The sequence below is a fragment of the Sebastes umbrosus genome, chromosome 9 (genome assembly GCF_015220745.1).
Source record: "Sebastes umbrosus isolate fSebUmb1 chromosome 9, fSebUmb1.pri, whole genome shotgun sequence".
In the NCBI taxonomy this organism is placed as follows: domain Eukaryota; kingdom Metazoa; phylum Chordata; class Actinopteri; order Perciformes; family Sebastidae; genus Sebastes; species Sebastes umbrosus.
The window spans coordinates 30,824,934-30,896,810 of NC_051277.1; the positions used below are offsets into that span (position 1 = coordinate 30,824,934).

A 71,877-nucleotide genomic window follows, 5' to 3' on the forward strand; every position below is an offset into this window, starting at 1 on the left:
GCTAATTTGTTCTAGTTATTGTGAATTGACTTGAAGATACACAACACTCACGTTGATGTTTCAACAGAGACAAAAGAAAATAAATATATAACAGAAAGAATTGGAGTTTCTGATAATATGTGAGATTTCGTTGCAAAAAGAATTCTGATTGTATATAAATCAATGAGAAAATGAGCCTACTTCTCTCTTGATTTATTACCTCAGTAAACATTGTAAACATGAGTTTATGGTCTCAATCGTTAGTTTCAAGTCTTCTTCAACACAGCATGATGTTCATTTAGTAAATTATGGTCCCATTTAGAGTCAAATAGACCATAAAGCAGGGGATGCTTTAGGGCGTGGCTACCTTGTGATTGACAGGTCGCTACCACGGTGTTGTCCGGTGCGGTTGTTGTCTGTGATTTTGTCTTACGACTTTAACCCTTTCACATTGTGTTTTAAGTTCATGAGAGTTAATTACAACCTTTTTGTTTGCCTGAAAACGTCTTATTCAGAGTTCGGTTGTGCTTAACTCCACCCTCTCATGTCATTTGTTGTTGTAAAAAACCCACAAGGCGACAGCCAAAAACCAAGATGGCGACGGCCAAAATGCCAAACTTGAGGCTTCAAAACTGCAGTCCATAAACCAATGGGTGCCGTCAGGGTGACTACGTCCACTTCTTATATACAGTCTCATAGTCTCATAGTGGTCATTTTATGAGATTCTTACCACACACATACAGTATGTAATAGCTGATAATTGCATTATTTTATAAGGTCAGGAAACATACAGAAAAAATATTGTTTAGATGTGGTTCATTAATGACCTAAAAATATATGATGCAGATAGGAGTCTGAGGCACGGATGAGAGTTTTACCCTGCAGGCATGGTTTACCCACTTAGTCCTATCTCTGCATGTTTATCTGTAGGGTTACAGCGCTTCAACTATGGTAATAGGCGGTAAGATGTGTTTCTTGGAAATGTAGTTTGATGCATTAATTACAGGAAAAAAAGGGAGAGGGACATTCAAACATTGAGAGAGCAAAAGACAGACTCGCTGAGGATGAGTAACGAAGAGAAATGGATATAGTGAGGCAGGAGAATAAAGAAAGAGACACAAAAACACACAGTGACAGATGCTACGTATTATATGTGTGTGGCTGAGCGAGATGGACACATTCACCGGCACACACAAAAGCAGAGCACAAAGCGCCTGAGACGAGACATTCATCTATCTGTCCCCTTTCTGATTGTAGCTGAGTGAGATATCGGCATCTCTCCATTTAGCTTTAGCCATGGTGGAGACCAAGATAGCATCTGCCCTTTCTAGAGGCCGGCACAAATCCATAGAGCGCCGTGACAATTATCGACAATCAATGTCCATTTACCTGCCATTCACAGTGACTGAATACTGCTGTTTGAATAAAACCAATGTCTATCTCAGTTTTTTTGAATAAAAGGGCAGGTACGTGAATGTGGGAGAGTTTTTTTTTCCAAAACAAGGGCAAATGGCTGAATTGGGAATGGATGACACCTGTGAAATAAGGTCATTTGGTCATTATGATCGCATTCAGTCGCATTTTGTAACGGTGAAAGGTTTAATGTTCTTTGTGGTAGATGTCATCTCTGCATGCCGTTCAATGTATTCAATTTATATTGTCACCTTTTCTCAACCTGCTATGTAATCTTCTGCTCTCATTCGTGATTTCCCAGAATACGAGGGGGGGGGCGGGGGGGGGGGGGGGGGGGGGGGGGGGGGGGTGAGGGGAGCCAGTCCCCCCAAGTGTTCCCCATTTTCTGTGGTCCCCGCTGTTTTGGTCAACATTGCGAGGTGGACCAAAAGCCTTTAACCTTCAAATATCTCTGTTGTTGACATAGCTGCATGTTTTTAGTTCATGTTCGCGCATGTGAGTGTGCCCCACTGGCTAGCTCACGGCCGCTGCTCTGCTCTCATACTGCGGTTATAGCTAATAACGCCACCCCGACCGGTGCCGTCGTCGCGGAAGCGTAGGACCCACCCACCCCAGGTTCCCCCTCAGGTAAACACTGTTGTCTCTGTCATCAATTTCACCGTTGTTTGCACCACTTAGCGCTGTTAGCACCATTAGCTGCGAGCTGTGGCTCACTGTCGCCATGTGGAGAGCCATTGAGAGGCAATAGAAATGCTCCCAAATCCCATATTTAGCACCTTTAAGGATTATCTTTATGATGTGACATAAAGATTAAGGAAACAACCCTAAATCCTTAAGATTCTTGGTTAAGTAAGGGACCTATCCATTGGTGAGACCCTTGTGGAATTCAAACATGCTGTTGTCTTAGGACACACACCCAAGATCAGTCTCCTCTTGTTTCATTGTTCCAGCATGGATTTGTCCCTATGAAGAGTTTCCATGGTTCAAAGAAAAAAATAGATAAATCCCTCACCTCCAATAAATGTCCAGCCTCTTCCACCAAACTATTGTCTGGTCTTGCTTGTTGACCGCCTTATTCTCTGGACTTTGGGTTTCAGGTTGGGGTCATAATGTCTCTGACCAGCACAGCTTACTAGTTATTGGAGAAAGAGCTGAATAAAAGTTCTGTATTCGGGGATTTGAGTTTACCTAATACATACCTACAAAGGAAGTGTAGCTCTCTTCACAAATACACAGACACAGTTCAAGTTCTTTGAAATGGGCGTTTATTGCTTTGGCACGTGTTTTCTCGGATGCTTACACGCCTTAGTCACACCGTGAGAACTATGAATGAAAATAGCACAAGATATATCATCAAAATACACAGTACATTGCATGAAAACAAAAGAAAATACAAAATTGGCGCGAACATGAAATAAAGTGCATTTTACAGGCAAAACAAAATACCTCGTTCTCCGCCTGTCATGAAAAGAGGTTCTTGAGTCCATGAAAGTCCCTTAAAAGTCTCTTTGACTGTCTGCTTTTAGCTTCAGACGTCGTTAATTATGACTTTGAACACATTACAGAGCCCCGCGAGAGACATCCACTCCTTCTCCACGTTGGGTTGTTTACAGTGCCTCAACAAATTCCGTCCTAGGGGTACTACACAGAGAACATTGGACACAATGGACTAATGTACTGTTGGCTACAACCCTTCTACCTGTTACACATTTTTGTACTGTATGAGTCAAATCATTTTAATCACATCATATTTAAATGTTTATTTTACATCAAATAATTTATTTATTTATTGCATTATATGGAGTCAATTACCAATTATGTATCATGAACATATTTATGCCACAGCACTTACAGGAAGAAAAGATTCATCTTCGACCGGCAGTAAAATACCGCTGAGAATGTGTACTTCTGGACGGTTGAGTGCCATCAGCAGGAGGCAAACACATCAATTCCTCTGCAGACTCGTGTAAAAGACTTGAGGGACAAGCACATTACTGATCGTGATATATATAGGCTGCAAATCAATCAATCACAAGATGGTCTGCACTCAAAGTCTAGTATTGTCTCCATCATTTCTTTGTTTTCTTTTGCAGGTGTTGATCGTGAGAGCATTCTAAGAGTAGTGACATTGTGTTTTCTCATCAGTGATGCGACTCGCTCTTGGCTAAATTCCAAGTTATTGCGCAGCGTCTGAAATTCTTTGTTTGAGCACTTTGACAAGGAGTATTCTGGCATCAAGCCAGTGGAGATGAAGAGTTCTTTGCTGGTAGGTGTTGAGTTGGTTTTGGCTTTCAAATTGTTCAACCTTGTCCCTGGTGCAGAGCTGATGGAAGCACTTCTTAATGTGTCCTTCAAAGGTGGTCCACATCAACACGTTGAATAGTCCAACTGCGAATGACAAGAAGACATTTTTCTTTCTTTGTACTAAGTAAGTGGAATAGCTGGGGACATGTTCTTGTATCTCCCACTTGGAACAGGGCAGGATTCATCTGCTCAGGGGGTCCTGGAGCAAAATTAAACTCCAATATATTCACATACAGGTGGTTCCTTCAAGTGTTGTATGTGGTTTAAGATAAGATACCGATTTATTTATCCTGAGGGAAATTGTTGTCTCTCAGTTTGTGAATGTGCTGCCTGTGAAAGCTCATTGTTTGACCTAAATTAAATGCCCTGATAACTGATAAGATATACAACTTTATTGATCTCCAGGGGAGAAATGTGTTTGTTGCAGCAGCACAAAGACACAGATAAGTATAGAACGTAACACAAATACATAATAGAAGGTACATCAGCTAAAATAAGAATATGATAAAAATAGAAACTATACAAGATAATTTGGAGACAAATGACCTGGTAAAGTGTCAGTGGTGTGATTCAGTCAACAAGTCTACGTAGACAGTGTACACCAGGCTGTTTTATGATATGATTAAGTGTCTGTAGTAATATAATAGAAAATAGTTTGAGTATAATGCAATATACTGTAATAAGAGTCGATGTTTGAATGCCTGAGTAGTCCAGGAGGCAAATGAGGAGAAGCCCAAGACAGGATAGCGTTCCAGCATGAAAACCTTTTATTTTGCCCACGAGACTGAGATTTACCTGCCTTATACAGCCTGTTCACTTGGCACATACCATTCACTATGTTAAATACAACACAAAAATATTTACATAAAACCATTACCCAAAACATAAATAATCTTAATAAATATATACACACCTAAATATATTTAATCAATACCAATAAATATTGTACATGAATAAATACATTTAAAACAGTCCAGCCAAACTTCCCTCTATCCTATTTTTTTAACCCCTGTTTATAAATTAGAATAGAATATCACTTTATTAATCCCCGTAGAGGAATTAATGTTGTGCATTTAACCCATCCAAACACCCATTCACAATACATGGCCGTAAGCTGGAGAGGCCTAAGGGCACAATGGCAGAAGCTTGCATCAGATCTTGACCCTGTCAACCCTCTCTGGTTGCCAGCTGTTATTTTGCCATCTGGCCAGGGATTTGAAACGGTAACCTTTGGCTACATGTCCGCTTCTCTAACCTCTAGACAACCGTCTAAGTTGCCCACCTATTACTTCTACCAGCCCACCGTAATTTAGCAGGTTAGAACCGGCCCTGCATGTAATGTCTCATTATTGCTCATAATGTACCATCATTTCCCGTAAATCAGACAGTTGTAATGCAAAGAAATAGCACTGGCTTAGTTTTGGTTAACTACTTTTTTACTTGTAGAGAGCAATATATATATAGATATATATATATCTATATATATATATAGATATATATCTATATATATAAATATATATATATAAATATACAGTATATATATATAGATATATATATATCTATATATATCTATATATATATATAACTTATTTTTGGCCACTTCGGGGCAGCGGAAACAAGCTGTGTACACAACACTGAAATGTCACCTTTTAAACTCATACAGTTGCCATATTCAATCTCCTGTTAGCTCTGTTTTGGTCCCCACCAACTACAAATGGAAATATCTGTCTCTTTAGCTGCTAAATGCTCCATAGTTTCACCAGCTAATTGCTAACTTTGTCGTTAGGTGCTGGGCAGGTAGTGTAAAGAGGGTTTATCAAGCTTTTTTTCCCTGAAAACAGCTGCCTGCTGTGGCTGGAAATAAGATTGAGGAGAACGGTGATAGTGAACCTAAACAGTTATGTTGCATGCCATAAAAACAAAAAAAGAGACTAAAACTCTCTGTGGAGCAGACGGAAACTGCAGAGTTAGGTGATGATTATCTGTGGATCGATTACAATTACTTTATATATATATATATACAGTATATGTGTGTTTTGGTAAAGGCTGAATGTGTGTGAAACCTGATGCAATTACACAAGCGAATGCCTCAAGGCTGGCCCACACTAAAAGATTTTTCAAAACGTAACAGATTTTGAAAATGTGAGAGACCCCACACATAACATGTTATTTTAAATTTAACAGTTTTGTTCCTATAGTGTGTGGTGAGCAACGATTTAGCCAAGACAGAACACCACACCTAACACATTACATTCATGAACAAAAAGATTACAAAAAACGGAAATCTTGCAAATTCTCTCTTGATCAAACGTGACTTTAGTGTAAACAAACATAGCGGACGACGTGCAGGAAGACTTAGCGATGTTAGTTTTTGCACTACTTTGTATTGAAAATTCATGATGGATGAAATCATGGAGACACGTTAAACAAACACTTGCGTTGTTGCCACAAATCAACAAGTAGGTCCTCCATCTCTGAGCTCTGTCTTACTACTACTTTATGCTTCGCGTTTTGCATTAGCTCATGCATCAGCCACGGCCGCCATGACGGCGATGGTTGTCCTTCCTTCTTCAGTCAGCTTGGTTCTATTGGCTATCGTTTTTTCCCACGTGACTGCATCATCGGCTGTCCTCGGGGATCCCCACACACAACAGGATATCCCATTGTAAATATTGAACATGTTTAATATTTACGATTTGAGATCGGTGGTTGAGAAGGATGGACTTCCGAGCCATTAGGGGGATGTAAAAAAACACTCTTAACATACCTCACACAGGAACAGGAACATCTGGAGGGATAATCTTTAGAACCATTAAAAAATCGGGGCTTTGTTGACGATTTGTGGGAGAGGGGGGGAATCGAGCCCAAAATCGTCTCGATTCTCATGAAGTGTACATGACATTATGGAGACGTGCAAAAAGCGGCACAAACATGGAGGAACACCCTCAAAGCAACGGATGCAGGTACACTGACTCTCACACACTCTTTACAAAAAGACACAATCACAGAAGAACTTATTCACACGCAAACACAGCGAGACAAACATGAATATATAAAGGACCACATGCACCAACACACACACACACACACACACACACACTCCTCAGTGAAAAGTGCTGCTGGCATAAACAAAACCAGAACACAAAGTACGGGGAGGAGTAATGCACAGGCATGAAAACAGGACACTGACTATGTTTGACAGAGCAGAGAATGTGTGTGTGCGTATGAACCTGCTGTGAGTGCAATTGAAATTCTAAGGTCACAAGCCTTGTAGAAATATTTCACTTCAAACTAAAGACACCCCTCTGAGAACACACACACACACACACACACATAACCGTAGACGCCTCAGAAGTTTCAGTTTTAGTTTACTAAGCCAGCAGACCCTCCGCAAATAGGACACAGAGGAGAGGAAGATGTATTGAGAGGAAATAGCAGAGGAGCAGAAAAGTGGAATGGAAAATGAGTGAGAAGAGTGGGAAAGGGGAAGGAGGATGTGAAAGAAGAGGAAGCAACTGAAGAGGACGGCGAAAGAAACAGACAGCAAGTGACTCCGTGAATAAAAGTTGCATCTTCCTCCCCATGAGATACAGTGAGCATTTCACAAATGGCAATGTGCACCATATGACCAAAGTCAATGCTGACCCACACAGATTGTTCCAACATTGTATAGTGTGGTATGAACAAAAATCAAAAGGAAGTGCTCTGTTGAAACTGATGCTAGCATAACATTTAGAAACATATTTAGTTTAATGGCACAAAATGAGGCAGGTAGCTGCTATGGATCACAACACACGTCTCTGCTTTAATTTTGGCTTTTGTCTCATCATCCATCAAATATTTTCTGGGAAAATACCATCTACACAATGAACAAGTCAAATCCTTAAAGAAAAAAAAAAGGAAATTAATACTCAGTATATTTTTGGCATCATTGGGCAAAAAAATCCATAATAACTTTTCAGCATATTGTAATTCAAGTGTTTTGAGAGAAAACTACACTTCTGCACCTCCTCATGGCTCTGTTTTCAGGCTTTAGAAGACTTTGGCCAATGACCGGTCATTTCAGAGAGATCAACAGATCTCAACATGGCTGCTGGGCCACAAACTTTCTCTTTTTCCAGCTACTGTAAACACTACACTACAAGATGTTTCTGAAAACATTTAATTCGAGAAATAGGTATTACAGTAACAGAATATTGATTCATATTTGATCAGCGATGCCTAGTTTGACTGTTTGGTCGGAGTTCGTGAGTGATTGACAGCTGCTCCGAGACGGCAAGGCTCCAGCTTGGCTCTGATTGGTCGTTGTCCTCTGGTCTGTGCAATCTTGCAGATGTCAAAGTCAACTCTGTGGCAAGGAAATTAATGAAAAATGGGGAACACATAGACTGTATATAAAAAGTTGACATAATCACCGTGACGTCACCCATTGACTTGTGGACTCCCGTTTTGAGCCTCAAGTTTGGCACTTTGGCCATCGCCATCTTGGTACAACCAAACGCTGAATGAGACCTTTATAGGTCTTTTAACCAAAAAGGTTATTATTATCTTTCATGTACTGAAAACACACTGTGAAAGGGTTAAAGTTGAAAGACGAAAACACGGACAACTCCCAGACCGGACAACGCTGTGGTAGTGACCTGTCAATCACACCGCAGCCACGCCCTAAAGCATGGGTCAGCAACCATTACTATCAAAAAACCCTTTTAGGCAAAAAAAAACGGTCTGGAGCCGCAAAACATTTGAGCATTGTGATGAAGGTAACACAGTTTATAATCTAAGTATATAGTATATAAGTCTAATGCAGTGAGGGCCAAAGTGCAAATGTACTACGGAGTATTAGAGCCACATTGAGGGAAAAAAATCTGAGAATAAAGTCATAACTTTACGAGAAAAAAGTCGTAATTTTACGAGAATAAAGTCATAACTTTACAAGAGAAAAAGTCGTAATATTACGAGAATAAAGTCATAACTTTACAAGAGCAAAAAGTCGTAATATTAAGAGAATAAAGTCATAACTTTACAAGAGAAAAAGTCGTAATATTAAGAGAATAAAGTCATAACTTTACAAGAGAAAAAATCGTAATATTACGAGAATAAAGTCATAACTTTACAAGAGAAAAAGTCATAATATTAAGAGAATAAAGACATAACTTTACGAGAAAAAAAGAAAATAACATAAAATTACTTATTTATAATATTATGACTTTATTCCCATACTATTTCAACGTTTTTTGTCGTAAACCTATGACTTTATTCTTGTAATATTATGACTGTATTCTTCAAATCTCAGATTTATTTTTTTCCCTCAATGTGGCCCTATTACTCCATCGTACCGTAAACATACAACAATGATATATCAAAATGAAAATGTAATCAAAAAATAGTTATTCATTTCCATTTTTAAGAGGAGAGGAGCTAAAAAGTTGCTGAGCCCTGCCCTAAAGCATCCCCTGCTTTATGATCTATTTGACTCTAAATGGAACCATAATTTACTGAATGAACATCATGGTGTATTGAAGAAGACATGAAACTAGCGATTGAGACCATAAACTCATGTTTACAATGTTTACAGAGGTAATAAATCAAGTGAGATGTAGGCTCATTTTCTCACTGACTTCTAGACAATCCAACTTCTTGTTTTTGCAACCAGAGGAGTCGCCCCCTGCAGGCTATTAGAAAGAATGCAAGTCTAAGACACTTCAATATCCACTTCACTTTCCAGAGACCAGAGTCACCCACTGGGGAAACATAAATAAAGAGAGAAGGGGAGATGTGTGACACAGTAGGGAGTCGTGGTAAAAACACAAAAGAGACAACACTTTATTTAGCTGTCCTGCCAGGAACAACTGCCAGTATCCAAGGACTTTTCTCCTATTCTTCATCTACAACTCCCTGTCATCACTAAAAGAGGAATTAAATCAAGGAGATTGTAGCATTTACCTCGATTCACCCACTCAGTGTTTCTCATGAGATGAGTGGGTGTGACTGTGATAGATTAGAGCAACTCGAAGCTCTTGGTAGTACTGCATTCTCAATAGATTAGCAAACAAAAAGTTGGCTTTATTTTCCTCTTTACACCACCATGGGGTAGATTGGAGATGACAGCAGCGTGTTGCAGAACTGATTAGACTGACTTCTCTGTGCTTTCTCGAGGCTGATTGACACATGATGCTGCAAAAATGCAAATTAGTCGACAAATCTGGTGATTTGTTTGTACTTGAACTAAAAGGTAGAGCATACTTTCAGATGCCTCAAGCACGAGAAAAAATGTTCAAATCTCTACATAAGGTATCTGAATTAAGTGCTGAAATTTGGAAAAGTTTTAAATGTTTTTATTCTGCAGTATTGTGGTACAACCGTCGTTCGTTGATTTAGGACAATCTGGGAGGCGGGCCGGGGTTAGTCCATCTTTGAAGTGTCAGTTACCGGCATAATTTCAGTGGCCATTTAACTGGTAAGTGACACTTCAAAAAGCCACAAGAGGGAGAGAAAATGAAATCTGCCATTCCACACGGCTCACGGGGATCCACAGCATGTAGCATCACGCATCATTTCGACATTTCATTTGACATTGATTCAGTTGGTGGAAATCCTACGTGTGGCTTGGGACCTTGAATGGGTCACTCACAGGCTTGAACATAACTGACGGTACTCGCATGGCATCATTTTTTTTCTCCTGCATTTGCTGTAGGTCTTGGCATAAGAAAAGACCTCAGAGCAGTACCCTTTTGACCCTCAAGATCAAAATTTAATATTCTCTCCCTACACACTCCCTGGCACTCTCTCTCTCTCTCTCTCGAAATGATCTATTGGTCCTAGCCCAAGATAGTAGACATTCAGGCAGTCACCATGGCCCATTGACCTTGCCTCAAAGCCACCAATATCAGCATTCAAGGCTGATATATACACACACAGGTGGAGAAGACCCACTCACAATCATAAATACAGGCATATACCCCAATAAATAGGGTTGGGGTGTGATACCGCTTTATCAAATCTGAATCTTCTTCAAGTCACTTATGAATATCTAAAACAAAGATGTAATACAGCTCTGGAATCAGCTTTTGTTGGTTGTAAAACTACTTGTTTAATGTGTTTTGCATGTACATACAGATAATTTATAAAAAGTGAATAAGGTATATATGCCCTTTATACAAGGTCATTATAAAAGTGACAATTGACATATTGCTTAACATAAAACAACTTACACGACTAAGAAAACTAAATTTACACAACCATAAAGACAAGAAACAAAAAAAACAACAACAACAACCACCCCACATAAAACCCCAAAACAAAAAAAAAGGACAACTGCAAAAATAGTCAGTCAGCTAATTGTAAACCGTGTCCATAATAGACATTAATGATCAGTACAGCCACATATCACCCACGCCACAGTAAACACAATATTGATACCCCTCCAAACCATAAAAGTTGCCTCAATCAGGAATGAGTGGGAAGTTTAATCCTCTTAACGAATTGGAAGAACGGACCCCATATCTCCCCAAATTTAATGGAGGAGTCTCTTTCATATTAACTCTAGCTCCAACCTCAACATGCAATGAGCAGCATCATAAATTAAATGTTACATACAGTACATACATAATACATTGAATAAACATGTAGCCTTTTTTACAAGCTACTTAAGATCCCTGTTTCAGAAACATTAAGTTGAAGCTTAAATTATTGATATGCTATATGTATCAAAGTTTAACTGGGAGATTACAACAACTAAAACTTAAAAATCAGTTGGGGAATGGTTACACAGCTAGAATTGGCAGAAATGACACATTCTCACTCCCAACTTGTCAAATACCGCCGCTTGGTCAGTACCCCTCGGCATCGGAGACCGAAGCACGGGGTACCCCTCATGCTTTACTTTTAGACGGACCAGAGACAGCGTGTCAATAGACACTCAATGCATGCATAGTGTCCTTTCAAAATTTATTTTTTTACCGGAAGTTAGGTTTAGGCAACACAACCGCTTGGGTAGGGTTAGGAAATGGTCGTGGTTGATGTTAACTTCACTGACTAGTGACTCACAGGACTGACAATACTAATGAGTCTCATGACTAACGACTGACGTGACAAAATAAGTCAATGTTACTTTTAGTTTGACATGAACAGCGGACTCCTGGCTGAAAGTGTTTGTTTGACCCACTGAATCCAAATGACTTTGGCGATACTCGCTATCAGGAGATTTGACAATTTCAACTTTTAGTGAAATATCTTTACAACAAATGGATGGATTGGCTCAATATTTTGTTCAAGACCCACCTGACTTTTACCTCTGGCGGCACTATCAAGTTGACATTTTTGGCTCAAAGTGAAATGTCTTGACAAGTATTGGATGGTATGCCAGGAAATTTGTATCCATATAAATGTGCCCCTTCAGGATGAATTTTAATCACTTTGATAATTGTCTGACTTTTCGTCCAGCACCAATTTTAATTTAATATTTTTTTTATTTTGAACCTCTAAACAATCATCAATGTATTGGTCATGCCACACACTGAAAACAAGGTTATGGTCATGGTCATGCACACTGGTCAAATTCCTCTACATATCCCATAATTCCCTCCTCAACTCCCTCCTTCTCTCTTTCTTTCTGTCACTCACTCAGCCTCCAGCTACTGGATTGTTCTGCCATCATGCCATCATCTCTTCTTTTATTCTATCTCATTCTCCTTCTCTGACTTGTGCTCTCTCTCCACAGTGGTGGGTAATTAAAGTGGTCAGGGCCATTCCATTACCCGAGGGGTGGGAGACATATTCAAAGGCTGGCGAGATCAAAATGAAAACCAATTAGCGCTGGGGTTCTGTCCTTTTATAATGCAGGGAGAGCCAGCCAGCTTATTGGCTGGCCTCTGTCTTTTTCTCAATTCAGAGAGCGCTCGCTATAGCAGGATCAGGTTGGATCGAGGTGAAAGTAGAAAAGGTGGAAATGCACATGGGAACGAAGGAGCCGCCTGTATCGGGTTTAGTGGAAGAGGTGCTTATTGGGGCGTAAGCATACGGAAAGGACACACATGAAGTGCTAATCTGAGAGCAGGATAATTGTTAACTCAGACTGACGTCAGAGGGTCGTGTGACCTTGGCCACGAGAATGAGAAGAAGAAGAATGGAGAGGAGGATGTAAACAGAGGAGGAGTTACTGTATGTGGATGGTAAAGGGTGAAGACTTTAAGATAATTTATTAATGTCTTCAACTGGCCAAAGGCTGATATGTCTTACAGGCCTGAGCATGGAGAAGTCCAAGTAACCAATGTGTAATACTCATAGTTTTTGGTCATTTAATAACATATAATCTGTAGTTATTGGGATTTTCTTTTAAAAGAAAAAAAAGTGAAAATTGGTTTAAAAAAATAACAAACAATATTACAAAAATCTGGATTCTAACACTAAAAGTGTACAGCCATGCTAGTTGCTCTGTGAGGCTGTATGTAGACACAGTGGTGCTTTGAGAGAAATGCAGCAAGCCAACATGCTCACAATGATAATACTAGCATGTTGTTGTTTAGCAGGTATAAGGTTCCCCATCTTAGTTGAGCATGTTATGCTAATATATGTTAACACTAAACATATAGTACAGCTGAGGCTAATGGGAATGCCATTACGTTATTAAAAAAATATTCTCCGGGGACCATGAATGTCTGTACCAAATGTGCGCCAAATTTTAATGGAAAATCCATTTGTTTTCCAGGCATTTCACTCTGAGCAAAAAACATTTATGGGATCACCAGAATTATTAGCATGCGTCCATTGTGTAGAAGTGGACATATTTTAATGATGTGAAAACTTAGCCCCACTGGTGGCACTACAAGGAAATGAGGATCACCAAAGTAATTCGATTGTATGTTAGAGGGAACCTGAATATCTGAAACAAATTTCATGGTAATTTTTCTCATACTTTTGGCACGGCATTAGAGTTGACTATTTTAATCCTTTCTCCTTTCCTATTGGTCTTAACACTTTTATTATTTTAATGTCCTTTTGGTTTTAAGTTGGCCTTAGTTGTTTTATTGTGTTGTTTTTATGTTCTTATGTATAATTGTACAGCACTTTGGTCAACTTTTGTTGTTTTTAAATGTGCTTTATAAATAAATTTGGATTGGATTGGATTGGATTGTCACAATATTTTAATTTGAACCACAAATATCAATCTCCTGATGGTGCTAGAGGTGAAGTCAGAGGATTACCAACATGAGTATGATGCATCCTCTGGGGACCATGAATATCTGTACTTAAAGTTGCTAAATGCAAGATTGGAGCATTTTGTATTGCCCCCGCATTGCTCTCACCATGGCAACGGCTGAGCCGGCGGCTCGTAGCTAACGGTGCTAACAGTGAAAACAACGGCAACAGTGCTGACAGAGATAACGGTATTAGGTTGGGGGGGGGACCGGAGTATTGGTGCTATGTTTCCATTATGACGCTGTCGGTCGGGATGGTGTTGGCAACTGTAACTGCTGTTTGAGAGCAGTGCAGAGCAGCGGCCGAGAGCTAGCCAGTGGGGCACGCTCATATGCATTAACATGCCCTAAAAGCATGGGCAGCCGGCCTGGCTATGTCAACAAAGCACAGAGAATGTTGGAATACACACAGAAGGAATGTGACTTCCTTCTCTGCTCAGGTAGACATTGCTCCACTATATCTTTACATTGCAAATAGTTGTTTGACGCTACATTTATGCTCTGGATATCCTGTCGAACACCTTTAATTTCATAGCAATCTTGTAGTTGTCGAGATATTTCAGTCTGGACCAAACTGACCAATAGACTGATATTGCCATCCCTAGAGCCATGCCGATAGCATTGGTGTTCAGACTGGACATCCAAAAAGCGAGGTGCACCATTATGCTTTTTTCCCCTAAACTATTTTGGGAGGAACATTATGACCTGCAAGGTAAGGGTCACTTGACCGACAAAGCCAACAGCACCAGTTAACTTGTATTTGATATTTCTCCATCAGAGAATTGCAGAGAACAACATGACAAAACTAACACTTTAGATGGTTGGTCTCACTTTTACGAATATAGCACTGTTGTCATCCAAAGACACAATGATTGCTCCTCATTCATCATTTTAGCTGCCCTGGGTGTCAGCCAGTGGTCTTCCTGGTCAATATCAACTCATACTGTCTTCTTTACTAAATTAGACTGAGATTAAGATTTTTCCAAACACTTTAGAAGTGTTCCCTCACATCGAGAGCTTTCTCAGTCTTTCCATGCTCTTTTCCTTTGCCTGAATAAACATTAGCTCCACTGTCAGAGATCACTGAAATTATGCCAACTGCCTGTCCATTAGAGACGTTGGATGTGAGCCATCTTGCTTAATGTCTACTTGATTAAAGGAATACCCTGACTTTTTGGCAAACAAGCTCTTTGATCAAATTATCATTGTGCGATGATATGATTGGTAACAGTTCTACCTTTGTGTCATTAGTATTAAGTACTGATGTGCCACTAAGACGATGCAAAGCTACAAATATATTCAAAACAAAATCTGTCTTGATGGTAATATTGTGTGTTATATGAAAAATGCACTGCTCAGACAGTAAATTAATTATGGCCACACAAATACTCATCTCTTATTAACTTGCAGGTGTCCATTAACATATAAAAGAAAGTGTAAAAGAACACACCTAAAACCGATATCTTGTCTGAATAATTGAACAGGGTATATTAAACTGTGACAACAATATTTTTTACTTGATGTCACGCAACTATTTTATATATGAATAACTGTCACTGAAACAGACCTAACCATGAATTCAACTGTTAGAGAGAAATGGATTATTATTCAACACAGTGTAACTTGTTTTGCTTTGGAAAGTGGCCATGACATTGTGGCTTATACACTCTGAGGTGTAATAGACTTGTCGGAGAAAAGCTCACTATTTAACACAATATATCTTGTTTGTTTAAACTGTTCCGAAACTTAAAGGTCCCATATTGTATAAAGTTCAGATTTTCAAGTATTTTATATTATAAAGCAGGTTTAAGTGCAATATAAATTATAATAATTATAACAAACTATCAAAACGCTCAAGATATGGAGTAATACACACAGCCCGTATTCAGTAATTGTGTGTTTGAAACAAGCCGTTAGGATTTCTGTCCATTTGTGATGTCACAAATATACAATATATAGATCACTACACGGTTTTAAACATAAACATTCTAAATGTGTCCTAGTTTATTTCCTTTTGCAGTGTATGTAAATAACATCAGCTGACAGGAAGTAAACATGTATATCTTCACAGAAGAATATTTTCAGCGTTACAGGGGGTTCATTCTTGGTCGGGACCAATAACTTCTTAGAATCTCTGCTGGTTGTTGGGCAAGTACGGAGAAATGGTTAAAAAACAATTGAACCTTTTACCAAGGTTTATGTGCTTGGTTCGTTTTGGCTGGGCACATGGTGCCAAACTACCAGCAAACTCCAGGATGTTACCCTCCGAATCCAACATTTTAAAATTCTACACATTGAACCTTTGGAAATAATAGAGTTAACAGGAAACTCAACATTTTCAGTTATGCCGCTGTTCGCGGCCTTCACAGAGCAGTAACTTCTAGCTGTTCCAAGAAGTTAATTTATTTTTAAGTGGATCCTTTTCATTGGCATTTTCATTTGTGGTTTGAATTTTCTTTTGTCTCTCTCCAAAGATATTTTTTTTACTATTGTTATGATGGATAATGGTTCATTTCAATGACATTTTAAGGTAACCCAAAACTAATTTTAAAACTGTCTTTACTTTATGTTAATTGATTCAAATCAAAGCAATTCTCTGCAGTTCTATTCTCTTCTCATATAGACAATGACAATTAGACAAACAGCCAAATGCACATGAGATGCAATTACAGAGAATGTTGTGATCACATAACAGGGAAGGCGATCAAAGGATTTATCTACTATAATGTTTATCTGTTCCCTGAGACACCGGCACAAAATTGGAAACTGGTATTTTGTTTGCCTAAGCATAAGGCTTTACATGTTTCTGGGCACTGTTATATATATGAGACATTTAGGATAGAGCTTCATGGGAATTTCTGCTGTTCTATATTTCTTTTAGCTCTGTAGTTTGACCCATCAGATTCAGTTGATGGAAATAAGCCCTTTTTTCCTGCAAGTCTTCAATTACTGTCTCCTCTGTCCCCCCAGGCTTCATACAAATCAATAGTTTGGAGGTTTACACACTTAGCTTCGGTAGTGTGACTTGAGATCCAAAGCCAAGACAGATTCTGGCTAAATCCATCCAAATAAGTAATGGGACTTTTAGGGTCAGTAGTTTGACCCTTCAGGTCATTGTGATGGAGATGGGTCATATAATCTAGTCCCTGCCTTTATCTCCCCTATGTCCTTCAGGCAATGTACAGATCAATCTTGTGTATGGTGGATTGGAGGAGTAGGACATATGTGACTTGACTGCCACAGTTTTATTTTCTTATTAGAATAAGTGTAGATTTTTTCTAATTTTTCCCATTCTTCCAAAATTGTGGGAAAACAGAATAATAAGCACAAGTTAGCAGATAGCATGAGCAGCAGAATCCACCAAAATATTACTGCTTTGCTCAGTTAACCTCCAGAGAGGTCAGAGAAGGTTACAGTTTTAGGCAAGTACTTCTCAATCTAAAACTAGAGACTAAGCTGCTGATTGAGTAGTCCTCTCAACCCCAATCAGCTTCACCAAAAAGACCTATGAAACAAAACCGGACTGGACTGACAAGATTTCTGTCATCTCCGTCCACTCTCTTCATCCATATTATTTGGTTTGACCCTAAAAGTCATTTGCTTTTGACACAGCATTCATTCACAGTTATGTCTAAATTGGCTCAGATGTGACAACCTGCTCAAGCATATGGGCGTTTTGAATTTTTTGTAGAAAAACGATCGACTTGGAAGTGAAGAAGCTGATTGAATTGAGAAGCAAATTAAACTGGGGCCTCGGTTATTATGGATATTGAGTCATCAGTCTTCTTGTGTCTTTTTTGTCCCCCAGGCGTCCTGCAAATCAATCTACGGCTGAAGTGGTCAGTGGTCACTATTGCTTTCGGCTGGAATGGGGATTGGTAAATGGGACCAAACATAATCTGTAATGGATTGAATCTGAAAACAAGCTAGAGGTCATGATGAGAAAGGTGGGGGCATTCATTCATTCAGTGGCTGTCTTCTGAATTACTGTCCCTGTGCCCCTCTAGCTGACTGATGCAGCGAAGGCAACAAAAGCTGATGACCCATCTGCCTGTGAATGAGGACGCACAAAAGGGTTATAGACCAATGTATTACTTTCAGGAGCGGTGCAGAGTCTGGTGGCCAAAGTGGTTCCAGCAGCTGTGTTTTTGCCCTTTTGTAGTCTGCTTGTAGTTGCTATTCAGTACTGTTGATACTGAATGAGTTGAGGGACAACTTCTTCCTAATACAGATGTTTTTTCTTTCATTGTGTGTGATCAAACACTGTATACTGTAGGCCTACTGTTCTTAATCAGCTGTTTGCCTGAAACTGAGGTTACACCGTATGATCCTAAGTACATAAATGGTTCTGATTAGTTAGTTAATTAGCTCTCAGACAAAGAGGTAATATTTAGGGCACGAGCACTGACAACATCAGCCAGTGAAGGCCCTATTGAAACTGTAGGAATTCTTTTTCTTTTTCTTTTTCAGGCAAATGAATCGCCTTTTTGAGGGCCAAAAAACTTGGCACACTTATCAGACGCGATGAGAAATTTGATATTTTAAGGGTCTTGGGCTTAGGTGTTGCAAAATGTCTCGCTAGCGCCCCCTAGAAAGTTTGAGAAATTGAGCCCCCACCTCTGGTTTCACCTACATGTATGAAATTTGGCAGACAGATGTAACATCTGAGACGCACAAAAAAAAACTCTTGAAGGTATGCCCAAAACTGAACAGGAAGTCAGCCATTTTTAATTTAATGTGCGATTTTCGCCCATTTTTTGTGTTTTATAGACCACGTACTTTAACGAACGCCTCCTAGTTCCCCCGACGCGCGGGAAGGTGCAAGGGCCCGTTCATCGCTGCTTGCAGCTTTAATTCTGTTTTGTTTTTGTGGTCGTTGTGTTGTAACTTTTAGCCTTGAATCATTTAAAGTGTATTAGCTATGTGATGCAATTGTTTTCTGTCAAGATAATTGTTTGGCCATTTTCTATCTGGTTGGTTTGAATTGCAATAGTGAAAACTTTTCAAAAACATATCAAAATGTCCTAGAGACTTATCAAATCACTTTCTGTAGAATAATAAACTCCTCCAATATAATCGATACTGTATTGACTTCAATACAAAACTATTTAAAATTCTGGAATTACTCTTGAAAATGTGGGGATTGTTATTATATTGATGATTAGACATGAATCTATTAACATCAGCAGATTTTCTTTTTTTGATTAATTATTGTATTATTTATTTTATTTTATGTTTTTTTCATGGTTGTTTATATATATTTTAATTAATAAGCCCTAAATATGTTTAGTTAGGCCAGTTTAACTTACAGGAATTTTTGTGAAAGATATTTTGCTGCCATGGAATAAATACATTCCTGATAAGTGAAAATGAGTTAAGTTGCCTTCCAATGTCTTTAAAGTAAAAAACAGACCGGGAACTGAATCATTAGACAAAAGGCTAGGAATTGACTCTGTCACTTGAAGTCATGATGACAAAACATTCACCCATTCTGACCACTTTTGTAATTATCTTTCCAAAATTACATGTTGGAAAAGGAGGGTTCATTCTTTTTTTTTTTTAATAGCTTTATACACTGCTTGTGTGACACTACTGCTCACTATGAATCTCTGTATGAAGTTGTAGAGGGGTCAGGAGTGGCCTTCCTTTTATCTGATCCTCTGCCTTTACTGGTCAGAGTTGACAACTGCCAGCATAATAAAAGTATGGATTAAGTAATGTTGATGATCACTCTGCTGACCACATCGCCCAAAACACAAGGATTTGTGTAGTGTGTTTGGAGTTACTATTCTGAAGGTACTGGAGCCAGAGAATAAACACTTTGGAAAAGTGCAGGAAGCCTCAGTGAATCTGGGGAAGAACAAGGGAGAAGTAACCACGCCAATGATTCTAATAGGCTGAGAGCCACGTCGTTCAACGAAAAGTGCCCCCATAAGAGACTTCTCTTTAGGTTTTAATATCTTCCTAATGGTAAAACAACTGTCACAACTGTCATCAAGGCGTTGGTAGCTAAATTAGTTGTTAAGAGCCTAACCACTTGTGTGAGGAACTTATAACTTTTAGGTATTAAGTAGGGACATTATGAATCCTGCATTTTTGGGACACCATATACCAGCTGTTCAATGTGTTGAATATTTTAAAGCACATCTGTACTGGCTTCACAACTTGGTGGCCATGGTGGTGGGTGCTTGCTGCTAACACATGGAAATGAAGTTTCGCTGTCTGATTTGATTTGATTAATTGTCAGTGTGCAGTAGTACAGTGTCTGATTATTTAAACACAGCTTTAAAGTCTTTTTCCATCCAGTTTTGGCCTTTTGAGATGGGACTCATGATTACTCATTATCTCACACTGATGAGGCTTTTGCTTCAATCAAAAGTTTAATTTGCATACATCAAAAGTGGTATTAAAAGCAGCACATATTACAAATGACCCAAGATGTTTGAATAGTTGCATAAATTGCATGAAACAAAGAAGTAAAAGACATGCGGAATATGTCAGGAAGAGGCTGTTTTAGGGGTATTGGAAGCATCGTGAGCTTTTTTCTCAGAATTAAAGACCTCCAAAATTACACTATTTCTGTGACCTTTACATACGGACAGGTGAAATGGCAAAATCAGTGATACACACAAACACACACACAGTCTCTGATGCAGGCAGAGAGAGCAAAATGTGCATTGCTCAGCGGTTGCTGCTGCCTTTGGCCTGCAGACATGGAGAAGGTTGAAATTCAATCAGTCACACTCTGGCAGGAACCTCAAATGTGTGTGTGTGTGTGTGTGTGTGTGTGTGTGTGTGTGTGTGCGTGTGTGTGTATGTGTGTGATTGTGTGGCTCGTGTGTGTGCATTTTAAAACGTGATTCTCTGCATAGCCCTGAGTGAGTGTGTACCATATCCGAGCAGCTGCTTACCTGCAAGTATTATTGTCTGTGTGTGCAGTCATGCATGAGGGTGAGCGACAGTGGGAGTGTGCGTGTGCAGTTTTGAGAAATGCCTTTATTTCTGTCAGTTCAGTGCATGCATGTGTGTGTGTGTGTGTGTGGTGTGTGATTAGCTGATGTTTCTCTTTTTGCATACTGTATACCTACTAGCTAACCACAATTTAAAGCTATGGGTTGGTTATGATGTTCAAATACATTTGTTATATTTGTTAAAATTACTCATTACATCCTGACGGCAATCAATAAATCAAATGCTCTGACAAAAAAAAAAGAAAGAAGAAAAATCCGGCATCTGTGGCTGTCACAGGACTGTAAGAAGACCGTCCAGTCATCTCATTCGACCCGAATACATTGATTGGATGGGCTAAATGCCTATCTACATACCTGCCTGCATTTCTCATTGCGCGTCACTGTAGTATTCCACAAGCTGCTAGTCATGTTTGTGCTTAGACATTCATTATGATATGTGTAGCTTCATATTGATCATTTTGGGGGAGTGGCTTTGACGGGAGGCCTGATGCGATGTACTGTCAGTGTTGCCAACTTGGTGACTTTCTCTCTAGATTTAGGGAGTTTTGGGGCTAATGCTGTTAGCTACTTTCATTGGAAAAGAGTTGGCAGCACTTGGCTGGGTTTTTTGGTTGGATCATTTTTTTTAAATCTAGCTTCTTCTTGCTAGTTTCTCAACATTACCCAACAATATTATATATTTTGGGTTGAATTACAATGTTTTTTTTTCTCTGTTTTTTCTCTCCTTTTGATAAATTAAAAGCAGACATTAAAGTGCAATTTCAGAATTATTCTATATTCCAAGATTTAACCTGTTGTCGAATTTCCCCTCTAGGGATTAAAAAAGGGTTTATCTTAATCTTACCACAGAGAATACAATGCTCAAATTTGAGTCATTACTTACCTTGATTACATGGCGTCTAAGCATGTCAGATCACTGTCCTGTTATTCTGTCTGTATGACCACCATCATGAATCAATAAACCAAGATCAAATCATTGAATAAATGAAGTGTCTAAATGTTCACAGTGAGATCAAGTAAAATAAGATAAAATAATCCTTTATTAATCCCACATAGGGGAGATTTGCAGTGTCACCGCAGTAAAGGGGACAGAGCAAACAGCGAGATGCATCAGTATAAAGTTGTACAGTGGTATACATTTATATTTTACAATGAATGCAATGTCAGTTTTGGTGTGTACAGTCTACTGGGAGCAGCGGTGATTGTAGAGTCTGACAGCAAGGAATGACCTGTAGTATCTCTCCTTCACACACTGTTAGTGAAGGAGCTGCCCAGTGCTGTCAGAGTGTCCTGCATGGGATGGAACAGTTCTCCATCAGGGATAATAGCTTAGCCATCATTCTCCTGTCTCCCGCCACTTCCACTGGATTGCGGGGGGGGGGGGGCATCCCAGGACAGAGCCGGCCTTCTTAACCAGTCTGTTAAGTCTCTTCTTGTCAGCAGTCGAGATGCTGCTGCCCCCAGCAGACCACTCCGTAGAAGATGGCTGATGCCACCACAGAGTCAAAAAAGTTCATCGGGAGTGTTCCCTGCACTCCAAAAGACCTGATTCTCCATCTCTTTTTGTAAAGTGCGTTTGTGTTGTCTGTCCAGTCCAGTTTATTTTTCAGGTGAAACACCCAGGTACTTGTAAGATTTCACCATCTCAGTGTCCATTCCCTGGATGTTCACTGGTACAGGAGGAGAGTGTTTGCACCTGCGGAAGTCCACCACCACCACCTCATTGGTTCTCCCTGCGTTGATCTGAAGGCGGTTCTGCTGGCACCAATCTGTTTCATTCTGTTCCGTTCTTCATAAACCATACAGAATGGACGGTTAAAGCATTGTACTTGCTTACTTGTGACTTTATTCAATCAGACTGTTAGAATGCTCGAACAGTCTTGGAGGCAATGAGGAGAAGTCCACAACCCGATGGCGTTTCAGCATGAAAACATTTTATTTTTCTTTCCCCGCACCGTACACACATGTTGGCCTCCGCCTTAGTATTGCCCACTCGACTTAGATTCACCAGCCTTATATAGCCCATTCAATTGGCACATACAATTCCTCATATTAATTACAACACACAAATATACAAAAATAAAAAAAATCTATTTACATAAAACCATTACCCAAAATATAAATACTCTTAATAAATACACACCTAAATATCTTTACTAAATACCAATACATATTTCACCTTAATAAATACATTTAAAACAGTCCCACCAAACTCCCTTCTACCCACTTCCCACTGGTTTTACCCTCCTGAAACTATTTATGGGTGCGCGAGCCCCTGGGGATCTCTTTCGCCGGAACACCCTGGGAGACGGAAACAGGCAGAGGTAAATCTATGCATGATATTGACATGACCGTTTTAATGTTAATACAAGTCAATCTACAATCTTCAATCTACTTCCTTATCCCACATTACCTTCTTCCACTACTGGGGTATAAATCAATGTGCATTTTAATAAATATTTTGGTATTTTACAGGAGAAAACGACGAGGAGGAATCGCCCTGCTTCCCCACTGTATAATACCCCGCACACCAGCCTCACTGTACTGAAATACATCGACAATAAATTAATTGATCAATAAATACATCTATGTGTTTATTTACCCTGTTAACAAAATGTGTCAATAAGTGCGTTCAATAACCATTTATGCATTGTAATTATAGTTATAGTTAAAGTTACTATAATTAACCTCCAGTAACGGCGAGCTGTCGTTACACAGACAGTCCACACATTAACTCAGCTCTGGATAGCATTACTTTGGTCTGTGTCACACTCTAACAGTTCCCCGAAACAACATCAACTAGGAACAAACAATCCTATTGTTACACAACTCACAAAGTCCTGGATCAGTTCTATGTATTCCCTGTCGTCCCCGTCTGTGATCAGGCCGATGATTGCAGAGACGTCAGAGAACTTTTGCAGGTGGCAGTTAGCTATGTTGTGTGTGAAGTCAGCAGTGTAAATGGTGAGGAGGAAGGGAACCAGAAGTGTTTCCCGCGGGCCGGAAATGCAGATAAGCATGTCGGACTGACAGTCCTGTATACTCACACGCTGTGGTCGGTTGGGGAGGATGTCCAGGATCCATGCTGTGAAGTGGTGGTCCACCCCCCGTGCACTCCAACTTGTCCCTCAGAAGCTCGGGCTGTATGGTATTATCGAAAAACATGATTCTCACAGTGCTCCCAGCCTTTTTTCCAGGTGAGAGAGGGATCTATGTAGGAGGTACATGACAGCGTTATCCACCCCCGATGCCAGGTTGATAGGCGAACTGTAGCGGGTCCATTGATGATCTCAACAGCAGGAAGAGATGGACAAGGACCAGCCTCTCCAGTGACTTCATCAGGTGAGATGTCAGTGTCACCGGCCTATAGCTGTCGGCACTGGTACCACGCAGGAGGTTTTCCACAGCTGTGGCACTCTCCCCACCTTCAAGCTCAGGTTAAACAGAGGGACAAAAGGCTGATCAAATCTATTGAGGAATAGTTTCAGATCATTCACCCACAAGGCTGGGAGTTGGGGTCCTTGTAACCTGAGATGGTTTTAAGACCCCCTCCAGACTCCATTGATGTTGTTCTGCTGCAACTGATTCTTTATTTTCCTACCTGTAGCTGTTTTTTCCCCACCCTGATCCTCCTCCTCAGCTCTCTCTGCTCATTCTCCAGCTCCTCCTTATTTCCTGACCTTAAAGCCCTTTTTTTCTCCTTGGGGAGAGCCTTTATGTCTGGATGTCCACAGTTTGGTGTTGGAGAAAAACACTGTACAACCCTACATCATTCTCCACACAGAAGTTGATATAGTCCGTTATACAGTGTGTGTGAGACCATCAATGTCCTCCCCATGAGCTTCACTAAAAGCTACCCGCATTGTTGAATCAAAACAGTCATTTGTAGCCTCGTCAGTCTCTTCGGACCATCTTTTCACTGGGAGAGTGACAGCTGGCTGCCTGTGTATGAGAGGTTTTGTATACAGGCAGGAGGTACACCGAGTTGTGATTAGATCATCCCAGGGGAGAGAGAGGTGAGGAGTTGCAACGCTTCCTTGTTGTAGGCATAAAATTAATACAGTGTTTTATTGTCTCTGGTGTGGCATGTAACATACTGAGTGAATGTGGGCAGAATAAGAAGGTGGGTTTTGTGTCTGCAGCCTGCTTGTAGCTGAGTGGATGACATCACAGACCGCATCAGTTTTGGCAGAGGGGGCGCAAACTCAATGGGTTTAGTGTCCATAGTGCACGGATAAGTTAAAAAGTAATTCAATGTAAAAAAAAAGTACAACAAAACCAAGCTGAATTAAAGTGTATTATAGTATGTTTGTGTGTTTGTGTGTGTGTGTTTTTGTGTGTGTTTGTGACAAAGTGCATGGCCCTGATGCCAAGCTGTTTTTCCTCAGTCTGAACGGTCAAATAGCTTTTTCCCCCCCTTTAGCAGCTCAGGTAAATTTTGTCTATGTGTGTGTGTGTGTGTGTGTGTGTGTGTGTGTGTGTGTGTGTGTGTTTGTGTGTGACACCATGTGCCTCATTTTGTGTACAGTGTAAGCCATCATTGTGTGTGTGAATACAGGTTTCCAGGGAGTTCTACCTCAGGCTGACGGAGTACGTTTCTTACTTCTATACAAGCAAAGGTTACCTCTCTGGAGCAGCCCACTGCCCAACTGGCCTTTACACACACACAAGGAGAGGCAGGAATGTATACACATACACATACACATACACACACCAGTGGAGGCTGGTCCATAGATTTGAGAGTCAAGAGAGTTGTTGGAAAAAAGTAGTAGTTCAAAAAAGAGTAATTGGTTGAAATAAACCATTACCAAATCTCAGAATCATTTATAAAATAATTTGTCTTTCTTCTTTGGAATAAAAATTGTATTGATTTAAATTCTGATTAAAATGCCTCAACAGCGACCCTGCAGGGCAGAGGGGAAAGGACAGCCTGTGTGTGTGTGTGAAGTGGTTGTGGCAGCTTGGGAGGTCAGGGAGAACGAGAACCCTCTGTCCTCCGTTAGGGCGGGACATCTTATATCAACTCAATGCATTTCACTTTTTTACATGCTTGTCTGTGATTGGCCAAAACACGTCAAATGAGGCTGCTCCTCCCTTAGCTAGTTACAAATCAACAACAGCAGAATACATGATTGACAGCTCGTTGGTCCAATGGTGATGTCCAAATGTCGTCTTCAGTCTCTACCTCTGTATTGTAAGTGACGAACTGGCAGTAATCTATCAGACAGCATCATATCAGGAAAGACAGAAACCCGGTGTGGGCAACGGCTTCTTGTGACACATTACACACACTCCTGACGCTGCGCGTGATTGTTTTTAAGAAATCTCATAAAGCATTGTTTTACTGCTTAATTGTTCATTTTACATAAGAAAGTAAAGATAAGTCACCTAGGCAACTAGTGTAGTAATAATAATAATTTATACAACACTTGTCAAATTTAAGTACAAAGTCCTTTCCAGATTAAAAGATTTACAAAAAATCTAAATCCCATGTAAGCCCCCCATAAGATAAAATGAGCAACATGAGAGCACATATATCAAGCAGCACTGAGTCTATACAGAAAATGGAGGTGGAAGTGCAAAATACGAGAAATAACTTAATAAAATAACATGACGCCACAGTGGGTTGGTTTTCCTCCCGTCCTCCCCAATTTTTTGAGTCACCAGCCACCACTGACACACACACACACACACACACACACACATACCTGCCTGGTCTCCTACAAACTACATTCCCATACTACGAAACTGCATTGTGATTTACGTTGTGTTTTTTTTACGTATCACATTTGATATAGTCAGCAAAAGTAGGGAGGAGGTCGGGGTGGACGGGTATAGGTCAACACAGGTCATTCACTCAGGAGGCAGCCGTTCGTGTCCCGTGTGAATTTAAGGAAAACACTGTGCCTGACATTTGAAAATGCTGTCATTTGAATTGTGGGAGGTTGAGGTTTTGGAAAAAAAGATCATCACACAAAATTTGTATTTGATTATACATTTCAACTTTTTCTATCTTTTCATTTTGTCTTTCTTACCCTCAATTTCAGTTTTCTTGGATTTTGTTCTTTCTGATTTTGCACCCTGATAGCAGTAAGCCTATATTACCTCCTCTTCTTTCTCTTCTGGTTCTTTATTCTTTCAACAGGGTTTTGCAAAAATGAAAAAAATGTTGCAAAATGCCCCTAATCAATGGGTGTTAGCTTTAGCTTAAAATATGGCTACTGGGTTTGTTTGTGTGTGCATGTTCGTATGCCTTTTTCTGCTTCTTCTGTCTGTATATGTGTATATGGTTATGTACTTGCTGGTATCATTAGTATGTGTATCAGCTATCTCTTGATTCTGTACCTACTAGCTACTCCTGCTCTGTGTTGTGCATGTGTGCGTGTGCTCTGGATTATACACCTTCCTGGCTAGTTTGGCCTTGGGAAGACAAATAGCTCCCCTGCCCTTTACTTCAATGCGCGGCGCTCTTCAGGGCACGTTAGCTAATTGGCTAACACCATTAATACTGCTAATTACCATTAGCCTTTTTAGGTATACCCACAGACTCTCTCTCTTTCACACACAAAGTTGAATTTTGCACACATGTCCATACATTGGTAGATACACCCACACAGCCCCAGCACACACACACACATGCTGTACATGCAATGCCTACCTGCCAATAATGAGCCAGAGGATAATTGCTTGAAACAAGTCAACCATGTCACCTCTGTTATTATGCCCTGGTCATCAATATGGACTGAGGAAAAAGACAGAGTGTGTGTGTTTATGTGTGTGTGAAAGGGAGAGCGAAAGACAGAAGAAGAGAGTGGCAAAGAGGAAGGGAGAAAGGGCGGTGATGCAATTGATTGGCAACATGATTGAATGGCTGTAAAGTGAGACTCAAAGTCCAAAGCACTGCTAGCGGCCCTTACAGGCTGCAATGTTCATTACAGCCAACAATACAAAGGTGTTGGACAGAACAAGCAACATACTGACATTTTGTATTTTTAAAGCCTTACCACTAGTAATAAGGGTGGCACCAGTGGAACATCCACTGGGTCATTAAACCAAAAGGGTTTATCCACAAAAGAGAAGGAATGTGATCAGCAAATGTAATGGAAATATTATAAGGGAGTTATCTTGCATACATGGGTTGTCCCAATCTGAAAGGATTCATCCTCTGGGGAGTATATAAAATGAGTAAAAATGATGGCAACCTTGAGCAAATTTTTGAAAATTGGATTCAAAAGTGACCGGACTTGGTAATGGTCATATGTTAACCAAAAATTGGAGAGTGAAAGTGAAACCTCAAGCTTTTTAATCTGAAGCATCTGGGATTGTCTCCTGTTCCAACCCGGTCTCTGTCACAACTCGTCAAAATACCACCGCTTGGTCTTGGTCGGCATCTGATACTGACACACTTCTTAGTGTCCGTACTACGGGAATGCACCAGGCTTTCAACTAACCCCAATGTAAACCCATATATGTCATTATTAGACGGTCAGAGGAACTGACATTGTATAAAGAGCAATAAAGTGCAGGGGTTGGATGGGTCAAACAGTCGGTATTGTTGCACTAAAGTTGCTTTGGCAAACAACCAACTTTCTTTGTTATGTGAAAAAAAAGTGATTTTAATTGAATTCAATTAGAGTAAAGGCAAGACCGAGTAAAATATCATATCAGTGTGCGAAAAGGAGCAAAATGAGATAAGAAATGAAAAAGATTGTGATCCAATTGGAGACAAAGAAGGGCTTTCCTCGTCTCTCTCAACAATGCTCTTTCCCCTCAGGCCAATCCTTTTTCAATTAGTGATTAGAAAATTGTGTATATCAATACTGTGTGGCGCGAGAGACTAGAAATACTGTGTCTCCCTGGTTCTTGATTCTCTTTCTTTGTTCAACTCAGGACCATTTGGGAAAGTGATAATTCTGTTTTTTCAGCATGTCATCAATGCAAAATTGTTGGACAAAACACCTGTACTCCTTTTTGACGGGAGGAAAAGAATTACGAAGGGAACTGTTGAGAAACTCAGGTTCAATTATATCATTAATATAGGTATTATTCTCATATGGCAGTTACTGGACTAAACATGATTCCATGGGGCTTTGTTAGCTTGGAGAGCTGATCTAAGGGATTGATTCATGCTAAGCCCAAGCACTAGAGAGGAGAGATAGAAACATTTAATTTTAGTGAGCCAAAAAAAAGGGTTGTAAACAACATGCACTTTACAATTTGGCAAATGCAGTGGCTTCCCAGTGACATTGTTTTGTGTTGCAGAAGAAATTGAGCCAGGTTCAACTTTTATGCAGGATGACCACGCGTTTTGTTTGCCAAGCCATGCTCTTTTAAGACAGATGCCAAATAATGGAAATGGTATGGCAGTTGCAGGTTGAAGCAGAATTTTGTGGGGTGGACATCAAATGTTGCTTAATTTGCTCATTTGTTAGGGGTATGATTATCTTATGCATATGATTCTCGTATGGCAGTTGTAGATCTAAACAGGATTTCGTTGGGCGGACATGAAATGCCACTTGCCTGTCTTGTTGGTCTAGGATTATGATCCTCATTTTGGGGGTGAAAGATCAAGGGTTAAAATCCCAGACGAACCCAAGATCTAGAGTGGGGTCATGGCGACACTAAGTGAGCGAAAAACAGTGCAGTAAAAAAAATGTGTGCTTTACAATTTGGCCAATGCAGTGCCTTGCAGGTAACATTGTGTTGCCTTGTAGCCAAAATTTGCTGCATTTTTTTCAAGGCTATGCTAAAGTAAGACACGTGTCTTATGGAAGACACATGCCATATAATAGAAATTTTATAGAACTTGCAGATCTAAGCAGGTTTTTCTTGCTCTTTAAAATTTGGTCAATGCAGTGTTTTGCCTGTAAAGTGTTAAAATCCCGGACGAGCCCCAAAGCTTCAGTTCGATGTTAGAGACGGCTTGCTTTAGTGACTAAAAAATAAATGTGAGTCCTGCAATTTCAAGGATGCGGTACCATCGTGTTGAAATGAAGCAAAAAATGAGCCATGTTTCAGTTTTTTTGCAGGGCAACCTGGATTTATCGCCCAGCCATGCTTATGGAGGACACATCATCCTTTTTTGCAGGAAGACCGTGCATTGTTTGCCAAGCCATGTCTATTAAAGACACATGCCATATAATGGAAATAGTGTTGAACTCGCAGACCTAAGCAGGATTTGGTCAGGCAGACATCAAACAAGTGGTCTTCTGCGCGGCTCGTTGGTCTAGGGGTATGATTCTGGCTTCGGGTGTGAGAGGTCCTGGGTTCAAATCCCGGACGAGCCCCGAAGCTTCAGTTCGATGTTAGAGACAGCTTCTTTTAGTGACTAAAAAAGAAATGTGAGTCTTGCAATTTGGACAATGCAGTGCCTTGTTGTTACCAGCGTGCGCGTTATAGCAAAAATTGAGTCACGTTCGTCTTAGGTTCAGGACAATCTTGCACTTTTTGCCAAGCCATGTCTATTAAAGACACATGCCATATAATGGAAATAGTGTTGAAGTCTCAGACCTAAGCAGAATTTGATGAGGCGGACATCTATCAGTTGGTTATTCACTTGGCTCGTTGGTCTAGGGGTATGATTCTCGCTTCGGGTGCGAGAGGTCCCGGGTTCAAATCCCGGACGAGCCCCAAATCTTCAGTTCGATGTTACAGACAGCTTGCTTTAGTGACTAAAAAAGAAATGTGCGTCTTGCAATTTGGACAATGCTTTGCCTTGTCGTTGCCAGCGTGCGCGTTCTAGCAAAAATTGAGTCACGTTCGTCTTAGGTTTAGGACAATCTTGCACTTTTTTGCCAAGCCATGTCTATTAAAGACATATGCCCAATAATGGAAATGTATTGAACTCGCAGACCTAAGCAGGATTTGGTCGGGCGTACATCAAACAAGTGGTCTTTTGCGCGGCTCGTTGGTCTAGGGGTATGATTCTCGCTTAGGGTGCGAGAGGTCCCGGGTTCAAATCCCGGACGAGCCCCAAAGCTTCAGTTCGATGTTAGAGATGGCTTGCTTTAGTGACTAAAAAAGAAATGTGAGTCTTGCAATTTGGACAAAGCTTTGCCTTGTCGTTGCCAGCGTGCGCGTTCTAGCAAAAATTGAGTCACGTTCGTCTTAGGTTCAGGACAATCTTGCACTTTTTGCCAAGCCATGTCTATTAAAGACATATGCCCAATAATGGAAATGTATTGAACTCGCAGACCTAAGCAGGATTTGGTCGGCTGGACATCAAACAAGTGGTCTTTTGCGCGGCTCGTTGGTCTAGGGGTATGATTCTCGCTTAGGGTGCGAGAGGTTCCGGGTTCAAATCCCGGACGAGCCCCAAAGCTTCAGTTCGATGTTATAGACAGCTTCTTTTAGTGACTCAAAAAAAAATGTGAGTTTTGCAATTTGGACAATGCAGTGCCTTGTTGTTACCAGCGTGCGCGTTATACCAAAAAGTGAGTCACGTTTGTCTTAGGTTCAGGACAATCTTGCACTTTTTGCCATGCCATGTCTATTAAAGACATATGCCCAATAATGGAAATGTATTGAACTCGCAGACCTAAGCAGGATTTGGTCGGGCGGACATCAAACAAGTGGAATTTTGCGTGGTTCGTTGGTCTAGGGGTATGATTCTCGCTTCGGGTGCGAGAGGTCCCGGGTTCAAATCCCGGACGAGCCCCAAAACTTCAGTTCGATGTTAGAGAACGCTTGCTTTAGTGACTAAAAAATAAATGTGAGTCCTGCAATTTGGACAATGCAGTGCCTTGTTGTTACCAGCGTGCGCATTATAGCAAAAAGTGAGTCACGTTCGTCTTAGGTTCAGGACAATCTTGCACTTTTTGCCATGCCGTGTCTATTAAAGACATATGCCCAATAATGGAAATGTATTGAACTCGCAGACCTAAGCAGGATTTGGTCGGGCGGACAGGGCTTTAGTGACTGAAAAATAAATGTGAGTCCTGCAATTTCAATGATGCAGTACATGGCTGGTACCATCGTGTTGAAATGAAGCAAGAAATTAGCCATGTTTCAGTTTTTTTGCAGGGCAACCTGGATTTATCGCCGAGCCATGCTTATGGAGGACACATCATCCTTTTTTGCAGGAAGACCGTGCATTGTTTGCCAAGCCATGTCTAATAAAGACACATGTCAAATAATGGAAATTGTATTGAAGTCTCAGAGCTAAGCAGGATTTGGTCGGGCGGACATCAAACAACTGGTCTTTTGCGCGGCTAGTTGGTCTAGGAGTATGATTCTCGCTTAGGGTGCGAGAGGTCCCCGGTTCAAATCCCGGACGAGCCCCAAAGCTTCAGTTCGATGTTATAGACAGCTTCTTTTAGTGACTCAAAAAAAAATGTGAGTTTTGCAATTTGGACAATGCAGTGCCTTGTTGTTACCAGCGTGCGTGTTATAGCAAAAATTGAGTCACATTCGTCGTAGGTTCAGGACAATCTTGTACATTTTACCAAGCCATGTCTATTAAAGACACATGCCATATAATGGAAATAGTGTTGAAGTCTCAGACCTAAGCAGAATTTGGTCAGGCGGACATCCATCAATTGGTCATTTGCTTGGCTCGTTGGTCTACGGGTATCATTCTCGCTTTGGGTGCGAGAGGTCCCGGGTTCAAATCCCGGACGAGCCCGAAAACTTCAGTTCAATGTTAAAGACAGCTTGCTTTAGTGACTGAAAAATAAATGTGAGTCCTGCAATTTCAACGACGCAGTACCTTGCCGGTACCATCGTGTTGAAATGAAGCAAAAAATGAGCCATGTTTCAGTTTTTTTGCAGGGCAACTTGGATTTATCGCCGAGCCATGCTTATGGAGGACACATCATCCTTTTTTGCAGGAAGACCGTGCATTGTTTGCCAAGCCATGTCTATTAAAGACTCATGTCAAATAATGGAAATTGTATTGAAGTCTCAGAGCTAAGCAGGATTTGGTCGGGCGGACATCAAACAACTGGTCTTTTGCGTGGCTCGTTGGTCTAGGGGTATGATTCTCGCTTAGGGTGCGAGAGATCCCGGGTTCAAATCCCGGATGAGCCCCTCAGCTTTAGTTCGATGCTAGAGACGGCTTGCTTTAGTGACTAAAAAAGAAATGTGAGTCTTGCAATTTGGACAATGCAGTGCCTTGTTGTTACCAGTGTGCGCGTTATAGCAGAAAGTGAGTCACGTTCGTCTTAGGTTCAGGACAATCTTGCACTTTTTGCCATGCCATGGCTATTAAAGACATATGCCCAATAATGGAAATGTATTGAACTCGCAGACCTAAGCAGGATTTGGTCGGGCGGACATCAAACAAGTGGTATTTTGCGTGGCTCGTTGGTCTAGGGGTATGATTCTCGCTTCGGGTGCGAGAGGTCCCGGGTTCAAATCCCGGACGAGCCCCAAAACTTCAGTTCGATGTTAGAGAAAGCTTGCTTTAGTGACTAAAAAATAAATGTGAGTCCTGCAATTTGGACAATGCAGTGCCTTGTTGTTACCAGCGCGCGCGTTATAGCAAAAAGTGAGTCACGTTTGTCTTAGGTTCAGGACAATCTTGCACTTTTTGCCATGCCATGGCTATTAAAGACATATGCCCAATAATGGAAATGTATTGAACTCGCAGACCTAAGCAGGATTTGGTCGGGCGGACATCAAACAAGTGGTATTTTGCGTGGCTCGTTGGTCTAGGGGTATGATTCTCGCTTCGGGTGCGAGAGGTCCCGGGTTCAAATCCCGGACGAGCCCCAAAACTTCAGTTCGATGTTAGAGAAAGCTTGCTTTAGTGACTAAAAAATAAATGTGAGTCCTGCAATTTGGACAACGCAGTGCCTTGTTGTTACCAGCGCGCGCGTTATAGCAAAAAGTGAGTCACGTTTGTCTTAGGTTCAGGACAATCTTGCACTTTTTGCCATGCCGTGTCTATTAAAGACATATGCCCAATGATGGAAAGGTATTGAACTCGCAGACCTAAGCAGGATTTGGTCGGGCGGACAGGGCTTTAGTGACTGAAAAATAAATGTGAGTCCTGCAATTTCAACGATGCAGTACCTGGCTGGTACCATCGTGTTGAAATGAAGCAATAAATTAGCCATGTTTCAGTTTTTTTTGCAGGGCAACCTGGATTTATCGCCGAGCCATGGCTATGGAGGACACATCATCCTTTTTTGCAGGGAGACCGTGCATTGTTTGCCAAGCCATGTCTATTAAAGACACATGTCAAATAATGGAAAATGTATTGAAGTCTCAGAGCTAAGCAGGATTTGGTCGGACGGACATCAAACAACTGGTCTTTTGCGTGGCTCGTTGGTCTAGGGGTATGATTCTTGCTTTGGGTGCGAGAGGTCCGGGGTTCAAATCCCGGACGAGCCCCAAAGCTTCAGTTCGATGTTATAGATAGCTTCTTTTAGTGACTAAAAAAGAAATGTGAGTCCTGCAATTTGGACAATGCAGTGCCTTGTTGTTACCAGCGCGCGCGTTATAGCAAAAAGTGAGTCACGTTTGTCTTAGGTTCAGGACAATCTTGCACTTTTTGCCATGCCATGGCTATTAAAGACATATGCCCAATAATGGAAATGTATTGAACTCGCAGACCTAAGCAGGATTTGGTCGGGCGGACATCAAACAAGTGGTATTTTGCGTGGCTCGTTGGTCTAGGGGTATGATTCTCGCTTCGGGTGCGAGAGGTCCCGGGTTCAAATCCCGGACGAGCCCCAAAACTTCAGTTCGATGTTAGAGAAAGCTTGCTTTAGTGACTAAAAAATAAATGTGAGTCCTGCAATTTGGACAACGCAGTGCCTTGTTGTTACCAGCGCGCGCGTTATAGCAAAAAGTGAGTCACGTTTGTCTTAGGTTCAGGACAATCTTGCACTTTTTGCCATGCCGTGTCTATTAAAGACATATGCCCAATGATGGAAAGGTATTGAACTCGCAGACCTAAGCAGGATTTGGTCGGGCGGACAGGGCTTTAGTGACTGAAAAATAAATGTGAGTCCTGCAATTTCAACGATGCAGTACCTGGCTGGTACCATCGTGTTGAAATGAAGCAATAAATTAGCCATGTTTCAGTTTTTTTGCAGGGCAACCTGGATTTATCGCCGAGCCATGGCTATGGAGGACACATCATCCTTTTTTGCAGGGAGACCGTGCATTGTTTGCCAAGCCATGTCTATTAAAGACACATGTCAAATAATGGAAAATGTATTGAAGTCTCAGAGCTAAGCAGGATTTGGTCGGACGGACATCAAACAACTGGTCTTTTGCGTGGCTCGTTGGTCTAGGGGTATGATTCTTGCTTTGGGTGCGAGAGGTCCGGGGTTCAAATCCCGGACGAGCCCCAAAGCTTCAGTTCGATGTTATAGATAGCTTCTTTTAGTGACTAAAAAAGAAATGTGAGTCTTGCAATTTGGACAAAGCATTGCCTTGTTGTTACCAGCGTGCGCGTTATAGCAAAAATTGAGTCACGTTCGTCTTAGGTTCAGGACAATCTTGCACTTTTTGCCATGCCATGTCTATTAAAGACATGCCCAATAATGGAAATGTATTGAACTCGCAGACCTAAGCAGGATTTGGTCGGGCGGACATCAAACAAGTGGTATTTTGCGTGGCACATTGGTCTAGGGGTATGATTCTCGCTTCGGGTGCGAGCGGGTCCCGGGATCAAATCCCGGACAAGCCCCAAAACTTCAGTTCTATGTTAGAGAAAGCTTGCTTTAGTGACTGAAAAATAAATGTGAATCCTGCAATTTCAACGTACCTTGCTGGTACCATCGTGTTGAAATGAAGCAAAAAATGAGCCATGTTTCAGTTTTTTTGCAGGGCAACCTGGATTTATCGCCGTGCCATGCTTATGGAGGACACATCATCCTTTTTTGCAGGAAGACCGTGCATTGTTTGCCAAGCCATGTTTATTAAAGACACATGTCAAATAATGGAAATTGTATTGAAGTCTCAGAGCTAAGCAGGATTTGGTCGGGCGGACATCAAACAAGTGGTCTTTTGCGTGGCTCGTTGGTCTAGGGGTATGATTCTCGCTTTGGGTGCGAGAGGTCCCGGGTTCAAATCCCGGACGAGCCCCAAAGCTTCAGTTCGATGTTAGAGACGGCTTGCTTTAGTGACTAAAAAAGAAATGTGCGTCTTGCAATTTGGACAATGCTTTGCCTTGTCGTTGCCAGCGTGCGCGTTCTAGCAAAAATTGAGTCACGTTCGTCTTAGGTTCAGGACAATCTTGCACTTTTTGCCAAGCCATGTCTATTAAAGACATATGCCCAATAATGGAAATGTATTGAACTCGCAGACCTAAGCAGGATTTGGTCGGGCGGACAGGGCTTTAGTGACTGAAAAATAAATGTGAGTCCTGCAATTTCAACGATGCAGTACCTTGCTGGTACAATAATGCCATAATGGAAATTGTATTGAAGTCTCAGAGCTAAGCATTATTTGGTCGGGCGGACATAAAACAAGTGGTCTTATGCGTCGCTCGTTGGTCTAGGGGTATGATTCTCGGACGAGCCCCAAAGCTTCAGTTCGATGTTATAGACAGCTTGCTTTAGTGACTAAAAAAGAAATGTGCATCTTGCAATTTGGACAATGTTTTGCCTTGTCGTTGCCAGCGTGCGCGTTCTAGCAAAAATTGAGTCATGTTCGTCTTAGATTCAGGACAATCTTGCACTTTTTGCCAAGCCATGTCTATTAAAGACATATGCCCAATAATGGAAATGTATTGAACTCGCAGACCTAAGCAGGATTTGGTCGGGCGGACATCAAACAAGTGGTCTTTTGCGCGGCTCGTTGGTCTAGGGGTATGATTCTCGCTTAGGGTGCGAGAGGTCCCGGGTTCAAATCCCGGACAAGCTTCAGTTCGATGTTAGAGATGGCTTGCTTTAGTGACTAAAAAAGAAATGTGCGTCTTGCAATTTGGACAATGCTTTGCCTTGTCATTGCCAGCTTGCGCGTTATAGCAAAAATTGAGTCATGTTCGTCGTAGGTTCAGGACAATCTTGCACTTTTTGCCAAGCCATGTCTATTAAAGACACATGCCATATAATGGAAATGGTGTTGAAGTCTCATACCTAAGCAGAATTTGGTCAGGTGGACATCCATCAATTGGTCATTGGCTTGGCTCGTTGGTCTAGGGGTATGATTCTCGCTTAGGGTGCGAGAGGTCCCGGGTTCAAATCCCGGACGAGCCCCAAAGCTTCAGTTCGGTGTTATAGACAGCTTGCTTTAGTGAATAAAAAAGAAATGTGCGTCTTGCAATTTGGACAATGCTTTGCCTTGTCATTGCCAGCATTTGCGTTCTAGCAAAAATTGAATCACGTTCGTCTTAGGTTCAGGACAATCTTGCACTTTTTGCCAAGCCATGTCTATTAAAGACATATGCCCAATAATGGAAATGTATTGAACTCGCAGACCTAAGCAGGATTTGGTCGGGCGGACATCAAACAAGTAATGTTTTGCGTGGCTCGTTGGTCTAGGGGTATGATTCTAGCTTCGGGTGCGAGAGGTCCCGGGTTCAAATCTTGGACGAGCCCCAAAGCTTCAGTTCGGTGGTAGAAAAAGCTTGCTTTAGTGAGTCCTTTATGCCCAATAATGGAAATTGTATTGAAGTCTCAGACCTAGGCAGAATTTGGTGAGGCGGACATCTATCAGTTGGTCATTCGCTTGGCTCATTGGTCTAGGGGTATGATTCTCGCTTAGGGTGCGAGAGGTCCCGGGTTCAAATCCCGGATGAGCCCCAAAGCTTCAGTTCGATGTTAGAGACGGCTTGCTTTAGTGACTAAAAAAGAAATGTGCGTCTTGCAATTTGGACAATGCTTTGCCTTGTCGTTGCCAGCGTGTGCGTTCTAGCAAAAATTGAGTCACGTTCGTCGTAGGTTCAGGACAATCTTGCACTTTTTGCCAAGCCATGTCTATTAAAGACATATGCCCAATAATGGAAATGTATTGAACTCGCAGACCTAAGCAGGATTTGGTCAGGCGGACACGGCTTTTGTGACTGAAAAATAAATGTGAGTCCTGCAATTTCAACGATGCAGTACCTTGCTGGTACAATAATGCCATAATGGAAATTGTATTGAAGTCTCAGAGCTAAGCAGGATTTGGTCGGGCGGACATAAAACAAGTGGTCTTATGCGTGGCTCGTTGGTCTAGGGGTATGATTCTCGGACGAGCCCCAAAGCTTCAGTTCGATGTTATAGACAGCTTGCTTTAGTGACTAAAAAAGAAATGTGCGTCTTGCAATTTGGACAATGTTTTGCCTTGTCGTTGCAAGCGTGCGCATTCTAGCAAAAATTGAGTCACGTTCGTCTTAGATTTAGGACAATCTTGCACTTTTTGCCAAGCCATGTCTATTAAAGACATATGCCCAATAATGGAAATGTATTGAACTCGCAGACCTAAGCAGGATTTGGTCGGGCGGACATCAAACAAGTGGTCTTTTGCGCGGCTCGTTGGTCTAGGGGTATGATTCTCGCTTAGGGTGCGAGAGGTCCCGGGTTCAAATCCCGGACGAGCCCCAAAGCTTCAGTTCGATGTTAGAGACGGCTTGCTTTAGTGACTGAAAAAGAAATGTGTGTCTTGTAATTTGGACAATGCTTTGCCTTGTCATTGCCAGCTTGCGCGTTATAGCAAAAATTGAGTCATGTTCGTCGTAGGTTCAGGACTATCTTGCACTTTTTGCCAAGCCATGTCTATTAAAGACACATGCCATATAATGGAAATGGTGTTGAAGTCTCATACCTAAGCAGAATTTGGTCAGGCGGACATCCATCACTTTGTCATTGGCTTGGCTTGTTGGTTTAGGGGCATGATTCTCGCTTAGGGTGCGAGAGGTCCCGGGTTCAAATCTCGGACGAGCCCCAAAGCTTCAGTTCGATGTTATAGACAGCTTGCTTTAGTGACTAAAAAAGAAATGTGCGTCTTGCAATTTGGACAATGCTTTGCCTTGTCATTGCCAGCGTGCGTGTTCTAGCAAAAATTGAGTCACGTTCGTCTTAGGTTCAGGACAATCTTGCACTTTTTGCCAAGCCATGTCTATTAAAGACATATGCCCAATAATGGAAATGTATTGAACTCGCAGACCTAAGCAGGATTTGGTCGGGCGGACAGGGCTTTAGTGACTGAAAAATAAATGTGAGTCCTGCATTTTCAACGATGCAGTACCTTGCTGGTACCATCGTGTTGAAATGAAGCAAAAAATGAGCCATGTTTCAGTTTTTTTGCAGGGCAACCTGGATTTATCGCCGAGCCATGCTTATGGAGGACACATCATCCTTTTTTGCAGGAAGACCGTGCATTGTTTGCCAAGCCATGTCTATTAAAGACACATGTCAAATAATGGAAATTGTATTGAAGTCTCAGAGCTAAGCAGGATTTGGTCGGGCGGACATCAAACAAGTAGTCTTTTGCGTGGCTCGTTGGTCTAGGGGTATGATTCTCGCTTTGGGTGGGAGAGGTCCTGGGTTCAAATCCCGGACGAGCCCCAAAGCTTCAGTTCGATGTTAGAGACGGCTTGCTTTAGTGACTAAAAAAGAAATGTGACTCTTGCAATTTGGACAATGCAGTGCCTTGTTGTTACCAGCGTGCGTGTTATAGCAAAAATTGAGTCACGTTCGTCGTAGGTTCAGGACAATCTTGCACTTTTTGCCAAGCCATGTCTATTAAAGACACATGCCATATAATGGAAATGTATTGAACTCGCAGACCTAAGCAGGATTTGGTCGGGCGGATATCAAACAAGTGGTATTTTGTGTGGCTCGTTGGTCTAGGGGTATGGTTCTCGCTTCGGGTGCAAGAGGTCCCGGGTTCAAATCCCGGACGAGCCCCAAAACTTCAGTTTGATGTTAGAGACAGCTTGCTTTAGTGACTGAAAAATAAATGTGAGTCCTGCCACTTCAACGATTCATCGTGTTGAAATGAAGCAAAAAATGAGCCATGTTTCAGTTTTTTTGCAGGGCAACCTGGATTTATCGCCGAGCCATGCTTATGGAGGACACATCATCCTTTTTTGCAGGAAGACAGTGCATTGTTTGCCAAGCCATGTCTATTAAAGACACATGTCAAATAATGGAAATTGTATTTAAGTCTCAGAGCTAAGCAGCATTTGGTCAGGTGGACATCAAACAAGTGGTCTTTTGCGTGGCTCGTTGGTCTAGGGGTATGATTCTCGCTTCGGGTGCGAGAGGTCCCGGGTTCAAATCCCGGACGAGCCCCAAAGTTTCAGTTCGGTGGTAGAAAAAGCTTGCTTTAGTGAGTCCATTATGCCCAATAATGGAAATTATATTGAAGTCTCAGACCTAAGCAGGATTTGGTTGGGTGGATATCAGATGATTGATGTTTTGCATGGCTCGTTGGTCTAGGGGTATGATTCTCGCTTCGGGTGCGAGAATCAAATCCCGGACGAGCCCATGAACTTTACTCCTGTGGTAGCAACAGCTTACTCTATTGAGCAAAAAAAGAAAGTTGTACCTTACAATTTGAACGATGCAGAATCTTGCCAGTACCATTGTATTGAAATGAAGCAAAAAATGGGCCATGTTTGATTTTTTTGCAGGACAACCCTGAATTTATCGCCAAAGTAATGCTTATGGAGGACACATCCTCCTTTTTTGCAGGAAGACCCTGCATTGTTTGCCAAGCCATGTCTATTAAAGACATATGCCCAATAATGGAAATGTATTGAACTCGCAGACCTAAGCAGGATTTGGTCACGCGGACATCAAACAAGTAGTGTTTTGCGTGGCTCGTTGGTCTAGGGGCATGATTCTTGCTTAGGTTGCGAGAGGTCATGGGTTCAAATCCCAGATGAGCCCAACAGCATGTGTACGGTGGTATTGACAGTTCACTTTAGTGACTGAAAAATAAATGTGCATCTAACAATTTGGACAGCGCAGTGCCTTGCCGGTACATTTTTGTGGGTTCTAGCAAAAATTGAGTCACCTACGTCTTTTGTGCAGGACGATCCTGCACTTTTTGCAAAGCCATGCCTATCGAAGAAACATGCCAAATATTGGAAATTATATTGAAGTCGCAGACTTCAAAATAAGTCCTGACTGGTGTTTTGCATGGCTCGTTGGTCTAGGGGAATGATTCAAATCCCGGACGAGCCCATGAGCTTTACTCCTGTGGTAGCAACGGCTTACTCTATTGAGCAGAAAAAGAAAGTTGTACTTTACAATTTGAACGATGCAGTATCTTGCCGGTATCTTCGTCGAAATGAATCAAAAAATTAGCCATGTTTGATTTTTTTGCAGGACAACCCTGAATTTATCGCCAAGCCATGCTTATGGAGGACACATGCCAAATAATGGAAACTGTATTGAAGTCGCAGACCTAAGCAGGATTTGGTCGGTGGGACATCAAACAATTGGTCTTTTGCATGGCTTGTTGGTCTAGGGCTATGATTCTGCTTAATATTACTTTAAGCAGTCTCGCTATGAAAGTTTGGAAAGCCCTTCCCTCCCTTCAAACTAAGCCATGGCATTAATTCAGTTATCCCAGCCAGCTTCGACGGCCATATAGTCTCTATCAACCGTCAGTCTTCTCTCACCCTTCTCTCAGTCAGTCAAGACTTACTGTATTTTGATAAGTTTTCCCCCAGAGCCTCAGGGGCTATTTCACATCCTCGGGCCTAGGGGCTTGAAGCCTGTTCATTAAGACAGCAGTATGCACGGAGAGTGTGTATTTTCAGAACAATGGGACTTTGAAACACTGGGTGTTTTCGGAATAATGGGCTTTCGGTCCAATGGTGCATTTTTCTGCCTATTGGGCTGTCAGAATAACAGGCTGTCGGAACAATGGCATGGCACTGGTGAATGTGACCAGAGAAGGAGAGCAGAAAACTGAATAAACAAACAAAAACAGAAAAAGTGCAAGGGAGCGCCACACTGAGGCTGCCATTCACAGTGCCATCTTGGAAAAAAAGATTTAAAGATGGACTCTATTTTAAAATCGACACTGTCCACATCAAATATTGAATTTTAGTCTTCAGCCCTGCATCATGTTAACATTCTAGAATACACTTCTTGGTGCCTCAAACATTATAAAACATTTGTTTCATATGTTGCCAACTGCTCTTTACAAAAGCAGTATATGTATAAGGCTTGAAAAGTCATGTATCTGTGCCTTCATTCATAATCCGCAGTTTTTCTTTGCAATTGAAAATGCCGGCTGGATATTGACTCCATCACATTATTCATGAGCCTCTAAGCAAGGCACATAAAAACCTAGATAGAAAAGCCTATACAGTATGCAGAAATTTAAAGTGGCGTTTCATTTTGTTTAGAGGGCAAATTCTCTCTTTTTTTCCTCTCCTCTCTGTCTATGCCACTCTCTCTTTATTCTCATTACCCCTGTGCGTCCTATCTGCATGAGAATTGCATATCAGTAGCTCACAGAGGCAGCGTAGTAGCTTCCTATGAGGTCCACGGCATATTCAGATAGCCTGCAGAAAGTCATTTTAATGTAAGATTGCCGTATATATACAGACGTAGTGAGAGGAGACAGTGAGATGGTGAAAGAGAAAAGATAGTGATTCACAGAGAGAGAGAAAAAGAGAATAAAGACACAAAAGGTGCTGGGATGAAGACAAAGAGAGACTGAAAACAAGACAGCAGTGGCTGTCCTTCCCCTCTGGGCCAATATGTTGCAAACCTTGTTTTGAAACCTTGCAGACAGCTATAGTGTTCCTTGCATTCCAGTTTTGAACATACTGAAACATAGCGGAGAGATGAATTGCTGGAACAGGCAAACCAATCCTAGTAATTCTAAAAATGATGAAAATAAATGGATAGTGCTGTTATAAACACTTAAAAATAGTCCAGATTTGAAGGACTCAAAGTACAAAACCAGTGGGTAGCAGGGTTGAGAGTAGCAGATTACAGCAGGGTATAGGCCTGCAGATTAATTTGTACAATTCTGTTTAAATGAACAAGTCTGAGTTCCCCGAAGTATCTTCACTATTATACTTAAGCTACACATATCTTAAAGGCATGGTATTCACATAGAATTAGTGCTGAAACTAAACTTAAATCAGTCACATGACAAAAATGTTACACTTTTACCAGGTAGTGAAAAAGCATACATCTTTTCGTTTGTTTGCTGTCTTTTTTTTCTGTGTCCCATTGAGTAACAGATTAAAGCTGAAGTAGTAGTTGGAGAAAATATGATTAAAAAAAGTTATTTTTATAAAACGGTCGCTATATCGTGACAGTAGTACATGAAACAGGTAACCTGAAAAAAATCATGTGCCTCCGGTGCTCCTAACGGCATCTGCAAGATTTCAACGACCGGAGGAAAAGAAGCAGTAAAACTGATCTGAGGTCTACTGTCCATCTGCTGTCTATGAGTGCCAGCTGTCAATCAATCGCAAACTCCAACCAAACGGTCAAACTAGGCAGCGCTGATGAAATATGAATCAATATTACGTTACGTTAATGCTTATTTTCTCGCCTCAAATGTTTTCAGAATCATCTTGTAGTGCATGGTTTAGCTGTAAAATTAGAAAGTTTGTGACGCCGCTGTCGCCATTGTGAAATCTGGTGAAGGAACGTCAAGTTCTGGTCACATGACCAATAGGAACGCTCTTTCAATGAAATGACCTTTGATTTGTCAAAGTCTCCCATCACGAGCTAGATTTTCTAAATCCTGAAAACAGAGCCATGAGGAGGTGCAGAAGTCTAGTTATCTCTCAGAACACTTGAATTACAATATGCTGAAAGATTATTATGGAATTTTTGCCCAATGATGCCAAAAATATACTGCCTCCTGCCACTTTAAGTAATGCCAAGATTGTTTTCCTTGGGGAAAAGATTACAGTTGATCCGTTCCTAAGGTACGGAAACCCTGACCCTCATTACTGAGGCGGGGGAAATTGGCGAGGCAGATGGTGAGGTGGTAAATCGTATAATGATGACTCTCACATTTAATTTCACTTCATACTTTTAGATCCACTTGTAAAAGATGTAAGGCAATTCAAATTTGAGTTCCTGTGGGGACAGACGTGTCTCATGTTGGACATACCAAAAATTGCCTCAAAAATACTGTTATAGAAGGACAACAGGGTCTCTTTGCATTTCTGACAGTATTAATTAGGGCCCGAGCACGAAAGTGCCAGGACCCCAACGGTGTCCTGGCACGAAGTGCGAGGAAACCTATTGTTTTTCTACAGATTATTAGGGCCCGAGCACGAAAGTGCCAGGACCCCAACGGTGTCCTGGCACGAAAGTGCAAGGAAACCTATTGTTTTTCTAAAGATTATTAGGGCCCGAGCACGAAAGTGCCAGGACCCCAACGGTGTCCTGGCACGAAGTGCGAGGAAACCTATTGTTTTTCTACAGATTATTAGGGCCCGAGCACGAAAGTGCCAGGACCCCAACGGTGTCCTGGCACGAAAGTGCGAGGAAACCTATTGTTTTTCTAAGGATTATTATTATTATTTTTCCGCTGGGAGATCGCGTTTTTGAGGCCTTTCCCATCCCCAAAAACTCACCATAAGTGGACTATGCGTCGGATCTGGTGGGAAATTCAATGTTCTGGAGTGACCCGGCTCGGGTGTGTCCAGGGGGCGAGATAGCGCCCCCTAATGTAGGCAGTTTTTCAGAGAAAGCTTCTTCGATCTTCACGAAATTCAAGTATGTCATAACTCACGCCCTCACACCTGGATTAAATATTTTTGAGATTTTTTCGGCCAACAGGAAGTCAGTCATGTTGGACTTCCTGCGTTTTTTTAAAATATACGAACGCATATTTGAAGACTTTAGGATGCACAAAAAATTATGAAACTTTACACGCACATTCAAACTAGTAATTACTTTATTTTAGTGGTGAAATTTTGCTTTGGCGTGGCATGTTAGCTCTCTAGCGCCCCCTTATGTCTTTTAGATATGGAACATACCTTTAGGTACTCGGAATCGCATGAAACTTGGCAATATGATGGACACCTGTGAACTTTATGTAAATATACAGCCATTAGGTTCAGTGGGTTTAGCCGGCTCTCTAGCGCCCCCTAACGCGTGGAAGGTCATAGTTTGGTCAAAGTTGATCCGATATTCATAAACCTTGGTGTGCATATCCCACTCATTATTTGAAACATATTCCTAATTGGGTTTCATTAGCTCCGCCTAACCGGAAGTCGGCCATATTGAATTTTGTGTTTTTCATGTCATTTTTGTATTTTATGCATACTTTTACGAACTCCTCCTAGAGAGTTCATCGGTATCGTGTGAAATTTGGGTGGTACAACCCTCAAACTGCTGTGATTCTAAATTGCGAAGGAAATTTTGATCGCTCAAACGATGATGTCGTACGGGAATTTTGATTGTTCGCCATGACACAAAAGGCTGTTGTTACTTGACTTTACCTAGTCCCATCTGCCCCAAACTTCACAAGCTGGATAATAGTCGAGGCCTGAAGACATATGTGTGACATTAAAAGTGAAAATCATAGCGCCCCCTACAGGAAACAGGAAATTGTTGTAAAATGATTATACATTGTCCAATATTCCCCAAATGACGTATGCACATCCTGCTCATTATTCCAGACATATTCCTATTTGGGTTTCATTAGCTCCGCCCTTCACGAAGTCGGCCATATTGAAATTTGTCTTTTTTCATGTCATTTATGTATTTTATGCATACTTTTACGAACTCCTCCTAGAGACTTCATCGGATTCGCTTGAAATTTGGGTTGTATAACCCTGGATCTACTGTGATTCTAAATTGCGAAGGAAATTTTGATCGCTCGAACGGTGATGTCGTACGTGAATTTTGATTGTTCGCCTTGACACAGGAGGCTGTTGTTACTTGACTTTATCTTGTCCCATCTGCCCCAAACTACTCAAGCTGGATAAGATACCAGGCCTGAAGACATATATGTGACATTATAAGTGAAATTCATAGCGCCCCCTACAGGACACAGGAAATTGTTGTAAATTGATTATGCATTGTCCAATCTTTCCCAAATTTGGTATGCATATCCCACTCATTATTTGAAACATATTCCTAATTGGGTTTTATTAGCTCCGCCCTTCAGGAAGTCGGCCATATTGAATTTTGTGTTTTTCATTTCATTTATGCATACTTTTACGAACTCCTCCTAGATAGTATATCAGATTCGCGTGAAATTTGGGTGGTATAACCCTCAAACTACTGTGATTCTAAATTGCGAAGGAAATTTTGATCGCTCGAGCGGTGATGTCATACGTGAATTTTGAAAATTCACCATGACACAGTAGGCTGTTGTTACTTGCCTTTACCTAGTCCCAGCTGCCCCAAACTTCTCAAGCTTGATAATAGTCCTTGCCTGAAGACATATACATGCCACGACAGCGGGTACCCCGACGTGCGCGTTCCCCAGACGTGCCCGCGGGAGCGAGGGCCCGTTCATCGCTGCTTGCAGCTTTAATTAGGGCCCGAGCACGAAAGTGCCAGGACCCCAACGGTGTCCTGGCACGAAGTGCGAGGAAACCTATTGTTTTTCTAAGTATTATTATTATTATTAGGGCCCGAGCACGAAAGTGCCAGGACCCCAACGGTGTCCTGGCACGAAAGTGCAAGGAAACCTATTGTTTTTCTACAGATTATTATTAGGGCCCGAGCACGAAAGTGCCAGGACCCCAACGGTGTCCTGGCACGAAGTGCAAGGAAACCTATTGTTTTTCTAAGGATTATTAGGGCCCGAGCACGAAAGTGCCAGGACCCCAACGGTGTCCTGGCACGAAGTGCGAGGAAACCTATTGTTTTTCTAAGTATTATTATTATTAGGGCCCGAGCACGAAAGTGCCAGGACCCCAACGGTGTCCTGGCACGAAGTGCGAGGAAACCTATTGTTTTTCTAAGGATTATTATTATTAGGGCCCGAGCACGAAAGTGCCAGGACCCCAACGGTGTCCTGGCACGAAGTGCAAGGAAACCTATTGTTTTTCTAAGTATTATTATTATTCTTTTTCCGCCGGGAGATCGCGTTTTTGGGACCTTTCCCATCCCCAAAAACTCACCAAAATTGGAATATGCGTCAGATCTGGTGGGAAATTCAATGTTCTGGAGTGACCCGGCTCGGGTGTCTCCAGGGGGCGAGATAGCGCCCCCTAATGTAGGCAGTTTTTCAGAGAAAGTTTCTTCGATCTTCACGAAATTCAAGTATGTCATAACTCACGCCCTCATACCTGGATTAAATATTTTTGAGATTTTTTTGGCAAACAGGAAGTCAGCCATGTTGGACTTCCTGCGGTTTTTTTAAATGTACGAACGCATATTTGAAGACTTTAGGATGCACAAAAAATTATGAAACTTTACACGCACATCCAAACTAGTAATTACTTTATTTTAGTGGTGAAATTTTGCATGGGCGTGGCATGTTGGCTCTCTAGCGCCCCCTTATGTCTTTTAGATATGGAACATACCTTTAGGTACTCGGAAACGCATGAAACTTGGCAATATGATGGACACCTGTGAACTCTATGTAAATATACAGCCATTAGGTTCAGTGGGTTTAGCCGGCTCTCTAGCGCCCCCTAACGCGTGGAAGGCCGTAGTTTGGTCAAAGTTGATCCGATATTCATGAAATTTGGTATGCATATCCCCCTCATTATTTCGGACATATTCTTCATCGGGTTTCATTAGCTCCGCCCACCCGGAAGTCGGCCATATTGGAATATGTGCGTTTTTCATGTATTTTATGCATACTTTTACGAACTCCTCCTAGAGCGTTTATCGGATCCGCGTCAAATTTGGGTGGTATAATCCACCCACTACTGTGATGCTAAATTGCGAAGGGATTTTTGATCGCTCGCACGGTGATGTCATACGTCATGTGCGAAGACGCCATTTTGTCACTTTTTAGGTATGGAACTTTGCGATACTCCTCCTAGAGGATTCAAGCGATCCATCTCAAAGTTGGGCAGCAGAATCTCAACACTTTCACGATGCTAAATTGCGAAGCTTTTGTGTTTTCGTGAAACGGCGTTCTTGTGGCAGCGCGGCGCATTTTGATGTTTCGCCATGACACAGGAGGCTGTTGTAACTTGACTTTACATAGTCCGATCTGCCCCAAATTTCACAAGCTGGATAATAGTCCAGGCCTGAAGACATATATATGCAATTATGAGTGAAAGTCATAGCGCCCCCTACAGGAAACAGGAAGTTGTTGTAAATTGACTATTTATTGTCCAATCTTCCCCAAATTTGACATATTTTATAAGAGACCCGTCCTGAAGACATATAAATGGTATTATGCGTGATAGTCATAGCGCCCCCTACTGGCAACAGGAAGTTGTAGTAAATTGACCATGTATTGTCCAATCTTCCCCAAATTTGACATGTTTTAAAAGAATCTTGGCCTGAAGACATGTACGTGGTATTATGAGTGAAAGTCATAGCGCCACCTACTGACAACAGGAAATGGTTGTATACTGCCAGCCACCCTCATAGAAGTGCTTTAAAGGATGCCCCACATGTTCTCACAATTCATTTCCAGCGCCACATGCTCCAAGCAGAAAATTCACTCTAACTGTTGCGTGCAGTTTCCGACTTTCACGGGAATGCACGACAGCGGGTACCCCGACGTGCGCGTTCCCCAGACGTGCCCGCGGGGGCGAGGGCCCGTTCATCGCTGCTTGCAGCTTTAATTATTATTATTATTCTTTTTCTGCCGGGAGATCGCGTTTTTGGGACCTTTCCCATCCCCAAAAACTCACCAAAAGTGGAATATGCGTCAGAAGTGGCGCGAAATTCAAAGTTCTGTAGTGACCCGGCTCGGGTGTCTCCAGGGGGTGAGATAGCGCCCCCTAATGTAGGCAGTTTTTCAGAGAAGTTTCTTCGATCTTCACGAAATTCAAGTATGTCATTGCTCACATCCTCATACCTGGATTAAATATTTTTTAGATTTTTTCAGGCAACAGGAAGTCAGTCATGTTGGACTTCCTGCGTTTTTTTTAAATTTACGAACGCATATTTGAAGACTTTAGGATGCACAAAAAATTATGAAACTTTACACGCACATCCAAACTAGTAATTACTTTATTTTAGTGGTGAAATTTTGCTTGGGCGTGGCATGTTAGCTCTCTAGCGCCCCCTTATGTCTTTTAGATATGGAACATACCTTTAGGTACTCGGAATCGCATGACACTTGGCAATATGATGGACACCTGTGAACTTTATGTAAATATACAGCCATTAGGTTCAGTGGGTTTAGCCGGCTCTTTAGCGCCCCCTAACGCGTGGAAGGCCGTAGTTTGGTCAAAGTTGATCCGATATTAATGAAACTTGGTGTGCATATCCCACTCATTATTTGAAACATATTCCTAATTGGGTTTCATTAGCTCCGCCCACCGGGAAGTCGGCCATATTGAATTTTGTGCGTTTTTCATGTATTTTATGCATACTTTTACGAACTCCTCCTAGAGCGTTTATCGGATCCGCGTCAAATTTGGGTGGTATAATCCACCCACTACTGTGATGCTAAATTGCGAAGGGATTTTTGATCGCTCGCACGGTGATGTCATACGTCATGTGCGAAGACGCCATTTTGTCACTTTTTAGGTATGGAACTTTGCGATACTCCTCCTAGAGGATTCAAGCGATCCATCTCAAAGTTGGGCAGCAGAATCTCAACACCTTCACGATGCTAAATTGCGAAGCTTTTGTGTTTTCGTGAAACGGCGTTCTTGTGGCGGCGCGGCGAATTCTGATGTTTCGCCATGACACAGGAGGCTGTTGTAACTTGACTTTACCTAGTCCCATCTGCCCCAAACTTCACAAGCTGGATAATAGTCCAGGCCTGAAGACATATATGTAACATTATGAGTGAAAGTCATAGCGCCCCCTACAGGAAACAGCAAGTTGTTTTAAATTGACTATACATTGTCCAATCATCCCCAAATTTGACATGATTGATAAGAGACCCATCCTGAAGACATATACATGGTATTATGCGTTATAGTCATAGCGCCCCCTACTGGCAACAGGAAGTTGTAGTAAATTGACTATGTATTGTCCAATCTTCCCCAAATTTGACATGATTTAAAAGAGTCTTGGCCTGAAGACATGTACGTGCCCCGACGTGCGCGTTCCCCAAACGTGCCCGCGGGGGCGAGGGCCCGTTCATCGCTGCTTGCAGCTTTAATTATTATTATTATTATTATTATTATTATTATTATTATTATTATTCTTTTTCCGCAGGGAGATCGCGTTTTTGGGACCTTTCCCATCCCCAAAAACTCACCAAAAGTGGAATATGCGTCAGACGTGGCGCGAAATTCAATGTTCTGTAGTGACCCGGCTCGGGTGTCTCCAGGGGGCGAGATAGCGCCCCCTAATGTAGGCAGTTTTTCAGAGAAAGTTTCTTCGATCTTCACGAAATTCAAGTATGTCATAACTCACGACCTCATACCTGGATTAAATATTTTTGAGATTTTTTCGGCGAACAGGAAGTCAGCCATGTTGGACTTCCTGCGTGATTTTAAAATTTACGAACACATGTTTTAGGACTTTAGGATGCCCAAAAAATTATGAAACTTTACACGCACATCCAAACTCAAAATTACTTTATTTTAGTGGTGAAATTTTACTTGGGCGTGGCACGTTGGCTCTCTAGCGCCCCCTTATGTCTTTTAGATATGGAACATACCTTGAGGTACTCGGAATCGCATGAAACTTGGCAATATGATGGACACCTGTGAACTTTATGTAAATGTACAGCCATTAGGTTCAGTGTGTTTAGCGGGCTCTCTAGCGCCCCCTAACGCGTGGAAGGCCATAGTTTGGTCAAAGTTGATCCGATATTCATGAAATTTGGTATGCATATCCCACTCATTATTTGAAACATATTCCTATTTGGGATTCATTAGCTCCGCCCACCCGGAAGTCGGCCATATTGGAATATGTGCGTTTTTCATGTATTTTATGCATACTTTTACGAACTCCTCCTAGAGCGTTTATCGGATCCACGTCAAATTTGGGTGGTATAATCCACCCACTACTGTGATGCTAAATTGCGAAGGGATTTTTGATCGCTCGCACGGTGATGTCATACGTCATGTGCGAAGACGCCATTTTGTCACTTTTTAGGTATGGAACTTTGCGATACTCCTCCTAGAGGATTCAAGCGATCCATCTCAAAGTTGGGCAGCAGAATCTCAACACCTTCACGATGCTAAATTGCGAAGCTTTTGTGTTTTCGTGAAACGGCGTTCTTGTGGCGACGCGGCGAATTCTGATGTTTCGCCATGACACAGGAGGCTGTTGTAACTTGACTTTACCTAGTCCCATCTGCCCCAAACTTCACAAGCTGGATAATAGTCCAGGCCTGAAGACATATATGTAACATTATGAGTGAAAGTCATAGCGCCCCCTACAGGAAACAGCTAGTTGTTTTAAATTGACTATACATTGTCCAATCATCCCCAAATTTGACATGATTGATAAGAGACCCATCCTGAAGACATATACATGGTATTATGCGTTATAGTCATAGCGCCCCCTACTGGCAACAGGAAGTTGTAGTAAATTGACTATGTATTGTCCAATCTTCCCCAAATTTGACATGATTTAAAAGAGTCTTGGCCTGAAGACATGTACGTGCCCCGACGTGCGCGTTCCCCAAACGTGCCCGCGGGGGCGAGGGCCCGTTCATCGCTGCTTGCAGCTTTAATTATTATTATTATTATTATTATTATTATTATTATTATTATTCTTTTTCCGCAGGGAGATCGCGTTTTTGGGACCTTTCCCATCCCCAAAAACTCACCAAAAGTGGAATATGCGTCAGACGTGGCGCGAAATTCAATGTTCTGTAGTGACCCGGCTCGGGTGTCTCCAGGGGGCGAGATAGCGCCCCCTAATGTAGGCAGTTTTTCAGAGAAAGTTTCTTCGATCTTCACGAAATTCAAGTATGTCATAACTCACGACCTCATACCTGGATTAAATATTTTTGAGATTTTTTCGGCGAACAGGAAGTCAGCCATGTTGGACTTCCTGCCTGATTTTAAAATTTACGAACACATGTTTTAGGACTTTAGGATGCCCAAAAAATTATGAAACTTTACACGCACATCCAAACTCAAAATTACTTTATTTTAGTGGTGAAATTTTACTTGGGCGTGGCACGTTGGCTCTCTAGCGCCCCCTTATGTCTTTTAGATATGGAACATACCTTGAGGTACTCGGAATCGCATGAAACTTGGCAATATGATGGACACCTGTGAACTTTATGTAAATGTACAGCCATTAGGTTCAGTGTGTTTAGCGGGCTCTCTAGCGCCCCCTAACGCGTGGAAGGCCATAGTTTGGTCAGAGTTGATCCGATATTCATGAAATTTGGTATGCATATCCCACTCATTATTTGAAACATATTCCTATTTGGGATTCATTAGCTCCGCCCACCCGGAAGTCGGCCATATTGGAATATGTGCGTTTTTCATGTATTTTATGCATACTTTTACGAACTCCTCCTAGAGCGTTTATCGGATCCACGTCAAATTTGGGTGGTATAATCCACCCACTACTGTGATGCTAAATTGCGAAGGAATTTTTGATCACTCGCACGGTGATGTCATACGTCATGTGCGAAGACGCCATTTTGTCACTTTTTAGGTATGGAACTTTGCGATACTCCTCCTAGAGGATTCAAGCGATCCATCTCAAAGTTGGGCAGCAGAATCTCAACACCTTCACGATGCTAAATTGCGAAGCTTTTGTGTTTTCGTGAAACGGCGTTCTTGTGGCAGCGCGGCGCATTTTGATGTTTCGCCATGACACAGGAGGCTGTTGTAACTTGACTTTACATAGTCCGATCTGCCCCAAATTTCACAAGCTGGATAATAGTCCAGGCCTGAAGACATATATATGCAATTATGAGTGAAAGTCATAGCGCCCCCTACAGGAAACAGGAAGTTGTCGTAAATTGACTATACATTGTCCAATCTTCCCCAAATTTGACATGTTTTATAAGAGTCCAGCCCTGAATACATATACGTGTAGTGATGATAGTGAGTGATAGTCATAGCGCCACATACTGGCAACAGGAAATGGTTGTATACTGCCAGCCACCCTCATAGAAGTGCTTTAAATGACACCACACATGTTCTCAACAGTTCATTTCCAGCGCCACATGCTCCAAGCAGAAAATTCACTCTAACTGTTGTATGCAGTTTCCGACTTTCACGGGAATGCACGACAGCGGGTATCCCAACGTGCGCGTTCCCCAGACGTGCCCGCGGGGGCGAGGGCCCGTTCATCGCTGCTTGCAGCTTTAATTATTATTCTTTTTCTGACCGGAGATTGCGTTTTTTGGACCTTTCCCATCCCCAAAAACTCACCATAAGTGGAATATGCGTCAGACGCGGCGCGAAATTCAATGTTCTGTAGTGACCCGGCTCGGGTGTCTCTAGGGGGCGAGATAGCGCCCCCTAATGTAGGCAGTTTTTCAGAGAAAGTTTCTTCGATCTTCACGAAATTCAAGTATGTCATTGCTCACATCCTCATACCTGGATTAAATATTTTTGAGATTTTTTCAGCGAACAGGAAGTCAGCCATGTTGGACTTCCTGCGTAAATTTTTTAATATACGAACACATGTTTGAAGACTTTAGGATGCACAAAAAATTATGAAACTTTACACGCACATCCAAACTAGTAATTACTTTATTTTAGTGGTGAAATTTTGCATGGGCGTAGCACGTTGGCTCTCTAGCGCCCCCTTATGTCTTTTAGATATGGAACATACCTTTAGGTACTCGGAAACGCATGAAACTTGGCAATATGATGGACACCTGTAAACTTTATGTAAATATTCAGCCATTAGGTTCAGTGGGTTTAGCCGGCTCTCTAGCGCCCCCTAATGCGTGGAAGGCCGTAGTTTGGTCAAAGTTGATCCGATATTCATGAAATTTGGTAGGCATATCCCACTCATTATTTGAAACATATTCCTAATTGGGTTTCATTAGCTCCGCCCAACCGGAAGTCGGCCATATTGAATTTTGTGTTTTTCATGTCATTTATGTATTTTATGCATACTTTAACGAACTCCTCCTAGAGAGTTCATCGTATTCGCGTGAAACTTGGGTAGTATAACCCTCAAACTACTGTGATGATAAATTGCGAAGGAAATTTTGATCGCTCTAACGGTGATGTCATAGGTGAATTTCGAAAGTTCGCCATGACAGGGTGGTACATCCAGGCTTTCATGTAATTTATGTATTTTATGCATACTTTTACAAACTACTCCTAGAGACTTCATCGGATTCGCGTGAAATTTGGGTGGTATAACCCTCAAACTACTGTGATGATAAATTGTGAAGGAATTTTTGATAGGTCGAACGGTGATGTCATACGTAAATTTTGAAGGTACGAAGGTACGTTGTGACACAGGAGGCTGTTGTAACTTGACTTTACCTAGTCCCATCTGCCCCAAACTTCACAAGCTGGATAATAGTCCAGGCCTGAAGACATATATTTGACATTAAAAGTGAAAGTCATAGCGCCCCCTACAGGAAACAGGATTTTTTTTAAATTGACTATACATTGTCCAATCTTCCCCAAATTTGGTATCCATATCCCACTCATTATTTGAAACATATTCCTAATTGGGTTTCTTTAGCTCCGCCCACCCGGAAGTCGGCCATATTTGATTTTGTGCTTTTCATGTAATTTATGTATTTCATGCATACTTTTACAAACTACTCCTACAGACTTCATCGGATTCGCGTGAAATTTGGGTGGTATAACCCTCAAACTATAGTGATGCTAAATTGTGAAGGATTTTTTGGTCGCTCGAACGGTGATGTCATATGTGAATTTCGAAAGTTCGCCTTAACACGGGAGGCTTTTGTTACTTGCCTTTACCTAGTCCCAGCTGCCCCAAACTACTCAAGCTTGATAATTGTCCTGGCCTGAAGACATATATGTGCCACGTCAGCGTGTTCCCCGACGTGCGCGTTCCCCAGACGTGCCCGCGGGGGCGAGGGCCCGTTCATCGCTGCTTGCAGCTTTAATTAGGGCCCGAGCACGAAAGTGCCAGGACCCCAACGGTGTCCTGGCACGAAAGTGCGAGGAAACCTATTGTTTTTCTACAGATTATTAGGGCCGGAGCACGAAAGTGCCAGGACCCCAACGGTGTCCTGGCACGAAGTGCGAGGAAACCTATTGTTTTTCTACAGATTATTATTAGGGCCCGAGCACGAAAGTGCCAGGACCCCAACGGTGTCCTGGCACGAAGTGCGAGGAAACCTATTGTTTTTCTACAGATTATTATTATTATTATTATTATTATTATTTTTCCGCTGGGAGATTGCGTTTTTGGGACCTTTCCCATCCCCAAAAACTCACCATAAGTGGAATATGCATCAGAAGTGGCGCGAAATTCAAAGTTCTGTAGTGACCCGGCTCGGGTGTCTCCAGGGGGCGAGATAGCGCCCCCTAATGTAGGCAGTTTTTCAGAGAAGTTTCTTCGATCTTCACGAAATTCAAGTATGTCATTGCTCACATCCTCATACCTGGATTAAATATTTTTGAGATTTTTTCAGCCAACAGGAAGTCAGCCATGTTGGACTTCCTGCGTTTTTTTTAAATTTACGAACGCATATTTGAAGACTTTAGGATGCACAAAAAATTATGAAACTTTACACGCACATCCAAACTAGTAATTACTTTATTGTTTTTCTACAGATTATTATTAGGGCCCGAGCACGAAAGTGCCAGGACCCAACGGTGTCCTGGCACGAAGTGCAAGGAAACCTATTGTTTTTCTAAGGATTATTAGGGCCCGAGCACGAAAGTGCCAGGACCCCAACGGTGTCCTGGCACGAAGTGCGAGGAAACCTATTGTTTTTCTACAGATTATTATTATTATTATTATTATTATTATTTTTCTGCTGCAAAAACGCGTTTTTGAGGCCTTTCCCATCCCCAAAAACTCACCAAAATTGGAACGTGTGTCGGGAGGTGCGAAAATTGCAATGTTCTGTAGTGTTTCGGAACGGGCGTCGCCAGCGGACTCCATAGCGCCCCCTAATGCGTTGAAACCTTAACTTTGTTAAAGTTCATCCGATATTCATGAAATTTGGTATGCATATCCCACTAATTATTTGAAAAATATTACTAATTGTTTTTTTTTAGCTCCGCCCAACCGGAAGTCGGCCATATTGAATTTTGTGTTTTTCATGTCATTTACATACTTTTACGAACTCCTCCTAGAGACTTCATCGGATTCGCTTGAAATTTGGGTTGTATAACCCTGGATCTACTGTGATTCTAAATTGCGAAGGAAATTTTGATCGCTCGAGCGGTGATGTCATAAGTGAATTTTGAAAGTTCGCCATGACACAGTAGGCTGTTGTTACTTGCCTTTACCTAGTCCCAGCTGCCCCAAACTTCTCAAGCTTGATAATAGTCCTTGCCTGAAGACATATACATGCCACGACAGCGGGTACCCCGACGTGCGCGTTCCCCAGACGTGCCCGCGGGGGCGAGGGCCCGTTCATCGCTGCTTGCAGCTTTAATTAGGGCCCGAGCACGAAAGTGCCAGGACCCCAATGGTGTCCTGGCACGAAGTGCGAGGAAACCTATTGTTTTTCTACAGATTATTATTATTATTATTATTATTTTTCCGCTGGGAGATCGCGTTTTTGAGGCCTTTCACATCCCCAAAAACTCACCATAAGTGGACTATGCGTCGGATCTGGTGGGAAATTCAATGTTCTGGAGTGACCCGGCTCGGGTGTGTCCAGGGGGCGAGATAGCGCCCCCTAATGTAGGCAGTTTTTCAGAGAAAGTTTCTTCGATCTTCACGAAATTCAAGTATGTCATAACTCACGCCCTCACACCTGGATTAAATATTTTTGAGATTTTTTCGGCCAACAGGAAGTCAGCCATGTTGGACTTCCTGCGTTTTTTTAAAATATACGAACGCATATTTGAAGACTTTAGGATGCACAAAAAATTATGAAACTTTACACGCACATCCAAACTAGTAATTACTTTATTTTAGTGGTGAAATTTTGCTTGGGCGTGGCATGTTAGCTCTCTAGCGCCCCCTTATGTCTTTTAGATAAGGAACATACCTTTAGGTACTCGGAATCGCATGAAACTTGGCAATATGATGGACACCTGTGAACTTTATGTAAATATACAGCCATTAGGTTCAGTGGGTTTAGCCGGCTATCTAGCGCCCCCTAACGCATGGAAGGCTTTAGTTTGGTCAAAGTTGATCCGATATTCATGAAACTTGGTGTGCATATCCCACTCATTATTTGAAACATATTCCTAATTGGGTTTCATTAGCTCCGCCCAACCGGAAGTCGGCCATATTGAATTTTGTGTTTTTCATGTCATTTTTGTATTTTATGCATACTTTTACGAACTCCTCCTAGAGAGTTCATCGGTATCGTGTGAAATTTGGGTGGTACAACCCTCAAACTGGTGTGATTCTAAATTGCGAAGGAAATTTTGATCGCTCGAACAATGATGTCGTACGTGAATTTTGATTGTTCACCATGACACAAAAGGTTGTTGTTACTTGACTTTACCTAGTCCCATCTGCCCCAAACTTCACAAGCTAGATAATAGTCGAGGCCTGAAGACATATGTGTGACATTAAAAGTGAAAATCATAGCGCCCCCTACAGGAAACAGGAAATTATTGTAAATTGACTATACATTGTCCAATCTTCCCCAAATTTGGTATGCATATCCCACTCATTATTTGAAACATATTCCTCATTGGGTTTCATTAGCTCCGCCCTTCAGGAAGTCGGCCATATTGAATTTTGTCATTTTTCATGTCATTTATGTATTTTATGCATACTTTTACGAACTCCTCCTAGAGACTTCATCGGATTTGCGTGAAATTTGGGTGGTATAACCCTGAATCTACTGTGATGCTAAATTGCGAAGGAAATTTTGATCGCTTGAACGGTGATGTCGTACGTGAATTTTGATTGTTCGCCATGACACAGGAGGCTGTTGTTACTTGAATTTACCTTGTCCCATCTGCCCTAAACTACTCAAGCTGGATAAGAGACCAGGCCTGAAGACATATATGTGACATTAAAAGTGAAATTCATAGCGCCCCCTACAGGAAACAGGAAATTGTTGTAACTTGATTATACATTGTCCAATCTTCCCCAAATTTGGTATGCATATCCCACTCATTATTTGAAACATATTCCTAATTGGGTTTTATTAGCTCCGCCCTTCAGGAAGTCGGCCATATTGGAATATGTGCGTTTTTCATGTATTTTATGCATACTTTTACGAACTCCTCCTAGAGAGTTTATCGGATCCGCGTCAAATTTTGCTAGTATAACCCTCCCACTACTGTGATGGTAAATTGCGAAGGGATTTTTGATCGCTCGTACGGTGATGTCATACGTCATGTGTGAAGACGCCATTTTGTCACTTTTTAGGTATGGAACTTTGCGATACTCCTCCTAGAGGATTCAAGCGATCCATCTCAAAGTTGGGCAGCAGAATCTCAACACCTTCACGATGCAAAATTGCGAAGCTTTTGTGTTTTCGTGAAACGGCGTTCTTGTGGCGGCGCGGCGAATTCTGATGTTTCGCCATGACACAGGAGGCTGTTGTAACTTGACTTTACATAGTCCGATCTGCCCCAAATTTCACAAGCTGGATAATAGTCCAGGCCTGAAGACATATATGTGCCATTATGAGTGAAAGTCATAGCGCCCCCTACAGGAAACAGGAAATTGTTGTAAATTGACTATACATTGTCCAATCTTCCCCAAATTTGACATGTTTTATAAGAGTCCAGGCCTGAAGACATATACGTGGTATTATGAGTGAAAGTCATAGCGCCACCTACTGACAACAGGAAATGGTTGTATACTGCCAGCCACCCTCATAGAAGTGCTTTAAAGGATGCCCCACATATTCTCACAGTTCATTTCCAGCGCCAGATGCTCCAAGCAGAAAATTCACTCTAACTGTTGCGTGCAGTTTCCGACTTTCACGGGAATGCACGACAGCGGGTATCCTGACGTGCGCGTTCCCCAGACGTGCCCGCGGGGGCGAGGGCCCGTTCATCGCTGCTTGCAGCTTTAATTAGGGCCCGAGCACGAAAGTGCCAGGACCCCAACGGTGTCCTGGCACGAAGTGCGAGGAAACCTATTGTTTTTCTACAGATTATTATTATTATTATTATTATTATTATTTTTCCGCTGGGAGATTGCGTTTTTGGGACCTTTCCCATCCCCAAAAACTCACCATAAGTGGAATATGCATCAGAAGTGGCGCGAAATTCAAAGTTCTGTAGTGACCCGGCTCGGGTGTCTCCAGGGGGCGAGATAGCGCCCCCTAATGTAGGCAGTTTTTCAGAGAAGTTTCTTCGATCTTCACGAAATTCAAGTATGTCATTGCTCACATCCTCATACCTGGATTAAATATTTTTGAGATTTTTTCAGCCAACAGGAAGTCAGCCATGTTGGACTTCCTGCGTTTTTTTTAAATTTACGAACGCATATTTGAAGACTTTAGGATGCACAAAAAATTATGAAACTTTACACACACATCCAAACTAGTAATTACTTTATTTTAGTGGTAAAATTTTGCTTGGGCGTGGCATGTTAGCTCTCTAGCGCCCCCTTATGTCTTTTAGATATGGAACATACCTTTAGGTACTCGGAATCGCATGAAACTTGGCACTATGATGGACACCTGTGAACTTTATGTAAATATACAGCCATTAGGTTCAGTGGGTTTAGCCGGCTCTCTAGCGCCCCCTAACGCGTGGAAGGCCGTAGTTTGGTCAAAGTTGATCCGATATTCATGAAATTTGGTAGGCATATCCCCCTCATTATTTCGGACATATTCTTCATAGGGTTTCATTAGCTCCGCCCACCCGGAAGTCGGCCATATTGGAATATGTGCGTTTTTCATGTATTTTATGCATACTTTTACGAACTCCTCCTAGAGCGTTTATCGGATCCGCGTCAAATTTGGGTGGTATAATCCACCCACTACTGTGATGCTAAATTGCGAAGGGATTTTTGATCGCTCGCACGGTGATGTCATACGTCATGTGCGAAGACGCCATTTTGTCACTTTTTAGGTATGGAACTTTGCGATACTCCTCCTAGAGGATTCAAGCGATCCATCTCAAAGTTGGGCAGCAGAATCTCAACACTTTCACGATGCTAAATTGCGAAGCTTTTGTGTTTTCGTGAAACGGCGTTCTTGTGGCAGCGCGGCGCATTTTGATATTTCGCCATGACACAGGAGGCTGTTGTAACTTGACTTTACATAGTCCGATCTGCCCCAAATTTCACAAGCTGGATAATAGTCCAGGCCTGAAGACATATATGTGCCATTATGAGTGAAAGTCATAGCGCCCCCTACAGGAAACAGGAAATTGTTGTAAATTGACTATACATTGTCCAATCTTCCCCAAATTTGATATATTTTATAAGGGTGCCGGCCTGAAGACATATATGTGGTATTATGTGTGATAGTCATAGCGCCCCCTACAGGAAACAGCAAGTTGTTTTAAATTGACTATACATTGTCCAATCATCCCCAAATTTGACATGATTGATAAGAGACCCGTCCTGAAGACATATACATGGTATTATGCGTGATAGTCATAGCGCCCCCTACTGGCAACAGGAAGTTGTAGTAAATTGACTATTTATTGTCCAATCTTCCCCAAATTTGACATATTTTATAAGAGACCCGTCCTGAAGACATATACATGGTATTATGCGTGATAGTCATAGCGCCCCCTACTGGCAACAGGAAGTTGTAGTAAATTGACCATGTATTGTCCAATCTTCCCCAAATTTGACATGTTTTAAAAGAATCTTGGCCTGAAGACATGTACGTGCCCCGACGTGCGCGTTCCCCAAACGTGCCCACAAGGGCGAGGGCCCGTTCATCGCTGCTTGCAGCTTTAATTAGGGCCCGAGCACGAAAGTGCCAGGACCCCAACGGTGTCCTGGCACGAAGTGCGAGGAAACCTATTGTTTTTCTACAGATTATTATTATTATTATTATTATTATTATTATTTTTCCGCTGGGAGATTGCGTTTTTGGGACCTTTCCCATCGCCAAAAACTCACCATAAGTGGAATATGCGTCAGAAGTGGCGCGAAATTCAAAGTTCTGTAGTGACCCGGCTCGGGTGTCTCCAGGGGGCGAGATAGCGCCCCCTAATGTAGGCAGTTTTTCAGAGAAGTTTCTTCGATCTTCACGAAATTCAAGTATGTCATTGCTCACATCCTCATACCTGGATTAAATATTTTTAAGATTTTTTCAGCCAACAGGAAGTCAGCCATGTTGGACTTCCTGCGTTTTTTTTAAATTTACGAACGCATATTTGAAGACTTTAGGATGCACAAAAAATTATGAAACTTTACACGCACATCCAAACTAGTAATTACTTTATTTTAGTTGTGAAATTTTGCTTGGGCGTGGCATGTTAGCTCTCTAGCGCCCCCTTATGTCTTTTAGATATGGAACATACCTTTAGGTACTCGGAATCGCATGAAACTTGGCAATATGATGGACACCTGTGAACTTTATGTAAATATACAGCCATTAGGTTCAGTGGGTTTAGCCGGCTCTATAGCGCCCCCTAACGCGTGGAAGGCCGTAGTTTGGTCAAAGTTGATCCGATATTCATGAAATTTGGTATACATATCCCACTCATTATTTGAAACATATTCCTCTTTGGGTTTTATTAGCTCAGCCCAACCTGAAGTCGGCCATATTGAATTTTGTGTTTTTCATGTCATTTTTGTATTTTATGCATACTTTTACGAACTCCTCCTAGAGACTTCATCGGATTCGCTTGAAATTTGGGTTGTATAACCCTGGATCTACTGTGATTCTAAATTGCGAAGGAAATTTTGATCGCTCGAACGATGATGTCGTACGTGAATTTTGATTGTTCGCCATGACACAAAAGGCTGTTGTTACTTGACTTTACCTAGTCCCATCTGCCCCAAACTTCACAAGCTAGATAATAGTCGAGGCCTGAAGACATATGTGTGACATTAAAAGTGAAAATCATAGCGCCCCCTACAGGAAACAGGAAATTGTTGTAAATTGATTGTACATTGTCCAATCTTCCCCAAATTTGGTATGCATATCCCACTCATTATTTGAAACATATTCCTAATTGGGTTTCACTAGCTCCGCCCTTCAGGAAGTCGGCCATATTGAATTTTGTCGTTTTTCATGTCATTTATGTATTTTATGCATACTTTTACGAACTCCTCCTAGAGACTTCATCAGATTTGTGTGAAATTTGGGTGGTATAACCCTGAATCTACTGTGATGCTAAATTGCGAAGGAAATTTTGATCGCTCGAACGATGATGTCGTACGTGAATTTTGATTGTTCGCCTTGACACAGGAGGCTGTTGTTACTTGACTTTACCTTGTCCCATCTGCCCCAAACTACTCAAGCTGGATAAGAGACCAGGCCTGAAGACATATATGTGACATTAAAAGTGAAATTCATAGCGCCCCCTACAGGACACAGGAAATTGTTGTAAATTGATTATGCATTGTCCATTCTTCACTAAATTTGGTATGCGTATCCCACTCATTATTTGAAACATATTCCTAATTGGGTTTTATTAGCTCCGCCCTTCAGGAAGTCGGCCATATTGAATTTTGTGCGTTTTTCATGTATTTTATGCATACTTTTACGAACTCCTCCTAGAGCGTTTATCGGATCCGCGTCAAATTTGGGTGGTATAATCCACCCACTACTGTGATGCTAAATTGCGAAGGGATTTTTGATCGCTCGCACGGTGATGTCATACGTCATGTGCGAAGACGCCATTTTGTCACTTTTTAGGTATGGAACTTTGCGATACTCCTCCTAGAGGATTCAAGCGATCCATCTCAAAGTTGGGCAGCAGAATCTCAACACCTTCACGATGCTAAATTGCGAAGCTTTTGTGTTTTCGTGAAACGGCGTTCTTGTGGCGGCGCGGCGAATTCTGATGTTTCGCCATGACACAGGAGGCTGTTGTAACTTGACTTTACATAGTCCGATCTGCCCCAAATTTCACAAGTTGGATAATAGTCCAGGCCTGAAGACATATATATGCAATTATGAGTGAAAGTCATAGCGCCCCCTACAGGAAACAGGAAGTTGTTGTAAATTGACTATACATTGTCCAATCTTCCCCAAATTTGACATGTTTTATAAGAGTCCAGGCCTGAAGACATATACGTGGTATTATGAGTGAAACTCATAGCGCCACCTACTGACAACAGGAAATGGTTGTATACTGCCAGCCACCCTCATAGAAGTGCTGTAAAGGACGCCCCACATATTCTCACAGTTCATTTCCAGCGCCAGATGCTCCAAGCAGAAAATTCACTCTAACTGTTGCGTGCAGTTTCCGATTTTCACGGGAATGCACGACAGCGGGTATCCCGACGTGCGCGTTCCCCAGACGTGCCCGCGGGGGTGAGGGCCCGTTCATCGCTGCTTGCAGCTTTAATTATTATTATTTTTCCGCGCGGAGATTGCCTTTTTGGGACCTTTCCCATCCCCAAAAACTCACCATAAGTGGAATATGCGTCAGAAGTGGCGCGAACTCCAATGTTCTGGAGTGACCCGGCTCGGGTGTCGCCAGGGGGTGAGATAGCGCCCCCTAATGTAGGCAGTTTTTCAGAGAAGTTTCTTCGATCTTCACGAAATTCAAGTATGTCATTGCTCACATCCTCATACCTGGATTAAATATTTTTCAGATTTTTTCGGCCAACAGGAAGTCAGCCATGTTGGACTTCCAGCGTTTTTTTTAAATTTCCGAACGCATATTTGAAGACTTTAGGATGCACAAAAAATTATGAAACTTTACACGCACATCCAAACTAGTAATTACTTTATTTTAGTGGTGAAATTTTGCTTGGGCGTGGCACGTTGGCTCTCTAGCGCCCCCTTATGTCTTGTTTCTTGTGAACATACCTTTAGGTACTCGGATACGCATGAAACTTGGCAATATGATGGACACCTGTGAACTTTATGTAAATATACAGCCATTAGGTTCAGTGTGTTTAACGGGCTCTCTAGCGCCCCCTAACGCGTGGAAGGCCGTAGTTTGGTCAAAGTTGATCCGATATTCATGAAATTTAGTAGGCATATCCCACTCATTATTTAAAACATATTCCTAATCGGGTTTCATTAGCTCCGCCCACCCGGAAGTCGGCCATATTGGATTTTGTGCGTTTTTCATGTATTTTATGCATACTTTTACGAACTCCTCCTAGAGCGTTTATCGGATCCGCGTCAAATTTGGGTGGTATAATCCACCCACTACTGTGATGCTAAATTGCGAAGGGATTTTTGATCGCTCGCACGGTGGTGTCATACGTCATGTGCGAATACGCCATTTTGTCACTTTTTAGGTATGGAACTTTGCGATACTCCTCCTAGAGGATTCAAGTGATCCATCTCAAAGTTGGGCAGCAGAATCTCAACACCTTCACGATGCTAAATTGCGAAGCTTTTGTGTTTTCGTGAAACGGCGTTCTTGTGGCGGCGCGGCGAATTCTGATGTTTCGCCATGACACAGGAGGCTGTTGTAACTTGACTTTACATAGTCCGATCTGCCCCAAATTTCACAAGCTGGATAATAGTCCAGGCCTGAAGACATATATGTGCCATTATGAGTGAAAGTCATAGCGCCCCCTACAGGAAACAGGAAATTGTTGTAAATTGACTATACATTGTCCAATCTTCCCCAAACTTGACATGTTTTATAAGAGTCCAGGCCTGAAGACATATACGTGCAATTATGAGTGAAAGTCATAGCGCCACCTACTGACAACAGGAAATGGTTGTATACTGCCAGCCACCCTCATAGAAGTGCTTTAAAGGACGCCCCACATATTCTCACAGTACATTTCCAGCGCCAGATGCTCCAAGCAGAAAATTCACTCTAACTGTTGCGTGCAGTTTCCGACTTTCACGGGAATGCACGACAGCGGGTACCCCGACGTGCGCGTTCCCCAGACGTGCCCGCGGGGGCGAGGGCCCGTTCATCGCTGCTTGCAGCTTTAATTATTATTATTTTTCCGCTGGTAGATCGCGTTTTTGAGGCCTTTCCCATCCCCAAAAACTCACCATAAGTGGACTATGCGTCGGATCTGGTGGGAAATTCAATGTTCTGGAGTGACCCGGCTCGGGTGTCGCCAGGGGGTGAGATAGCGCCCCCTAATGTAGGCAGTTTTTCAGAGAAGTTTCTTCGATCTTCACGAAATTCAAGTACGTCATTGCTCACATCCTCATACCTGGATTAAATATTTTTCAGATTTTTTCGGCCAACAGGAAGTCAGCCATGTTGGACTTCCTGCGTTTTTTTTAAATTTACGAACGCATATTTGAAGACTTTAGGATGCACAAAAAATTATGAAACTTTACACGCACATCCAAACTAGTAATTACTTTATTTTAGTGGTGAAATTTTGCTTGGGCGTGGCACGTTGGCTCTCTAGCGCCCCCTTAAGTCTTGTTTCTTGTGAACATACCTTTAGGTACTCGGATACGCATGAAACTTGGCAATATGATGGACACCTGTGAACTTTATGTAAATGTACAGCCATTAGGTTCAGTGTGTTTAGCGGGCTCTCTAGCGCCCCCTAACGCGTGGAAGGCCGTAGTTTGGTCAAAGTTGATCCGATATTCATGAAATTTGGTAGGCATATCCCCCTCATTATTTCGGAAAAAATCTTCATCGGGTTTCATTAGCTCCGCCCACCCGGAAGTCGGCCATATTGGAATATGTGCGTTTTTCATGTATTTTATGCATACTTTTACGAACTCCTCCTAGAGCGTTTATCGGTTCCGCGTCAAATTTGAGTGGTCTAATCCCCCCACTACTGTGATGCTAAATTGCGAAGGGATTTTTGATCGCTCGCACGGTGATGTCATACGTCATGTGCGAAGACGCCATTTTGTCACTTTTTAGGTATCGAACTTTGCGATACTCCTCCTAGAGGATTCAAGCGATCCATCTCAAAGTTGGGCAGCAGAATCTCAACACCTTCACGATGCTAAATTGCAAAGCTTTTGTGTTTTCGTGAAACGGCGTTCTTGTGGCGGCGCGGCGAATTCTGATGTTTCGCCATGACACAGGAGGCTGTTGTAACTTGACTTTACATAGTCCGATCTGCCCCAAATTTCACAAGCTGGATAATAGTCCAGGCCTGAAGACATATATGTGCCATTATGAGTGAAAGTCATAGCGCCCCCTGCAGGAATCAGGAAATTGTTGTAAATTGACTATACATTGTCCAATCTTCCCCAAATTTGATATGTTTTATAAGGGTGCCGGCCTGAAGACATATACATGGTATTATGCGTGATAGTCATAGCGCCCCCTACAGGAATCAGGAAATTGTTGTAAATTGACTATACATTGTCCAATCTTCCCCAAATTTGACATGTTTTATTAGAGTCCAGGCATGAAGACATATACGTGCAATTATGAGTGAAAGTCATAGCGCCACCTACTGACAACAGGAACTGGTTGTATACTGCCAGCCACCCTCATAGATGTGCTTTAAAGGACGCCCCACATATTCTCACAGTTCATTTCCAGCGCCAGATGCTCCAAGCAGAAAATTCACTCTAACTGTTGCGTGCAGTTTCCGACTTTCACGGGAATGCACGACAGCGGGTATCCCGACGTGCGCGTTCCCCAGACGTGCCCGCGAGGGCGAGGGCCCGTTCATCGCTGCTTGCAGCTTTAATTAGGGCCCGAGCACGAAAGTGCCAGGACCCCAACGGTGTCCTGGCACGAAGTGCAAGGAAACCTATTGTTTTTCTAAGTATTATTATTATTCTTTTTCCGCCGGGAGATCGCGTTTTTGGGACCTTTCCCATCCCCAAAAACTCACCATAAGTGGAATATGCGTCAGATCTGGTGGGAAATTCAATGTTCTGGAGTGACCCGGCTCGGGTGTCTCCAGGGGGCGAGATAGCGCCCCCTAATGTAGGCAGTTTTTCAGAGAAAGTTTCTTCGATCTTCACGAAATTCAAGTATGTCATAACTCACGCCCTCATACCTGGATTAAATATTTTTGAGATTTTTTCGGCCAACAGGAAGTCAGCCATGTTGGACTTCCTGCGTTTTTTTTAAATGTACGAACGCATATTTGAAGACTTTAGGATGCACAAAAAATTATGAAACTTTACACGCACATCCAAACTAGTAATTACTTTATTTTAGTGGTGAAATTTTTCTTGGGCATGGCATGTTGGCTCTCTAGCGCCCCCTTATGTCTTTTAGATATGGAACATACCTTTAGGTACTCAGATACGCATGAAACTTGGCAATATGATGGAAACATGTGAACTTTATGTAAATGTACAGTTATTGGGTTCAGTGTGTTTAGCCGGCTCTATAGCTCCCCCTAACGCGTGGAAGGCCGTAGTTTGGTCAAAGTTGATCCAATATTCATGAAATTTGGTAGACATATCCCACTCATTATTTGAAACATATTCCTAATTGGGTTTTATTAGCTCCGCCCAACCTGAAGTCGGCCATATTGAATTTTGTGTTTTTCATGTCATTTATGTATTTTATGCATACTTTTACGAACTCCTCCTAGAGAGTTCTTCGGATTCGCATGAAATTTGGGTGGTATAACCCTAAAACTACTGTGATTCTAAATTGCGAAGGAAATTTTGATCGCTCGAACGGTGATGTCGTACGTGAAGTTTTATGGTTCGCCATGACACAGTAGGCTGTTTTTACTTGACTTTACCTCGTCCCATCTGCCCCAAACTTCACAAGCTGGATAATAGTCAAGGCCTGAAGACATATGTGTGACATTAAAAGTGAAAATCATAGCGCCCCCTACAGGAAACAGGAAATTGTTGTAAAATGATTATACATTGTCCAATCTTCCCCAAATTACGTATGCACATCCTGCTCATTATTCCAGACATATTCCTAATTGGGTTTCATTAGCTCCGCCCTTCACGAAGTCGGCCATATTGAAATTTGTCTTTTTTCATGTCATTTATGTATTTTATGCATACTTTTACGAACTCCTCCTAGAGACTTCATCGGATTCGTTTGAAATTTGGGTTGTATAACCCTGGATCTACTGTGATTCTAAATTGCGAAGGAAATTTTGATCGCTCGAACGGTGATGTCGTACGTGAATTTTGATTGTTCGCCTTGACACAGGAGGCTGTTGTTACTTGACTTTACCTTGTCCCATCTGCCCCAAACTACTCAAGCTGGATAAGAGACCAGGCCTGAAGACATATATGTGACATTAAAAGTGAAATTCATAGCGCCCCCTACAGGACACAGGAAATTGTTGTAAATTGATTATGCATTGTCCAATCTTTCCCAAATTTGGTCTGCATATCCCACTCATTATTTGAAACATATTCCTAATTGGGTTTTATTAGCTCCGCCCTTCAGGAAGTCGGCCATATTGAATTTTGTGTTTTTCATGTCATTTATGCATACTTTTACGAACTCCTCCTAGATAGTATATCAGATTCGCGTGAAATTTGGGTGGTATAACCCTGAATCTACTGTGATGCTAAATTGCGAAGGAAATTTTGATCGCTTGAACGGTGATGTCGTACGTGAATTTTGATTGTTCGCCATGACACAGTAGGCTGTTGTTAATTGCCTTTACCTAGTCCCAGCTGCCCCAAACTTCTCAAGCTTGATAATCGTCCTTGCCTGAAGACATATACATGCCACGACAGCGGGTACCCCGACGTGCGCGTTCCCCAGACGTGCCCGCGGGGGCGAGGGCCCGTTCATCGCTGCTTGCAGCTTTAATGATTATTATTAGGGCCCGAGCACGAAAGTGCCAGGACCCCAACGGTGTCCTGGCACGAAGTGCAAGGAAACCTATTGTTTTTCTAAGTATTATTATTATTATTTTTCTGCTGGAATATCGCGTTTTTGGGACCTTTTCCATCCCCAAAAACTCACCAAAAGTGGAATATGTGTCAGAAGTGGCGCGAAATTCAAAGTTCTGTAGTGATTCGACTTGGGCGTCGCCAGCGGGCGAGATAGCGCCCCCTAATGTAGGCAGTTTTTCAGGGAAAGTTTCTTCGATCCTCACGAAATTCAAGTATGTAATTGCATACGTCTTGAAGTTCGTGTTAAATATTTTTGAGATTTTTTCGGCCAACAGGAAGTCAGCCAACTTGGATTTCCTGCGTGATTTTAAAATTTACGAACACATGTTTGAAGACTTTAGGATGCACAAAAACTCATGATCCTTTACACGCACATCCAAACTCATAATTACTTTGATTTAGTGGTGAAATTTTGCTTGGGCGTGGCATGTTGGCTCTCTAGCGCCCCCTTATGTCTTTTAGGTTTTGAACATACCTTGAGGTACTCGAAAACTCATGAAACTTGGGAAAATGATGGACACCTGTGAACTTTATGTAAATGTACAGTTATTGGGTTCAGCATGTTTAGCCGGCTCTATAGCGCCCCCTAACGCGTGGAAGGCCATAGTTTGGTCAAAGTTGATCCTATATTCATGAAATTTGGTAGGTACATCCTGCTCATTATTTCAGACATATTCCTCATCGGGTTTCATTAGCTCCGCCCATCGGGAAGTCGGCCATCTTGGAATATGTGCGTTTTTCATGTATTTTATGCATACTTTTACGAACTCCTCCTAGAGGGTTTATCGGATTCGCGTCAAATTTGGGTGGTATAACCCTCCCACTACTGTGATGTTAAATTGCGAAGAAATATTTGATCGCTCGAACGGTGATGTCATACGTCATGTGCGAAGACGCCATTTTGTCACTTTTTAGGTATGAAACTTTGCGATACTCCTCCTATAGGATACAAGCAATCCATCTCAAAGTCGGGCAGCAGAATCTCAAGACCTTCATGATACTAAATTGCGAAGCTTTTGTTTTTTCATGAAACGGCGTTCTTGTGGCGGCGCGGCGAATTTTGATGTTTCGCCATGACACAGGAAGCTGTTGTAACTTCACTTTACATGGAGTGAGCTGCCCCAAACTTCACAAGCTGGATAATAGTCCAGGCCGGAAGACATATATATGCAATTATGAGTGAAAGTCATAGCACCCCCTACAGGAAACAGGAAGTTCTTGTAAATTGTCTATACATTGTCCAATCTTCCCCAAATTTGACATGTTTTATAAGAGTCCTGGCCTGAAGACATATACGTGGTATTATGAGAGAAAGTCATAGCGCCACCTACTGACAACAGGAAATGGTTGTATACTGCCAGTCACCCTCATAGAAGTGCTTTAAAGGACGCCCCACATGTTCTCAACAGTTCATTTCCAGTGCTGCATGCTCCAAGCAGAAAATTCACTCTAACTGTTGCGTGCAGTTTCCAACTTTCACGGGAATGCACGACAGCGGGTATCCCGACGTGCGCGTTCCCCAGACGTGCCTGCGGGGGCGAGGGCCCGTTCATCGCTGCTTGCAGCTTTAATTATTATTATTTTTCTGCCCGGAGAACGCGTTTTTGAGGCCTTTCCCATCCCCAAAAACTCACCATAAGTGGAATATGCGTCAGAAGTGGCGCGAAATTCAATGTTCTGGAGTGACCCGGCTTGGGTGTCTCCAGGGGGCGAGATAGCGCCCCCTAATGTAGGCACTTTTTCAGAGAAAGTTTCTTTGATCTTCACGAAATTCAAGTATGTCATAACTCACGCCCTCATACCTGGATTAAATATTTTTGAGATTTTTTTGGCCGACAGGAAGTCAGCCATGTTGGACTTCCTGCGTGATTTTAAAATTTACGAACACATGTTTGAAGACTTTAGGATGCATAAAAAATTATGAAACTTTACACGCACATCCAAACTAGTAATTACTTTATTTAAGTGGCAAAATTTTGCTTGGGCGTGGCACGTTGGCTCTCTAGCGCCCCCTTATGTCTTATTTCTTGTGAACATACCTTGAGGTACTCGGAAACGCATGAAACTTGGCAATATGATGGACACCTGTGAACTTTATGTAAATGTATAGCCATTAGGCTCAGTGGGTTTAACGGGCTCTCTAGCGCCCCCTAACGCGTGTAAGGCCGTAGTTTGGTCAAAGTTGATCCAATATTCATGAAATTTGGTAGGCATATCCCACTCATTATATGAAACATATTCCTAATTGGGTTTCATTAGCTCCGCCCAACCGGAAGTCGGCCATATTGAATTTTGTGTTTTTCATGTCATTTATGTATTTTATGCATACTTTTACGAACTCCTCCTAGAGAGTTCATCAGATATGCGTGAAATTTGGGTGGTATAACCGTGGATCTACTGTGATTCTAAATTGCGAAGGAAATTTTGATCGCTCAAACGATGATGTCGTACGGGAATTTTGATTGTTCGCCATGACACAAAAGGCTGTTGTTACTTGACTTTACCTAGTCCCATCTGCCCCAAACTTCACAAGCTGGATAATAGTCGAGGCCTGAAGACATATATGTGACATTAAAAGTGAAAATCATAGCGCCCCCTACAGGAAACAGGAAATTGTTGTAAAATGATTATACATTGTCCAATCTTCCCCAAATTACGTATGCACATCCTGCTCATTATTCCAGACATATTCCTAACTGGGTTTCATTAGCTCCGCCCTTCACGAAGTCGGCCATATTGAAATTTGTCTTTTTCATGTCATTTATGTATTTTATGCATACTTTTACGAACTCCTCCTAGAGACTTCATCGGATTCGCTTGAAATTTGGGTTGTATAACCCTGGATCTACTGTGATTCTAAATTGCGAAGGAAATTTTGATCGCTCGAACGGTGATGTCGTACGTGAATTTTGATTGTTCGCCTTGACACAGGAGGCTGTTGTTACTTGACTTTACCTTGTCCCATCTGCCCCAAACTACTCAAGCTGGATAAGAGACCAGGCCTGAAGACATATATGTGACATTAAAAGTGAAATTCATAGCGCCCCCTACAGGACACAAGAAATTGTTGTAAATTGATTATGCATTGTCCAATCTTCCCCAAATTTGGTATGCGTATCCCACTCATTATTTGAAACATATTCCTAATTGGGTTTTATTAGCTCCGCCCTTCAGGAAGTCGGCCATAT

General features: G+C 42.0%; 19 non-coding genes across 19 annotated transcripts; all 19 read left to right on the forward strand.

Moving 5' to 3' along the window:
* Nucleotides 1-30,078: 30,078 nt before the first annotated feature.
* Nucleotides 30,079-30,150, forward strand: trnap-cgg. The gene has a single exon. It is a non-coding gene; the product is annotated as a tRNA-Pro (tRNA).
* A 271-nt stretch (nucleotides 30,151-30,421) lies between these two features.
* On the forward strand, nucleotides 30,422-30,493 carry trnap-cgg. Its single transcript has one exon. It is a non-coding gene; the product is annotated as a tRNA-Pro (tRNA).
* A 271-nt stretch (nucleotides 30,494-30,764) lies between these two features.
* On the forward strand, nucleotides 30,765-30,836 carry trnap-agg. The gene has a single exon. It is a non-coding gene; the product is annotated as a tRNA-Pro (tRNA).
* A 270-nt stretch (nucleotides 30,837-31,106) lies between these two features.
* trnap-agg lies at nucleotides 31,107-31,178 on the forward strand. The gene has a single exon. It is a non-coding gene; the product is annotated as a tRNA-Pro (tRNA).
* A 270-nt stretch (nucleotides 31,179-31,448) lies between these two features.
* On the forward strand, nucleotides 31,449-31,520 carry trnap-cgg. Its single transcript has one exon. It is a non-coding gene; the product is annotated as a tRNA-Pro (tRNA).
* A 1,298-nt stretch (nucleotides 31,521-32,818) lies between these two features.
* trnap-agg lies at nucleotides 32,819-32,890 on the forward strand. Its single transcript has one exon. It is a non-coding gene; the product is annotated as a tRNA-Pro (tRNA).
* A 270-nt stretch (nucleotides 32,891-33,160) lies between these two features.
* Nucleotides 33,161-33,232, forward strand: trnap-cgg. The gene has a single exon. It is a non-coding gene; the product is annotated as a tRNA-Pro (tRNA).
* Nucleotides 33,233-33,502: 270 nt separating this feature from the next.
* Nucleotides 33,503-33,574, forward strand: trnap-cgg. Its single transcript has one exon. It is a non-coding gene; the product is annotated as a tRNA-Pro (tRNA).
* Nucleotides 33,575-34,126: 552 nt separating this feature from the next.
* On the forward strand, nucleotides 34,127-34,198 carry trnap-ugg. The gene has a single exon. It is a non-coding gene; the product is annotated as a tRNA-Pro (tRNA).
* Nucleotides 34,199-34,468: 270 nt separating this feature from the next.
* trnap-cgg lies at nucleotides 34,469-34,540 on the forward strand. The gene has a single exon. It is a non-coding gene; the product is annotated as a tRNA-Pro (tRNA).
* Nucleotides 34,541-35,091: 551 nt separating this feature from the next.
* On the forward strand, nucleotides 35,092-35,163 carry trnap-ugg. Its single transcript has one exon. It is a non-coding gene; the product is annotated as a tRNA-Pro (tRNA).
* A 667-nt stretch (nucleotides 35,164-35,830) lies between these two features.
* trnap-ugg lies at nucleotides 35,831-35,902 on the forward strand. The gene has a single exon. It is a non-coding gene; the product is annotated as a tRNA-Pro (tRNA).
* A 708-nt stretch (nucleotides 35,903-36,610) lies between these two features.
* trnap-agg lies at nucleotides 36,611-36,682 on the forward strand. The gene has a single exon. It is a non-coding gene; the product is annotated as a tRNA-Pro (tRNA).
* A 263-nt stretch (nucleotides 36,683-36,945) lies between these two features.
* trnap-agg lies at nucleotides 36,946-37,017 on the forward strand. Its single transcript has one exon. It is a non-coding gene; the product is annotated as a tRNA-Pro (tRNA).
* Nucleotides 37,018-37,491: 474 nt separating this feature from the next.
* On the forward strand, nucleotides 37,492-37,563 carry trnap-agg. The gene has a single exon. It is a non-coding gene; the product is annotated as a tRNA-Pro (tRNA).
* Nucleotides 37,564-38,271: 708 nt separating this feature from the next.
* On the forward strand, nucleotides 38,272-38,343 carry trnap-agg. The gene has a single exon. It is a non-coding gene; the product is annotated as a tRNA-Pro (tRNA).
* Nucleotides 38,344-39,237: 894 nt separating this feature from the next.
* On the forward strand, nucleotides 39,238-39,309 carry trnap-ugg. The gene has a single exon. It is a non-coding gene; the product is annotated as a tRNA-Pro (tRNA).
* A 270-nt stretch (nucleotides 39,310-39,579) lies between these two features.
* On the forward strand, nucleotides 39,580-39,651 carry trnap-cgg. The gene has a single exon. It is a non-coding gene; the product is annotated as a tRNA-Pro (tRNA).
* A 315-nt stretch (nucleotides 39,652-39,966) lies between these two features.
* On the forward strand, nucleotides 39,967-40,038 carry trnap-cgg. Its single transcript has one exon. It is a non-coding gene; the product is annotated as a tRNA-Pro (tRNA).
* The last annotated feature ends 31,839 nt before the right edge of the window (nucleotides 40,039-71,877 follow it).